This window comes from Diplotaxodon limnothrissa, linkage group LG9, assembly GCF_057381915.1.
Source record: "Diplotaxodon limnothrissa isolate DT_005_m linkage group LG9, D_limnothrissa_male_GT1.1, whole genome shotgun sequence".
Lineage (NCBI taxonomy): Eukaryota > Metazoa > Chordata > Actinopteri > Cichliformes > Cichlidae > Diplotaxodon > Diplotaxodon limnothrissa.
Window position 1 is genome coordinate 7,959,407 of NC_140604.1, and position 72,089 is coordinate 8,031,495.

General features: G+C 41.9%; 1 protein-coding gene and 2 non-coding genes across 3 annotated transcripts; 1 reads left to right on the forward strand and 2 right to left on the reverse strand.

Moving 5' to 3' along the window:
* Positions 1-8,453: 8,453 nt before the first annotated feature.
* Positions 8,454-32,633, forward strand: jcada (junctional cadherin 5 associated a). Its single transcript, XM_085362614.1, has 5 exons — positions 8,454-8,711; positions 20,928-21,455; positions 23,924-24,877; positions 25,687-29,258; positions 30,482-32,633. The coding sequence occupies exons 2-5, from the start codon at positions 21,082-21,084 to the stop codon at positions 30,514-30,516; spliced, it is 4,935 nt and encodes a 1,644-aa protein (XP_085218740.1). The 5' UTR covers positions 8,454-8,711; positions 20,928-21,081; the 3' UTR covers positions 30,517-32,633.
* Positions 32,634-34,939: 2,306 nt separating this feature from the next.
* Positions 34,940-35,011, reverse strand: trnag-ucc (transfer RNA glycine (anticodon UCC)). The gene has a single exon. It is a non-coding gene; the product is annotated as a tRNA-Gly (tRNA).
* A 1,111-nt stretch (positions 35,012-36,122) lies between these two features.
* On the reverse strand, positions 36,123-36,194 carry trnaa-ugc (transfer RNA alanine (anticodon UGC)). Its single transcript has one exon. It is a non-coding gene; the product is annotated as a tRNA-Ala (tRNA).
* Positions 36,195-72,089: the final 35,895 nt, after the last annotated feature.

Consider the following 72,089-nt stretch of genomic DNA (forward strand, 5'->3'; position numbering starts at 1 on the left):
TTCACATCTCAAACATTCAGAGAACTACTCGAAGACCAAAGAGGAGTAAGGGTGCCTCTATGCTCACCGCTTGGGAAACGAATTTGACGTCACATTCTCTGGTGGGCGCTACTATTTCGTACCGCTTCGACTGGTTGTGCACCTCTCAGTTGTTGTAACCTGGCAGGTTGTGCCGGCACCACCACAACTAGGTCGATCGTGTCAGTTATTGCCACTTAAACAAAACATCAGTAGGGAAGCTGAGATCAACATATACAGAGGAAGCAACAGTCTGAACACATCAGACTGTGTAGGAAAAGCACTCGGTGATATATTTGCTTCTGATTTTGGCTTCTTCTCTTCCTATATCAGTGCTGATGTAGCAGTATTGTCTGAGCAGTGACGCCTATTGTTCAGAAATATAGTGCCTGAATGGTGAGCATAAATAAAATTGACCATGTGATGAAACGACCAATGCAGAGGATATGCTGGCATCTTAAGTATTGCTGTCATGGACTTTGCCTGACCTCAGTCCCTCTCAGCATTTGCCAGGACATTTGATGATTAGAAGACTAAGAAGGTCATGCATCCATTCCTGGCATCGCACAAAGCTCTTTGGAGTATTGTGAGATGAGGTTGGGAATTCGGAGATTGTCTTTGAACCGTTTTGCATCTAAGATATGACCTTTTGTCGGTCTGGCTAAGAAGTGACACAAATATATAAAAATGTCAAAGGTATGCTTAAGGTTCTTCAGAAGTGTCATATTTATTTATTTTCAATATTGCGCCATATGCTAAAGATTAGCCCTACAACAATTTGTTCCAGTTGATTCTGCCATTATTTTTTTTTAGCAGCCTAGCTTCTTTGAAATAACTCTGATTAGTGCAAAATGCAGAAGTATACTTGGTAGTTAGAAGTAAACTGAATCATCCGTTACTGACTGTGAAATGGTAATTTCCTATATGTATAAAATGCGATGCTCTGCTTTTTTTCAGTGTTAGCAGGAAGCAGCTGTACAGGCCTCCTTTTTTGTTCAAATGCGTTAATATTGTCCATATATCACATTTAGCTTGTGCAAATTAAGCAGGGGCCCAGGGCTTATTTTTGAATCCATGGCATGTCTATGGGTTAATGTGGTCCTGGTGGGAGAATGCTCCATTTACACATGTAGATAAAACCTGGTAGCTGAACATCATGCACTTTCCAAAAGAAACTCTCCTATATGATATAAAAACGGCTGTTTGCGTGAATCCGGATCAAGGTGGATCAAAGGAAATCTCTACATCAACACATAGCAGCTGTTCACTCCACTGGTTCAGAGGTGAGGCAGCTTTACATGATCCTCATGTGTTGAGAGTGGCCCGCGTGCCCTCTTCCCCACAGATCTTTTACCTTACAACAATAATCAAAATCCACAGCCGGACCAAAAACACGCAAAAAAATGCCCAGCCGGTTCCTCAGATCTCCTGAGCAGAAGCCTCTGGGTGGTGTGATACCGCCGAAGGGGGTTCAGACCTCTTACAGTCAGGCCCTTTCCACATCTGTCTTTAGTTACAGAGGGCACTTTATTCTGTCAAATCCCAGCTGTTTTGGGATTTACTTTGTTGGTGGAGGGGCAGTTTGATCACGGCTGTATTACGCGGGTAAAAGCCTTGAGATCATATTTGAGAGGATTCTGTGCATGTTTTTGTTTTTGCTTGGATTATCGGTGCTTTTTCTCAAATTTCTCTGCCACTTCAGCTAGTCGCCGAGCGCCCACTTTGGGCTTGCGGCCTTGAAAAATAAAGCCTTCCGGAGGAACGAACTGAGTAGATTAGATAACCAGTGCTGGGATGTGATGTACCGAGCTCGCTCGTTGTCACTGTCTATTCAAATTGTAATCACATCTGATCATGTGATGGGTGACTAAGACGTTTTGTTTTTAAATGAGTTTCTGAGACATACTGCTGCAGACAAAAAGACAACAGTGTTAGTGAGAAGTAAACATGGAACACATGTTCATAATCACTGCACAACAATACTCCAAATGTTGAAAGTATTCCCCTGCTGTTGATTCACAGTTTCATTGGAAGCGATGATGATGGAGAGAGGAATGTAACACACACTCAGTTTTGTGTTTATGTTACACTGTGGTGCAATTGTTTGGGTTCAGGGCAGCTCCTGTGGTTCTGCCAGATAGATTCAGTCGATGCAATGACCACTGGATACTCTGGCGTTCTTAAAATAATCCTAATTACAGGTCTGCAGATGGATTCTGATGGGAAATGGACAATTTTGGTCCAGGAGGCCCACAAATGTGCAGTTATTATAGCCGAGCCAAGTTTAGCACATTCTTTGTGTATGAAAAAAAAATACATCAAGCTTTTTAAAAAAGAAAAAAGAAATCAGCTAGATGGACTCGAAGCAGCAGAAAATCATTCTTTGGCATTCTCTTTGAGAGCGAGCCATCAGGGCGATGTTAAATAAAACCTGTCTGGAAGAGGTTTCACATGCCCCACTTTTTTTTTTTGTTGTCAGGAGGAAAGCCTAAATCATCATCAGCTATTTGTCAGAACTCAGAACAAATGCTGAGACAAGAGACTAAGAGCCAGCTTCAGCATGACCAGTGGCCATAAATTAGACTGATCACAGAGAGCGGTGTTTGCCAGGTGGCACCACAGCCCCCTGATGGTAATCTGTCTGGCCCATGCCAAGCTTTAAAAGGTGGTTGCACTCGCTACATTGGGATTGCTGCAATTACAGCCTTCCAAAGCCTATTACCTGCTGATCTATTTAAAGCTACTGTAGCGAACCTCTTTCCCCAGGCACCTTTGATGTGAGCTTTACCTCGGGGGTAACCTATACAAAACCCTTTACCCACTGATTGGACATAATGACAATCAGTCAGAGGTGTATTTACAAGTCAAGACACAGACGTTTTTTAGATCCAGCTCATATTTTTCTTTCTCTTTTCCTGTAAGTTGACAAGTTTAGCAAATACAAGTTAGAGTTCACATAGTAGAATTTATTTATTCTTTATTAAAGCTGTCTCAAGCCTATTTCCAGGTTGTAAATTTTATTCCTCATTTCTGGGCCCAAAACCTGAAGTAGATTTTTCAACTTCCCATATTACTTTTACTGAATATTGAAATATTTGCATGAACTTTTAGAACCTTTTTAACAGAGACCAAATGATTCAGAACAAAAGGTAAGATTGGATGAAATGAAACCAAGTTCTAGGAGCCTCACGAGCTTTGTTACTATGGGAAGATGGGAGGAAGTTCACCAAGTTCAAGCCAGACCGGAAACTTGGATTTAGTTCAAAGAATCACAACAGGCGAAACAGCTAGCCTAGCTCTCAGTCTTATTTTGGGAAGGACGATACCTAGCTAGGCCAGAAGAAGGTTAGCTTAGCACAAACACTGGGGGCAGAGGGATACCGGTAACACAGATGTTTTTGGGATGCTCTTGTTATCTTGCCAAGAATAACAAGAGCATCTCAATTTTTCTTATCAACATGTTTGATTTATACAATAAAATGAATAAAAAGTTGTGGTTTAATGGAGAGTTGTGTGCTAAACTAGTTCCTGGCCAAGTGCAGTAATTGGCTTTGGATCTGTAGACTAAGCTAGGCTTGTTTTTTCCCCATTTTTCCAGTCTATATGCTTAACTACACTAACGGTCTATTAGATGTCGTCAATGAAGACATATGCAAGTGATAAATCTTGTCAGCAATGACATATATACCACTCTGGTTTGGATGACCATTTAATTATCAGTTATGTCTTGTTCTCTTCCACAGCATGTCTTTTGTCCTGTCTCCTCGCCTAACTGTTCACGGTTGATGGCTGTCCCTCCCTGAGCCTGGGTCTGCTGGAGTTTTCTTCCTGTTAAAAGGGAGTTTTTCTTTCCCACCATGACTAAGTGCTTGCTCATAGGGGGTCATTATAAAACGCCTTGAGGTGACTGTTGCTGTAAATAACTGAATCAGTTAATATACCAAAGTATATAAACAAAACTTTTCCTAAACTTGCATTATTTTGCTGTATGTCTTGACCCCAAGGTGTTGTATCTACAGTTTGTTCCGATTGAACCACTGTAGTTTGGTGCTTTTACCATTTTTTAATCATGTTATTATTTATCATTATCATTTATTTGTTTGGCTACAATAATCATGTAGTGAAAAATCTAGGGGCTCCATTTAAACATTTTTGTAATAACTAAAAGATCCATAGGTCATGTTGGGAAATGCATCCTGTGTAATGGTGTAAAAATCTGCCAAATCAAATGTATGGTGATCCCTTGTGAATAAGGATTTTTTTCAAGTAGTAAAATAATTAAAGGAGAGTTCCTCTGTTTCTACCATCTGAGAAGAAGAAAACTCTGGGTTTTCTGAATTCCAAGTTCTGCCCCATCTAAAGGAGATAACAGCAGCACGGGTTTTACACACTTATCATAAAACTTTCTAATTATAACTAGTGCTCATAATAAGAGTTTACACAAGAAACCTGCAGCAATTTCTCAGGAAGGACAATCTCAGAGGAGGAGATAGAGAAGGGTGTTCAAGACCTTTAAGTTTAACAAGTGGTCCATGATATTTGAGTTTAGTTTTCAGTCATACACAATGTTTCAGCCACAGATACAAGCAATCTAATCTGTAAGAGATGTGCTTATTGTCCTCTACACAGTATCAATCTTAAGATTCGTGAATTCATGTTAGCGTTTTCTCCCTGGTTGATGCTGCTGGATGATTAGAGGAACAGGGAGGTATTCATATAAAACCCCTCCCCACACCTAGAGAGTCAAGATGTTACACCCGAGTTCTGGGGAATCAGGGAGCGGCAAATGCAGCAGCCCACAGTGGGCAGTGCTGCTCACCGAGCTCAGAAACGCTCAACCTCAAAACCACAACTGGCAAACAGAGCAATGACATCAGTGTCTCTGCACCACATTTCAGTGCGCTGCATATGAGCTGCATATGCACAGCACAATGGAAAACAGACGCAGGCCAGTGTGTTGGGTGCAGTGCGGCTCACGTGTGGCGTGCACTCCCTGAACACATGGAAGAACCACTGGTGTTGACCTTCACTGAGCATGTGCAGATGCCAAAGCAACACAGGCCAAATGAAACATTGTATCTTATCCAAACTAGAACAGCAGCTAGAACGTCTCATACAAATTTAGTTCCTTTTGTTTTTTTCAGGTTTAACTCACTTTCTTAACATGTCAGGCAGGCCAGAGTCATCATGTCCGCTGTCTTAACTGCTTCATTCACTAGAACAAATGTGCAGAAGGGAACTTAAATATCTCGATCTTTTTGACTCTGTTAAAAAATTGGGCATGTTTTTTTTCTTCATACACTTATAGCCAGGGCGTGTAGAGTCAACAACTATGAACAATGGAGGGGAAGAGATAATCATCAAGGAGGTAATTCAACGTTAAGCTGACTTTATGTAAACATGACTGCTTTTGTTGGGAACATATTAACAGCTGTGATCAAGTAAATGGACAGTCGAGGCAATAATTAAAAATAAGTCAATGATAAGACACTGAGTCTACCAGCCTCCCTTACTTTCAGGGGAATTCAGTTATACGCAACATCTGTGTCAATATTATGGAGGCTTTAGGGTCCTCTGTTCTTTTTAAGGCCTGGAAAAGGAATTGCAGCTCTGAAGGCTTGGAGCCGGGTGGGTGTAAAGGAGGTGCTGGCAAACTTGATGGGGGAACAAAAAAGTTTGATTAACTGCTGTAAATAACTTTTTATACTAACTATGGTATATGTAAGCTACAGTAATTTGTTGAAAATGGGCCTGCTGAAGCAAATTATGTAGATATATGTTTACTTTGGCACAAGAACTAAGGGCTGCTGCTAATGATCATTTTTCAGTCATTGTTGAAACAGTTAAAAAAAATGGAAAAGAATGGCCACTTCTCAAAAACAGCAGCCTAGGACCAAAGAGCTGTTGGGCTTCTGGCTTGAAAATTACATAAACAATAATCAGTTATTATAATAGTTTACTGTTTTCACAGTAATTAATCAACTTATTACATTTCTGCATATGTTAATAGAAGCAAGGCAAGTTTGGGCATCTAGCCTGTGTATGCTAAATGTTACAGAACCTACAGCAGTGATTTGTTCAGTGGTGACCGTCCCCCACTGAAATCTGTTGCCTGCACAGTATATTTACTCAGTACTTGAAATGAAGTGTAATTTTACTGTATTTCAGTACTTCATGTTATGCTACTTTCTCCTTGTAGTCCAAAATATTTGGATGCAAACATCATACTACAATATTTATTTCTAAAGCTTCACTTTTGTTAGCATCACTATTTTGCAGAATTCAAAATAGAAATCTATTATACTGTCTTATTATAATTACAAATAATTAGAATAAATCTTTTGCTGCAACATTAAAGTAATACATCGGCCCACTCTTATGGCAAAACGTGAAATAAAAACAAAACTCAGTGGATTTGTTCCTGTCTATGGACATCCATGCTCTTGTTTCTTCATATCTGTCAGCGTGACTCTAAAGCTAAAGTCTGACAATGGTAAGCATATTTTGATTGAAGGAAAGCATCATCCAACCAACCAAGTAAACAGAGTAAATCGACCAGTAGTTATTATAGTATAAACCTGAGTAGTTTTAATGACAACGAATAACAGTAATAACAGTGTAAAAATCTGTCCCGTGATAGCACTTTGATTTTAATAAGCACGAGTGAGATGTTTGTGATGAAAAATCATGTTCTGGGCAAAGGGATGGAAATTTGTGTCTGAGAACGAGAAAAATGTAAATATTTGAGTCAAGTAACACAAATTGATAAATTAAATGCTGTGACTATTTCATGTATTAATGTTGGATTATATTAATTAATCATTTTTATGATCCAAATATTATTATATTGTATGTGATGCATTATGAACACATTTACCTTTGCTACTATAGGTATACTTTGATATTAAAACTTGCATATTATTAATTTGATTTCTTTCTTCACTGACCATTTTTCACTCTCTGTGTTTAACCATTAGTTATTAATAATCTCTGGCTCTCTCCCCTCGCCCCCAAATGATTGCTGCCCCTTCCTGAGCCTGGTTCTGCTGTAGGTTTCTTCCTGTTAAAAGGGAGTTTTTCCTTCCCACTGTCACCAAGTGCTCACTCACAAGGGGTCATCGTTGGAGTTTTCTCTTAAGTATTGTAGGGTCTTTAGTTTACAATATAAAGAGCCTTGATGTGAATGTTGTTGTCATTTGGTGCTATATAAAATTGAATTAAACTTAAAAAAAATCAAAAGTATTAGTAGTATGACTATATGGTATTAATTATTCAGTACTTAATTGCCAGGCTTTCATGCACAGCTGCTTTTTATGTAATACCATTTGTATGAGGGTAACAGAGAACCAAGTTTCTACACTATTTATTTCCGATCAAAAGCTATGGCGCTATCTTTGTGCCACTATTCTGAGAGCACGTTAAAAAAAATTGAGCGCACATAAAAAGAAATTGCAGGTGCAAGTGTTGCATTTTGAGGCGAAATTTATTTTGAGCGAAGAAAAGCTAAATTTGAGTGAACAAAATTCATTGCTGCCTGCAAAAAATGCATTTCAGTGTTTGCTATTATCCATACACACACACAATAGCAGCCCCTGTCGCTCAGTTTTTGTATTTGCGCTCGCTCGCAATGTGTTGCTTGCGCTCTCAACATTTCTGTCCGTGCGCGCTCCGAAAACGTTAGAGCACTTATGCAAATATGTGATGTATTTATAAATCGAGCAGATATTAGAAGTTTACACAGCACCATTCTCGCATGAAAATATCTTAAAAGTTTATTTTGTGACCCAGAAAGAGTAATATTTCAAACTCTGCCACTCTGTGTTCCTCCGCCACTGCCTCGTTTGAGTTTCGGACAAAATGGATTCTGGGATATTGCATTTCATCATTTCGAGCTGACTGGAGACCAAAACAGCCAATCCGATTTTTTTGCATCCAAGTCTGTGATTGGCTGATTTTGTGGCACAAATATAACGGTGTACAGAAAGAGTTGAGCGCATGGGCAGAAATGTTGAGAGCGTGAGCAACACATTGCGAGCAAGCGCAAATGCAAAAACTGAGTGAGAGGGGCTGCTATTGTGTGTGTGTATGGATAATAGCAAACACTGAAATACATTTTTTGCAGGCAGCAATGAATTTTGTTCACTCAAATTTAGCTTTTCTTCGCTCAAAATAAATTTCTCCTCAAAATGCAACACTTGCACCTGCAATTTTTTTTTACATGCGCTCATTTTATTTTTATTTTTACGTGCGCTCAGAATAGTGGCACAAAAATAATGCCATAAAAGCTGCTTCCTGTAACCTCCCCGCTTCTTCTTGGTTCCCCCTATGCCCCCCTCCCCCTCATCAAATAAGTCCTGGAAACGCCCCTGTAGTTTATGGAGTTGCTCGTCAACTCACATATATTTCTGTTTGCAAGTCGCCTTCAGAGGCTGACACAGTGACGTTTAATGTGCATGGATAGGTTTAGCTTTAAAAGAGAATTCACTTTTATTTTTCTCCTGAAACCCTAAGTGTGAAGTGACCTTACTGCTCAGCAGTCTCCAGCTGCCTCCCTGCTAGAGAAGAGGGATGTTTCCTCGGCGCTGGTGGAGAAGAGGGGCTGTTCCCTCAGCAGATCCCAGCTCAGTCCGTCCAGAGCAGCGGCACGGGTGAGCGCCGGGGACTAGGCGGCAACGCAACGACGCATTTCACAGGTAAAAGTGGAGCGACACAGGGCGCCTTTCATCCAGGCATTCTTTTGGACTCAGGGGTCGTTGTTGGTTGTGGCTTTTTCTTTATTTCTTTTTATTTTTTTGTGATTTCTATTTTTTTGACAACACATGCGGCAGCTGTGGAGGCGAGCTGCTGCTGCTGCTGCTGTGAGGCAGTAGACAGCGGCTGAGAGTCGCATCTGCTCTGCCCTCAACATTTCCAGCGCTCCCTCAACTTGATCCAGCTGCCTCGGCGCTCTGTCTGCTTCCTCTGGTGGAATAGGAGGTTCGGGACAAACGGCCGGGCCACCTCGAGGATATGGCATTAGAAGGTGAAGGAGTGGGAGGATGGAGCTCCTTATTTATTTATTTATTTATTTTTAACTTGGAGCGTCTGCCACAGTTTGCGGACGCGCTCCTATCAGCTGAAGGTTAAAGACTGCTCACGGAGCTAGTCCGGCTAGCGTTAGCCGCGCTATGTGCCGTTCTGCGCGCGTGCTGGGGGAACAGAGGCCAAACTCCGTCCAAATTACGCAGTTTTTAATGTCCTAGCACGCGCGCGGACATTTCCATTGCCCGGAGCACTAATTAAAGACTTGAGCGAAAACGCTGCAGGCCATGGCTGGTGCTCGGGAGGCATCCCGCGTTACTCCAAACAACTGTCACTTATATGCAATTGTAACTTGTAGAAATGCTTTTTCTCTAATTTCGCCCTGCTGGTATCCCCTTCCTAGTGATTAGCCCGACTTACAAAACGGAGCTACCATTAAAAGATGACAGCATAGTGGATCGCCGAAATCAGCCAAGGAGTTCCACTCATCCATGTAAGGTCTCAAGTCATGTTATAACGTCTACTCGTGTGTTGCTCACATGACTAAACCCCAAACAAGCTGAATTTTCTTCTCTGTAAAACTGCGCGTTTCTGGGCTAGGCTAGTAATGCTACGGCACACAGTAATCTGCACCAGAACCAGAGGGGCTAGCAGCATCCTGCCGAGCCCGTCAATCATTTTCTGAGAACAGCACGGTGACAGCACTCGGGTCCGGTAACGCGTGTAGCTCTCGGTGCCCGTCGTACGTACGATGAGCGCCAAATTGCGACGGAAGCCAGGCGCAATGAGCCTCTGACAAATGGTCTGTCAAGTTTAGGCGGCTTTGATGTTTGCTTGTTGTCACTTTGTCACACCTGCAGCGTGTTTGCATGATGGTGGCTGCCGCTGCTGCTTGACCTCTCTTCTCCTTCCCACCGTGCAGGCTTCCTGCACGCACTGCCTTATAACCTCCGCAGAAACGCGCTGTCAAAACAGCCACCCTGCTGTCACTTTGACTGGGAAATAACACGATTTGGGGTCCACTGTTTGATGTTGATCTTAAATGTTTTTCATTGAGTAAATCCATTAAATAGCCCACAAGGCTAGATAAGTATAAAACACTGGCCTGTGTTTTGCCTCTTAACCATACATCTTAAATTATGTCACAGTGTTTGCGATGGCTCTGCCGCTTTAATTTTAGAATGGCTTTCACATAAATTCCTCCTGTCACTTAGAGACCTCTAGGGGCCAGATTGCCAAGACTGTTTTACCTGACCAGTCCAAGTTCAGGATTTTGTTACAGTTTAGTTATTACGGTGCATTTATCGCACCGATCGCTCATATTTAAGCTGACCTGACTTCAGCTGTCAAACTGCTAATTAACATTATGCAGGGGTGATCTGTTCTTTTTTGCCAAGGTCTTTCTTAGGTCAGTGAGTTTCCATCGAAAGCTGTTAGTAAATGTCAGCAAAAGACATTTCCTGGACCTCAGAGTGTGTCAGGATTTGTAGATAAGAAGCCAAAACACTGCAAAAAAAAGAAAAGAAAAGGCTGCGTGCGTGGGTGCATGAGTGTTATGTGGTAGGTCTTTTGCACATCCTTGAGATTTGAGATGGTGTGGGAACGCGAGGCTTTTATAGATGCCCTGAGGAGGGTGTGTGTATGTGTGTGTGGAATGGAGGGGTGGGGGGGGGGGGGGGGGGGAGATAGGGAGTGCATTAAGAAGGGAAGCAGCTCATTAATTCCCTCCAGCAGTGAGAGGAAAGGTTTGGTCAGCAAAACTGGAAGGGGCCCTCCACAGCTATGAAGTGAGTCGTAGCAGTTCAACTCTCAGGACTGATCCAAACTTCTCTTTCAGTAATCTTGTCTGTATGTATGTGTGCGTCTGTAAGTGTGTGTGTGATTGTTTGTGGTGTCGTTAACAGTAGCAAGTTCTGCCCTCTCTCTCTCAGTCGGTCTCCAGTGTCTTTTATAGGCCAAGAAAATTATTGTTTCTTTTTTTTTTCTGCTATTGGGTGGCTGCAGCTGAAGCCTTTGAAAGCCATCTAATGTTTGCCCGGCTACAGGGATCCCCTCTGAGGTCTCGCCTGATGTCACATGTGATGTCAGAGCAGAGGTGACGCAGGCGGGAGGGGAAGGAGGCTGGTGGATGAAGCCTGCATGAAACATGTGAAAGCTATACTGACATCTGCCAGCACGCCTCTCAGAGCGAGAATCAGAGGCATGAAATGATCTGGAAAGCGCACTCTCTCTCTCTCTCTCTCTCTCTCTCTCTCTCTCTCTCTATATATATATATATATATATATATATATATATATATATATATATAGAGAGAGAGAGAGAGAGAGAAGTATTGCTAAGTTCTGGCTGCTAGCCGGTGAATGCCCATATGTTTGGCAGATGGCCTGAGATTGTGTCTGCTTTGTGATTTCTCTGTGTCAGTTTTATGCCAATGAAGCCCTTGAGATAACCCTGACTGTTCATTTTCATGTGTTTACATAGCAGTTTTCCACATTTACTAGTGACAGCACTCCTGTTTCCGTTTGTGTGGGAGAGCCTTTTTCATCCCACCTGTGATGTGCATCACAGTCACCTGTCAACACAATTCTATCAGCTGTCTTAAAATGTGACACGCACGCAATGTGCTTAAACTTTCCTGATGATTCTGTTTATGCAGGACTGCTCGCTACCTCTCCCTCTGTGATGCTGAGCAGGAGCCATGCACAGTCCACATCTGATTAGCAGAAAGCCAGAGCATGCTAACCCTTTGATCACTGTGTTGCTGGCTGATAAACCAAACCACTGTCATCTCTAGCAAGCTCCGGACATTGACAGACACTAATTACCATGAAGCCAGTTTGGCAAGGCTTAGAATGAGTATGAGTTGGGAATAGCTCAGTGCAGGTGAAGCCTGCTGTGTAGCCTTCTGGATTAACGTGCATAAAATCCTTATTTTTTCCTCTTCTTTCCTCACATATGAAATTATGAGCATTTCCTGACTCTGGCATGGATCTCCCTTTGCATACCACTGTTGGATGCGTTCAAACGAGGAGAATCTCGTGATGTCAAATCACTGCATTTGAGCTGAACTGCGCTAAGCCTCACTGCACAATGGAAAATGAGTCCGCTGACATAATAACCGTCACATCACCAGCGCCTTTCGACTTGCCTCGTACATTAATGAGCCATCAGCTGTGCTGTTCTTGTGCCTGAGCCAGTGTTGTTGAACGTTGTCTTTGGGTTGAACAAATGTTTGGCTGGACTACTTCTTGACCGTCTGAAATGAATCAGAACCATACCATGGTGGAGCAAAAACACCACCCTCCCCCTGGTCCTCCCTCCTTTCTCCCAACCTCCTACTCCCCTTCTCCATCCCATCCTGCCTTTGATTTTTCTGCCAGCGGAGTTTGACTGTAATAAGTTTTGGAGCGTGGCAATGCAGCAGGAATATCTTAGCGGTCCACATGCTATTGTCTGCGAGCTGCCATTCACAAAAGCAAAAACAACTGTTGCCATGGGATATGCTAAACAAAATAATGCTAGTGGTTGGGGTTTTTTTTTGTGCTTTTTTTGGCAAAACCTTTCCTTTGTGAGATAATTGACTTGGGGTAAACACACCCAGTAGTGCTGTGCGAGACTGCAATCCAATACCAACTAAATACAGGGCCGGTATTGCATGATGCCGATACTGATACTTTTAACTTCTAAAGGCATCTTAAGTAGGGGAGAACAGTGTGTCATGACCTATGACATGAATCATCATCAGTTTGGAAATTCTAAACACGTTTTAATGACCAATAAATGTATTTTCCGAAATAGTGTTCTTTTGGAGACCCGGAATGTAAATGTGCCTGTCTCTAAAGCACACTGGACCAACCTCTGTTCTTTAAATCTGCTATAAGCTATAAACAAAATAGACATGACAACACACTGGGATTCAGACATTTTTCATAGTTTGAGTTCTATTTTTGTTTTCCATAAAAATAATTAATTTAGAAGAATTTAAGTGGGCGAGTACTGAAGTTAGCGAATAGAAACAAAGTATCATGCTCGTGTTAATCCGATACCCATACCAGCGCTGATATTGATACTATCGATAATTGGATGGCTCCGCCCACCTCTAGCACCCAGCCTGTTGCTACCCTCTCTGTTAGGAGGGTGTACATTGTGGAAAGAGCACATGGGTTGCAATGTCGTGAAGAGCTCTTGTTTTGTAATAATCTTCTTGCTTTCAAGCATTTCTTTACTTGTTCATTTTTAGCTGTAATTTTTCTTTTTTTTTTGCAGAAGATAATAATTGCCCTAAACTCTAGTGGCTGCTGAGCCCAGTGGGATTTTCCCAAAGGATAGCAAGTGCCCAGAGGGCACGTAGCTCCCCGGATAATATGCCCACACTTCATGTTGCTGAGTTACACTCCTACCTGATGTGGGGAACATTGCGGGTCACTGTAGGTAAAATATGGCCTCAGGCTCGTTTGGGCTGTTTATTCCTCCGGCCTCAGCCCAAAAAATAAAACGCCTCCAAACTTCTTTCCCTGGGACAAACAGGAGCCTGCCGAGCGCCTGATTGGAAACACTTGCGACACTGCTGGCTCTGCTCCGTCCGTCCACCCCCCCTCACACACACACTCACACTCAACGCACTTCCTCAGGAAGAGAGACGGCCCCTCCGCTGGACATGGTGATGTCACATAGATAAACAATCTGCACGGCGTTGCTGTTTGCCGAATGTGTTCGGCCGTCATCTCTGAGAAGCCCCTGTGCATGCACACTCCTAACAGATGCAGCCCAAACACTTGCCAAAAACACACCCACACGGGTCAGTTGTTATAGTTCCAAGGAGACTGGGAACAATGTGCTGGAGAGGTGCGGCTCTTGTGGAATATTTTAGGAAGCGGGCTTATCGTCTTTTTTGGTTCCAGGCCCTGGTGTTTGAGATTTCTTTTGTTGTGGTGCCTTTATGCTGGAGCCTGTTAAATCCAGATTTGTTTTTGTCTGTAGTGCTTCATTTTAAACAGGAATGTGCTATTTTAACACATCTGTGTTAACTTTAATCACTGTTACTCAGTGGGTTTTGAGCACAATGTGAAAAGTCTTCTGTTTTTCTACTTCAGACTTCAACTGCAAACTGTCTGTAAAGTTTATTTTTTTTAGATTGAATTATTCTGCTAATTTTTACCGTGCTAGGTTTGTAATCCGTGCATCCCGGGGTGCTTAGTCACACCCTCTAACGCTGCAGTTCTGTGCACCTCAAGGCCTGATTTAGGTCTCCGTCCTGCATTGTGTGCCCTCTCTTCTTCCCTCCCCGCCCCATCTTAGCTAGGCCATGAATAAGGAGCTGACACCAAACTGTCAACCTGCAAGCCGTCATGCCCCTGCAGTCCGCCCCAATGTAGCCACCACACACTCAACTAAAAGAATAATGCTCCTACCTGTTTTCAATAACAGTGTACAGTTGTGGTCAGAAGTTTACACCCTCTCATCATAGAAATTCTTTACAGTGATGAGTATAATTTGGTCTTTTAATGATTTCTTTGAACTGGGTGGAATGATTGTTTATCGTGCATCTTTAATGACTTTAAAAATCAAGAAATAGATGAACAAGTTAGAATTTGCACCTTGACCAGGCACTTTTGGCGACCATCAGCATGCTTCTGGGATTATTTTGCCTGGATATTTGCCCCTTTTCTGGGCAGAATTGGTATAGTTCATTTAAATTACTTTGCTTTCTTGGCATGAACCTAAGTGAAGTCCACAAATTTTTAATAAGGTTGAAGTCGGACTTTGAGAAGGCTCTTCCAGAAGCTTAATGTTAGCTAGGGCTGAACGATTATGGAAAATAATCTAATTGCGATTTTTTGCCCCAATATTACGATTGCGATGCGATATGCGATTATTTTTTAAGGTCTTTGTCTTCTGTATTATTAAACAAAGACAAGCAATACATCATATAGTATGGCCAATACTATATTACATTAATTTTAAACTGTTCTTTCCTGGAAGACAGACCTCTGTTATGATGACATGAGGTGATGCATGAATTGATGACTGACATTTTTATTTAACTTCTTCAATCACAACAGTATATTTGAACATACACAATAGTTTATTTTTAGCTTACAAACATCTGAGCATAAAGTGCTGACAAGGAACCCTGGTGTAAACATTAAAATGAAAGTCAGTACAATGTGCAGATTGCAGAAATATACATAAACAAAATCAGTGGCTTTACCACACTCAGTTTTTCGACATCTGTGAACTACTAGACAGTCATTCAATTAAAAAATAATATTAAATAAATAAAACTAATAAATAAAAAATACACACATCTTACTGATCTCTGCAGTCAGTAACATTACACATAAAGTGCAAACATAATAGCAATTGTATAAACACACACACAAACACGCCTTTAAAATTTAAAGGCGTGAAATTGGACGGTCTAGTTCTGATTAGCGTCACCGCTGTCTCGGTGGAGTTTAATAAACTCGGCTGTCTGCTTCTTGCTATCTAAAATATAACCAGACACTGGCGTAAATTCTCGACTGTCTCATACTTCTGTTTAATAAGTTTTCTGTTTGACGTTTAGTCAGCTGTGTGAAAACCAAGGAGGAACCCACCCGGGGGATTAATAAAGTTTTATTTTATCTAATCTAATAACTTTAATCTCAGCCAAACCGATTTACTCACGAACAAACAAAACACTGAAAAAAGCCCAACAATAACATTTTTAGGTTGTCTAAGTGACTTATATATTACGTTTAACCCGAGCAGCGAAACTCCGCGGTGATCTGAAAATGATGTGCCGGGAGTTGTGCCGTTCTCGGCCGCATCAGTAACCCTCGAGCTCCCGGCTAGCTGTCGAGCTGGTGGGTAGCAGACGCCTCTGAAAACGTCGAAGCACTTTTGCAAATATGGGATATCTTGATAAACCGAGCAGATATTTGATGTTTACACAACTACTTTCTCGCCTGAAAATATGTTAAAAGTTTATTTTGTGACCCAGAAAGATTAGTATGAGTAATTTTAAAACTTAGTAGCGGCCGCCATTGCTGGAAACTGGAGTTTGGCTGGGCCGCGCTATGAATTCTGGGATATGGTAGTAATTTGGACAGCCTTCGGCGCGTCGCTGTGACGTAATCGGTCTACAAATGCGGCCTCAGGAGGATGCAGCCCATGAATTTGGACATGTCCAGAGTATAATCGCAGCCTTTGCGGTTAGAAAATTGCACTTGATCATGTCGCGATATTATCGCAAATGCGATATATCGTTCAGCCCTAATGTTAGCCTCCTTTATCCTTTCCAAAACCAGTTTTCGTGTGTTTTGGGGATCATTGTCTTATTGGAAGACTTAGTTGTGAATACGTTTCAATTGTCTAGTTGTTGATTTGAAGTGAAGTATTTGGAATTAGTCTTTCTTCATTATTCCATCCAATCTGTGCAATGTACCACTACAACTGGCAGCAAAACAGCCCCAGAGCATGATTCTTCCCCCACCAAGCTTGACAGTTGGTTCATTGATCTCACTTTTGAAAGCCTCATCGATATACTTCCAAACATACCTCTCGTCTTTGTGGCCAAATAGCTCAATCTTCATCTCGTTTGACCATAAAAGTTTTCTCTATAAGGCATTTGGCTTGACCATTTGTGGCAGCTGCAAAATTGAGTTGAGCATGAAAGGTTTGGTTTTCGAGCAGCGGTTTCTTTCTTAGTCAGCACGCTCTCATGTAAAACTTATTTTACTGTGGCTGCTGTTTTCTACTTAAAGGCAAGCTTGAGCTGTAGTGCTTTTCTGCATTGTTTCTGAACATCCCAACCATTCCTCTCATCTGATGTTGACAGTATAGCGCCTGGAAAAGTGGTGAGACATCCAAATAACTGGTACTTATGTACAATTGTTTGAACCGATGGTCTCTGAATCAGTAGTTGTTTAATAATGGCTCCAACAAACCTTCGATGGACTTTCCCATTGTTGACTGAGTCAATCCAATCCAGCCTCACTGGTCAATCCATTTAGTGCTGGCAAAAAGAGAAACTACCAGTTGTAGTTGATCATAATCACCAATGAGACGTGAACAAGCCTTGGACTTGACATTGTAGAACCTTCAGCACCACTGCTTTTTGTGTGAGTCAGCGTTTGTGTATGTTTGAGCCTGTATTTATAATTTTGACCCTGCGAATGAGAGATAATCAAAAATAAATTCAAATTTGTTCACACACACAATTCTTATTTATAAAAGTCATTAAAGATGTATACTACACAATAATTCCACCCTGGAAAAATAACGTTTCAAATAAATGTTCAGTGCATGTGAACTTCTGACACCAACTGTATGTTAATTGACCTCTTCTATCATTCACAAAAGATGCTACAGTAGTAGTTTATAGTATGAGGGGTGGTATGAGAATGCCAGTCCCTATATGTTTCCACTTGTTTTTAGCTTACTTTAGCAGCACATGTTATCCATAAACTATATCATTAATTTTCTCTCTGTGAGTGAGCCATGCCATTAAAAATACAGCCGATCAGCCCTTTTTTCTAGTTGCCAAATCCGAGAGGCTGCAACACCAATGTCTTTTTCACATAAGAAGGCATTGTGGTGAAACACAATGTTGTTGTGTTTTGGGGGGTTGAAAGCTGCCCATTGTTGCATACCAGTTCTCAAATCCAAGGTTTTATTTGACATAAAATCAGTAATTCCATTGCGTAACAGAATTAGTGGCATTTAAACAGAGCCCATCATGGGAGGGAAGGAAGGAGCAGGGCTGGTGACACGGTGGGGTGGGGTGGGACGGTTAGAGGGACTGAATGAATGCAGCTCACTTTACAGTAGGAAATCCTCACTTTTACTGAGGATGCAGATAATCTTCATTTAGCGCTGACACCGAGAGCCTCAGATTGAGGATTAAGATAGATTAGTGAGCATATGGATGTTGAGTTAAGCTTGGTTGATATGCAGATATCATAGCAAAAAATGAATGATCATATTAGCCCTTGGCCTAAGGCTTTAATTAATTAAGCCTTTGCCTGGTTGGAGGGATAGGCTTGAGCTGCAGGAAGGAAAGGGTACTGATACCAATCAGATTGCGGATTCTGATACGGGCCTTTGCAAGGCTGCGGGGAGGCATGGTGGTTATTCTTAATTTAAAGCACAGAAGAAAAGGCCCATCACATGAGTGACAAGCTGTCATAAATATTAACATCTTAGCGTGCATTTTACTGGCATTTATGCGATTTTTCTGCAACAGCTGTACCAAGCTTAAGTTGAATTAAAGTTCTAGGTCCACATTGCTCGCTTGAAAGCAAATGAAGCAAACTGCCAGCCCGTTTTCACTGACCTTGCTCACAAGTAGCTAAAACTCCAAACCCAGCTCCTTCTTGAGAAGATTACCCTAAAACACAAATGGAAAGAGTTAAAGTCAATAAAAGTAATAACTGGGTAAGAGCCAAGAGTCAATCCTCCAAAACTAACAGGTTTAAGGTTTTAAATGAAAAATATAATCGTATTAGGGGGCCAGACATACAAAGAAAGCAGCATTTCACGGTCTTGGATCCTGTTAATCACCTAGTAGGCTCTCCTACAGTTCAGGTACAAGAAGGAGGGAGAAGGGGTGGTGACGCTGTCCTCTGAGTCAGGACTCCTTTTATAGAAGGATTTTTTTTAATCTCTTTGTGACGATCATGGCTGAACAAATTCTATGGAGCAAAACAAATGCTAATGTGTTTGCAGCTGAATACATTTCGGCAAGGCTGCATTGCTGTCTATTTCAGAAGCGAAAACAAGCAATTTGGCTCTGCCGTTTAACAATCATAAAGTGATTGGCTCTTAAAACCATCTGAACGGCGTTTGATTCTGGCAACGAGTCACACGGCGCTGTTCCTGTATGCCATTTCTTATTAAGGACAGCCAGGTTGTTGGCAGTCTGTTCCAGCAGAAAGTATTGAATGAGTGGGCCGCAGCAGCATCTGTCCTGTTGACAAGGCAGCAAACATGACTTCATCAAGGGCATTACATCACGAGCAGATGCACACTGGGTATCATCATTTCAGTTCTTCATCAGCCCATCATACTGATACAGTGATTGCTGGGCAGAAAGCAATTCTTAAAACGTTAAATCCAACCTTCCCCTGGGGGTCCCCGCACTGCTGCCTGTTTAGAAGGTTGCAGAGAATGGTACTTCTATGGGGGAGCTCGTCTAGCTAGCCTAAAGTGGATGTAGCACTGCAGTTCCTTACTGGGTTGCTTCCTTACTGGTTTTTAGCAAAAATGTTGTGCATCATTAGCGTCTGCTTATTTGTTATACTTAGGAGGGATGCTTCTGTTGTGAAATTTTGGGCTGATGTTGATATTTAAAATAAAAATTTGGCCTACAGCTGATACCAGTATTTTTTCTGTTTGCGTATTACCTGGTTACCCGGTTACAAGTATATGGAGACTTTTTATTCAGGGTGTATCAGAAAGAATCACTCGCTCACTCGGCAGAGAAGCTGGCGGTAAATTTTAAAATACAAAGCTGAATATAAAGTTTTCCATGCAAACATGTCTGGAGTCATTGCAGGTTGGTATGCTACCTACCTGCAAACACGTGAAACTCACGAATCTGCTTTTTCTAATGGTACGTGTTTCAAAGCTCTTTGAAGATTGATTAGACTTTTTGATACACACTGTTTTGAGGCTGTCCCATTTGTAATTTACCCATACAGCCAGGGGTTTTTCAGTTTGGCCTTACAGTTGTGATGCTCATACCGAGTAAACGTGGGGTAATGTGGGCTATCGACATACTGCACCGTCTATAAGGCTTACTGCGTGGTGCGTAGCTCTGCACAGGGTAGGAGAGAGGACAGTAACAGAGAGATATACTGGAGTTTATTTAACATTTACAGCATGAAGACAGATTAATTTAAGTAATTTATATATACCAGCAACAGAGCACTGAATCCCAATGAACCTTGATGAACATGTAGCAGTGAGTAAGTCACATTAAGTAGTGCACATAAGTTGGTGTCATGTCATAACAATTCCCTGTGTTTTTTTAATTTCCCTGCTTAATTTTTTTCTATAACAATTGAACTAATAAGATAGATTAAGTTGTAGCTTTTCTCTAAAAACAGCACACTTTTGTGCTTGATGGATTTGAATTTCCTTTGCCAGGATAATCATAGACTGAAAATCTGACATCATATGAAATTCTAATGATTTTTGTACAGAGCTTAGGAGTACACAAACGACTACTCCCAACTAGGAAATTTATTTAGGGCACATGTCTAAAAGCATGTCCTCTTCTTCTAGAACCAGAAAATACTTTTGAGATGACAGGGGAGAGAAAAGATGCGGAGGCGGGCAGAGAGAGAGAGGAATACAATCCCCTAGTTGCTTCATTGATGCAAAACATGAAGCAGCGGAAGGGGCTGCTAACAGCTACCTTACAGTGACTGTATGGAAGTCTGCAGGGAGCCTACTGTAAACAGTGATATTTTGCATTTTCACTGCAGCGCCAGCAGCCCCCTGAAACTCCTCTTCCCGCTGAGGAACATGCGACTGCGGCTTGTTTTTAAGGGTGTTCGTGTAGCCCCGGTTCACCATCAGTTCTGGAGCATTGACGGTTCGGTGCTGATGATGTCTGAGTGAAATGAAAAGAGGGTTGTTGCTAGGAGGGACCGGAGAAGATAGGTGGGAGGGAATGGCTGTTGGGAAGGCGGCTGGGCTGGGTTTTGTCGTGGCGACTCAGAATTTGGGGTCATTTTCTTTTTCTTCATTTTGTGCCTTCAAATGTTCACAAAGCTCGGGAACCCTAACAAAAACTGGACACGGGTGGCGGGGATAATGGTTTTATCGTCACCTTCTTTTTTTCTGTCTTCCTTCTGGTGTCTTCATGCCGTCCCCCTCTCTCTCTCTTTTTTCCAAGTGATGGCCTCAGCTGCGCAGCTGTGACGGTGATCCCGCCGCTGCACGTAGGGAAGAAGCAGAAACGCCTTGACAACCGACCTACCTTCCTCTCTCTCAGAAAAAAAAGCAGAGAGAGGAAAAACGAAACCACACCAGCATTAACAAATGCGACCATGTACAGCGTGGAGGACCTCCTCATCTCTCATGGATATAAGCTGCCCAAGCATGCCACGTCCTCCACCCCTACCCCTACCCCAGCCCCTGCTCCCTCATCCCACCAACCCCGTTCAACCTCACCACCATCCTACAGCAAGCACCATGAAATACTAGAGAACAGGTCTGGCCCCAGGACAGTAAATGGCTATGAAAGAGGGCCCGTAGTGGCCTATGGGAATGGTGGCGGAACCAGGCAGCCCCAAGCATACGATGCTGTGGGCTGTCCCAACAACAACGAGTCCAGAGATAGGAGCCTGCCGAGACGGGATGGCGAGAACCGGTGCCAAACTGACACTCACTCCTTGGGAGAGTCGCTGACCTCAGACAGTGGGTAAGCTACAGACCCGTGATGTGCTGCTGTCTAGATGTCTTTCTGCATGCCCTGAACTGATTCTTTTTGTCCTGACTGTTTATCATTTGATGTTGTGGTTTCCTTGGATGAGATTTCTAAAATGACGTAAGTCATCAAAGAGTTTTGCACAGGGATTTTGCAGTACATATTCAATGGAACTAACACCGCTGCCGGTTTTTCCCCTGTGTGTAACTTCATCTCATTTCATCTCTATTTCCCTCTTGCCTCCTCTTTCCAATCAAGTCTTGGGTGAGGGGAGGAGGGATAATGTGTGCTGGAGTCTAATCTGCCACATGGGGCCTTGGAGTTGTAATCAAAACAGCTTTTGGCCAAACCTATGTGCCCCATTTGAGCATGCCCAGTCTTACGCACACACTTAGGTTGCCAGGCTTGTCAGAATACCCCCTTCTGTATGCCAGGTTGTACATATCAAGTATACTTTACTGGCTTCCTCTTGTTTTAAAGGCATTAAACCTGCTTACATAATGCATATCTCATCAATTATAAAGTATTCATATAGTTTTTTTTAATATGTATATGGATCATAGGCTATATTTAGCTTAGTCTGGAGTAGTTATGCAAGTGAAACCCTCTCGGGTAAGGTCTGTTAAACCTATGATATTTCCGGAGATATCGCCAGGCTGCAGCCAGCCCGTTTTTTCCCCTGAAAACAGGATTGTTTAGTTTGCCTATTTACACCAGTTCTGGGGGTTAGTGTGCTGTAACTGAGACAAAGTCAATACAGCTGTTCCCTTGTCCACACAATTAGACAGGCTTGTCAGATCTCTTCCCCAACCCCCTTTTTCCTTACATTTTGCTTGGATGATTCCCCATAATCCTTTTTAGCCAGCAGTCAGTGACGGAGCATCTCGAAATAGTCAAATGACCTTGAATAATGTCAGCAGTTGTGTTTGTGGCATTTTTCTTTGTTTTTCATTTTTGGTGTTATTCTTTGAGATGAGTAATCCGCATTTTCATGTCGCTGCTCTGCCAGTGCTATCAGAGCATTCTGCTGGGAATGAGGGAATCGCAAAGACATATGTTCTGCGATTTCAGTCCGTTGTTTGCTCATCCCTCTTTTCTTCCTCCTCATGCAAATCTGTTTTGCCTGGCAGCTTTGGTTTAGATAAGGAACGGGCCTTTATTGGCACTTCCACTCAGCAGTGCTACTTAGACCAAATTAGCCTAATGATGTTAACTCATCTTACACAAGATGCCCTCAAATTTAGCAGACTGCCACGGCTAGTCTCCCCTCCCCTCCTTCTCTTTCAAGCCAACGTCTGTGACCAGTGATGATCACGGATGGAAATGTCAAGGACGCTCGGCGGCCTCGGCCTCGAGGGGGACTACACATGCGCTTGCGTCTTGTTTACATTGTCAGTCAGTCTGTCACTCCACAAATAGGCTGAAACAATCCCGCTGCATGTAGGGACCAAATGCGGCTTGTTGTCTGTTGGGTCTGTCATCAAACATCTTCACAGAGATACAGCAGAAGCCGTCGTTGCATTTAGACCGTGCCCATTGTCTTAGATTAAGGACTAATGAGCAGTGCTGTAGAAAGACTGTCAGTGAAACATCCTCGACATTTTGATCTGCTTCGGAGGACGTCCGGGACTAACAGCCACAGCTTGTCATTGTGTAACATCTTCATTATGCCCCATAGAAAATCACAATTACCAAACACTCCATTATTACTCATAGTCATTTGTCTCCATCTAGTGGGAAATGTGCTCCTTTTTTTTAAATTGAATCTCTTCAAATTGTGAATAAAAATTTGCTACTTATATCACTTATATTTTACTTTTTAGTGCCCAGCTTTACTGAGATTTATTCAGTGCGTATGTCATGCAGTATTGCATTGGCCTACCTCTAAATCAACTATAACGATAAGGATCATGAAGAGAGCCTTACCCTATAACTAAACTACTTCATCTACAGCCAGATATTGGGGAGACACTTTCTTTAAAGGAGGGAAGAAAAAGAGTTAAAATCTTGGTTACCTAGTACCTAAATATTGGACTAGTTTTTCTATAAATAATATATATGATCTTAGCTAAAGCCAGTGTGAGGTTTTTCCCTACATAACACCCTCTACCTTTAAAACACCTCTTATTAAGACTACTAACTATAGCATTTTAAATATTTTTAATGAATAAAAAAGTTTTAACATCATTAGCTTTGGCTTCACTGCAGGTTCTCCAGCGTTGGCAGTTTAAACAGGAAGTAGTCTCTGGTGTTCAGAAGTATCTCCTGTTTTCTTATCTAAACAATTTCACTGACAGATAAGGGAATTTTATGAATTTCATAGAACTTCTATTTCTATTCTTCATCTGTTATTTCTGTCCCAGTTCTTCATCCAGTTTCATCTTTATTGTGCTATGGGTTGTTTCTTCTTCGACAAGCATTTCACTTGAAGCATATGGATGCCTTTGTGTGTTTCGTCACAGGTTTTGTGATAGCACCAGAGGTCCTCAGTCTCAGTCCAAAGATGTGTCCTACTGGCGGAGGAGAGGCCAGGACTTCACTGTGCTGCTGGATTATGCTGACTTCCGAGATCCCCATGGAGGGGGACCAGGGAGCTACAGCAGACCAGACAGGCCTCAACAAGCAAGAGGCCAAGAGCTCTCTGCCGAGGAGCGTCAGAGGGCAGCTCAGGAGAGGCAGCGATGGGCGGCCCAAGCCCAAGCTCAGGCCCACGCTCAGGCCCAAGTCCAGGCCCAAGCCCAGGCTCAGGCCCGATCCAGAGACAGGGAGGCTGCTCTCCATCAGTGGAGGATGGCGACTGAGAGGAAATGCCAGAGCCTGGGGACAGATGAGTGGCGTCCAGCTGTGAACTTTGGCAGCCAGCTGTCACAAAGTGAGGGCGAGCACTGGACACAGGAGCAACAACGGCTCCATGCCAGGACACCAGAGGGGATGGTAGTCCACCCGAGGACCAAAGCCAAATCCCAGTCCCTGCCCAGGATGCTACAGCCTGAAAGTCTGCAGTTTGTGGAAATACCTTCATCTGGTCAGGACCTGTACAGACGGGTCAATGGCCACCCATTCTTACACCATGATCTTTACAGAGCACCGCGCTGGCCAGAGAATGGCAGGCCAGCTAGCGCTAACCAGCTCTCAATGACACCAAAGCCCCGCTTCACCCGACCCCCCAGACCGCCCTCTTATGAGATGCACCAGCAGATCAGGGGAAGCTGTGAGGTGTTGTCTGGCAGAGACTCAACCATTCCCCAGTCCAGGGACAGAATGCCAATTCCCATATCAAGACCAGGTGACCTCCAACTGGACTATTTTGCACAGGACTCTGGACCTCCAGGATACATCCCTCCCCCATCATATAAAAGAGCTCCTATAATGGGAGGAGGGCGGCGGGGATATGGTGAAATTGCTGTTGACTACAGGTATGGACATGATAAGAAGCTTTAATGTTCCCTACTGTAATGTTCCCCGCTGTAAAGTACCCTACAGCAGAAGACAAGCATGACGAAATGTGTCGATAATTTTTGTAAGAAAAAAAATGTCAGAAGGAAATATCTGATACCACTTCCTATACATATTTTTCTTAAGTAGGACATGCATTTTATGCATAGACTAAAAGCAGGTAGCCACTCTAACGTCATTTGTTGGTTAGGGAAGCCCAAATATGAAGCCTTCAACTGATAATTTTTACTGTCACAAACTTGGGGTCATAAAATTAGACTTGTCACATGAGAGTTGTATCTTACTGAGAAACTGAGCAATCATTAGCTAACAACTTGTCAATTACAAGTCGTTAGCCAATGAGCATATTCCAATTTAAACTTGTCTGTGACTCCAATGGGGACCATAATTTACAAAATGAGTGTTATAATATGTTTAATAAGACTTGAAACAAGCAACCAAAAACTCATTAAGTCTTTACTGAGGTCATAAATCAAGGGCGCTAAGGGTTGTTTCTGTTTCATACACTTGTATCACTTTTCACACCCAGAAGATAATTCCATCTTTTTTATTTCTGTCAAAAGGCTCAATTTCTGTCCTTTTGGTGGTACTTGGTAAATATTAAATAAATTTACCTTGTGATGCATAATTCTGACCTGCTATACAAAAGCTGGAGCAAAGCTATGTAGTAATAGTTTAGTAATTATTCACAAATTAATATTGAAGCCAGTAGGTTGTTTTTTTTTATGTTCATCTCCGTATTGGTTAACTTTGTTGTTTTAACTCGTAGGTACAGAGGAGAGATGTACCAGCACATTCAAGTTGCTCCAGATGGGTCTCACTGGTTCACCAGACATCCAGTAGGTCCGTGGGCTGATCCCCAGAGAGAGAGGAGCCAGAAGCAACTTTACCCTGTGTATACTACCCAAGAGCACCCTGGTGGAGGGGTCCAGTATATCCCCTTTGATGATCCCCGTATCCGCCATATTTCCTCAGCCCTGGGTGGCAACTCCTTGACGGATGCTGATAAGATTCGCCACATTCGTAACGAGCTTCCCAGCGTCACCGTGTCGGAACCTGCACCCGACGACAGTGCCTTTTTGCCCCCGCCATTGGGGCCTTTCATCGCTGCCAAATTGGCCGATGACGGTAACCAGACATCTTCTAGCGACTTTGACAATGACAATAAGAGGTGGCACAGCAATTTGCACAAACAGACCGTCGATAACTTCCCAGCACCTGACCAAAACTGCAACAACAGATATCCTAAAAACCATCGCCCTCCTCCTTCGCCCTCTTCAGCCTTCCAAACCCCGTTAACAAGATCTTCTTCTCGTCAGGGCTCCAGCTCAGACCAGGTCTTTGCTGAAACCATCACCCAAGTGAAGAAAATTGCCCCAGATTCAGGGCCAGAAAACAATAGGAATACCAAGAGAAGAGTGAGTGAGACCATCTTCTGCCTTGTGTCTGTCCCTGTTCATACACCGACTAACATTAACAAAGACTTTGGAGCTGATCAGAACAACAATGAGACAATACCGAGCTTGACCGTCACCAACACTGAGACATTCGCTGTAGGCCTCAAAGAGAGCCCCAATATTAGGAGCAAGTCTGTGAACGAGATGCCTATTAAATCCCATTATTCTCGCTTTCACACCAGCAGCACATCCTCAATGAGGAATTACAAGAGAGCTCCTTTAAGGAAGGAGATAATAGATGCCTGGACACTTCAAGCCAATGAAGATAAAGAGTTGTGCTATGCTGGGTCTTGGCCTGGAAACCAGTACCGTAATCAGGAAACTCAGACCGGCTCACCTTTGACAGTGGTAAAAAGTCCAGAACCCCAGAGCCCTCCGGGTGGGCAGGGACCTGTTCAGTCTGCCTCAAATACAACCACGGATATTGGCGTGGTGACAGACAACAGCTCCTCTTATGGCTATCCGATGGCAGGCCAGAAGAACCTTCATCTCTCCAGCAACAGCGCTTTTTCCCGCCTCAGCCTGAGCCCAACAGAACCGCTATCCCTTCAGCCCGCGCAGCAAGACCTGTCCTCTCCACCCAAGGTTCAAAATCAGGGAGACGAGCAGCCATCATCTCCGAGAAAAAACAGCACCCCAGAGACTGCAGAGCAAGTCGTCTTTGGTCAGTTTCTCCTAAAGCCAGTGAACCGACGACCCTGTGATGTTATTGGTGAACTGGAGAGCATCAATAAGGAAATGGAAGACACAATCAGCAAGAGGCCCATTGTGGCTCAGTGCATTGATGATCTTGATGGGATGAATAAGAGTTTAGCTCGGTTTAATGCAGGAGCACACTTTATTGCTGGTCCAGAACCAGGCAGGGAAGCAATCAGTCTTCCACCATTGCACAATATAAAGCCCAACAGTACAAAAGTCAGATCAAAGTCATTGGCATCTACTGCTGACCTAGAGTCCATGAGTATGAGGAGGTTTTTTTCCAGATCACAGGCCAACAACATACCAGCTACTAATGATCATTCAGTTCACACAAACTCAAACTGCAGAGACAACTTGTCCTCGCTACCCCCTCACAATGAGTCTAACCGCCACTATAGACAGGATATCCCAGTCCCTCAAGAGTCTTTATTGAAAGATGTGGGGTTAACTGTGTACACTGAAACTCCCGGTGGTCCCGGGGAGCCAGTGCAGCGCTCACTCTCAGTCCCCTCACCGCTGGATCAGAAAGATTTTACTCAGTCGATGGAGCCCTCCTGGGACACGAGGACAGCAATTCTTAAATATAGGTGTAGCCCTGAGCACAACTCAAATAATGAACTTGAAACCGAGGGGAATGCAAAAAGAAAGGCTGAATCAAACAATGTTCCACCATTAAGGGGAGACGTGAATTTAACCATCTGCAGGACCAGGAGTGAAAGCAGCAAATCACCCCAGAAAGACAGTTCACCACATATCACAAGGTTGACCAGGGAGGTTTCTTTTGTGTTTGAGGATGATGATGGCGATGTGAGATATGCCATGTCGAAGCCACTGACCTACAAGAATGAGTCAACAATAGCAGATAAGCACCTAGAGAACTTATTGATTCAAGAGAAAGCCAATGCTTTACGTGCAGAGGATCTCAGCAACCTGTACGAGGTCAAATGCGCAAAAGGAATCCCGGAAAATGAGTCCATCGAACAGAGGGCGGCGCGGATCCTGGGTATAGCCGTTCCAGTGGAAGCTTTAGGCGTGGCTGACAGGCAGTCTGATGACAGCCAGGATGATGCAGAAGCTACTGCAGCTGAGGAACGACAAAGCCCAACTGATGACACACAGCAAGTGAAACGAGAGTGTGAGCAAGTGAAAGAGGAGTCCTTGGTTGTCCGAGGTACAGATCAAGAAGAGTTCAAAGAGACACCATCAGGTATGGATAAACAAGTACAAGAAGAAGATAACAGGCAACAGCACAGCAATGATCACAGTGATGGCAGAGACAATGACGATACAGAGACTCAGTTAGTATTAGACCTGCCCGAATTCCCACCAAGTAAGCTTCCCCTGTCTCTGCCCATCAGCCCCGATGAGAAGCTGTCCTTGAGCATTTGCAGTTGGGAGAAAAAGGGGCGAGGTGGAGCATGCAAACTAATCGAATCCCTGCAAGATAAGCTGAACTCTACCGCGGTTTCATCTGCTACTTGTATGGACAGGTCAACAGCAGACAGAATGGCCCGTCTGAAAGAACTGGACTCTGTGTCTCGAATAAGACGCCTTAGTCTCAAAGACATCAGGTCTGGTGAAGAAGAGTACTCGCAAGAGATAAATGAAGACAGAGAGGAATGTGAAGTTCAGGAGAAGACAAAAGAAGACGTAGTCGAGCAACAATTAGAAAAGGAGGAGAACGAAATGGCAAGAGAAGGAAAAGAGGAGAAAAACCCAAGTGAGCATGATAAGTTGGAAGTTTCTGAAGAAGACTGCAGATCAAATGAAGTGAATGAAGGGGTGTGTAAGGAAGAGCCGAGACAGGAAGACGAGGTTGAAGGGATTAATGTTGAGACTGTGGTAACAGCAGACCATGAAGGAAGTAAAGAAGTAGAAACTGATGTTAAAAAGGAAGAGCCAGAAGAAGAAGTGGTTTTGAAAATTGTGGAGGAAGACAATGAAAACTCTAAAGATAAGGTGGAAGACGAACTGAATGCAGCAGGGGTCAGCAGAGCGGAGACAACTCAAGATACCGGCGGGCGAAAGTTACCCAAACCAAAGCAGCGCACTAGGCTCCAGAAGCCTCCTCTGCTTCCTAAACCTCGCAGTGTTCCCAAGAGAGAAATAACGCTGCCACTTAACTACAGCGTTGGGACCTGTGGCCCCTCAGATATGGAGGATGAGGAAATGCTCTCCATTTCAGGTGGGTTCAAGTCAGTGGCTAGATTCAACCTTTTCCTATGCCTATTTTCCCTCCTGAATAAAGCACCCTCAGTGTACTATACACATGTGATTATTAACCATTTACAAGTACATACACTGCTGATTATGTTACTGTTAATGGCTGGGGGAAAGATTTAGAAGAGAAGCTTTATAACCATTAAATATCTGTTAAGATGCAGTTAAGCACATCGAGAGTGTAGCCAGGAGTGCATGTGAGTTCACAGAAAGACATAAGTTTGCACCGTTATGTTAAGACTGTTTTTTATATTTGAACAAAGCCAGGCTAGTTGTTTCCTGTAAGATGTTTTATAGCTATAGCTTTATACTTTGTGTATCTCATATCTCACTATAACGCTTACAGCATGTTTTACATACATAGAAACATCGAGCTTTGCTATAGCTAACCTGCCTTGGAAAGAACTAGCCTACTAACATAAGTCATTAGGGGAGGCTTTGTAGACCCTGCGATGTAGCCTGACATAGCCATAAATGACATTGTTGCTGTCATCTATGCTTGTTTGGGTTTAATATGTGTTAATTGTCATGTGTTCGTGTCCCAGTGTTTTATATGCAGTGCCAGCCTGTAGAAACAAATAAAATGCTAGGTCATTTTCCTCCCGTGGGTCCCGCTCTTTGTTGTGGTCAGTGTTTTGTTTTTTCATTGCAAACAAATCTCCCCTCAAGAATTTCCTAACATTACAAGTTCTTATATTGATGCTATGATTATTCTTCCTCATATTGAGACGATGTAATTGTTGTTGGTCTCTGGCCGATACATTTAAAAAGTAGACAGAAATAAACAGGAGGAATCAATGAACAGGCCAATTACAGTAGTTGCAGGATGCACCGACCCAACACGCAGTTACGTTTCTACAGAGATCGGTTACGCCGTAAGTCACGGCGTAGATTTCCTCCTGAAGCATAAATCTGCAGCAAGTTCTTGGCCCACAACAATCATCAAGCATGGCTGTTATTATTTTGTCAGTGACACCTACAAAATTTCACAAGTGTCTTGCGTAGTTCCAATTACCGTACTCCTCTTTAGGAAATCGTGAATAAATGTGTTTGTTACAGTCGCACTATAACAGTCCCAAAATGTCAAACTATTCCTTTAAGGTCCACTGAGGTGAGAGCAAATAATACCGATATGTCTTGTTTTCGGTGGCGTTGTCTCATCTTTTCTTCCTTCTCTTTTCTCATCAGACTCTTACGACCCCAGTCAAGTGGAGAGGGTGTAACCTCTGACCACTGCCTTCACCACTGTGGAAATCAGTCTTTGTCAAGTTAACAGCTTTTTCCAGCAACAAAGGCTTTCATCTCACCTCTTGGCTCAGTCAGCTGTGACCCCTCCAGTAATGTCACACATGACTTCTCACAGAACTGACTGTCCCGGTGCTGCAAGAGTTTCTTTCTTTCTTTCTTTTTTTTTTACAGCCAAATAAAGGCACTGCTGGGTGCCAACTCTCCAGGCCTTTTTCAGTCTCGTCATTGTCATCCTTCCACTCTCTCCACCTCTCAGCTAGTTTATTTGCTCGAGCAAGAGGACTTCCTCCTTTTGAAGTTGTCTTATTTTGCTTTTGGAGGAATGCATGTCATTATTCCCGTCTGCACTCGGGGCTTTCTCAGCAAGCTCTGGTGTTGAAATATGAATGTAAAAGTGCTTCTGCTCAACAAACAAACAAAAGAAATGTAACAGAAAAAAACATACAGACACACGTGAAGGCGACAGTATTGCATTACAATCAGTATTAACCTAACCAAATGTAAATAAGAAAGAGTTATAAGATTTTATTAAGAATATTAAAAAAAATAACAACAATTTAAGACATTTAATTGCTGAAGAAATGTATATTTTCTTATGTATGTTATGAAAGAGTAGATTTTTGGGGGGATTGTAGTGTTTGGGTGTATTACCAGTAAGGAAAGCCCTTGCTCTTTATTCTTATATTTGTGTGATAGAGAATGTACCGAGAGAGGATTGCATAGAGAAACACTGTGGTCCTTGAATAGCTTCACTCAGAGCAATACAGTTGTCACACGCTGGGGTGTTTGTGAAATGATTTCAGAAGCAAGTCTCTATTTCAAGGCACTGATCTCATTTGCTTTAAAGGCTCTACCTTTTGGTACAAGCGTTAGATTTGCACAGCTGAGATTATTGGCTTTATGTTACCTATGAGCACCTGATAATCTCTGCAAATGCTCAGAGATTATACTGGGAGGGATTCGCTTTTCACACCCTCCCCGCTCGAGTCTCAGCATCAGCAGTCGAGACATGTACCGGGACTGTCTTTCGTTAATCCTCATGTTGTTCCTAAAGAAATCTCAACACATATATTTTTTCCTGGAATTTGTGGAGTCTTTGCTGTTTTTGCTCACACCCTACCTTATGTGTGACTTCAGAAGTGCTTTTTTTTGCAGGAAATGATAGATGTAGCTATGTAGCAGTGTGCCTGGTACACGCTGTCTTTGTGGAGAACTTTTTCTGTGTGCTTATTTAAACTGGACATGAGCAAATCCATTTTATTTTAAATGAGATTGGAGACGTATGAAGGTGTTTTGGCAATAATAATGATTTTAAGCCAGAAACGCTTAATATCGATGCTGTACAGAACATTGATGTTGGAATACTAATCACAGTATCTGTACATGTTCAATAATTTAACACTGACATATCAATGCTTTGTAAGTTGTGGGCATAACTGGCAATTTGGTTCAGACTCACGTCACTTATGGGGTAGCAATACAAGAAATTTAAACACAAACCAAACCAAACTTTGTGCTATGCATTGGACATCAACACTCACTGGGTTTAATGGCAAAATTCCAAGCTAAAACTGTAACTCCTGGTTTGCTTGTATGACCCTGTCACTCTTTGATCCAGTTGTATTTGGGATCTGGTTTTAGACTTTCTCGGATGTGGCTCTGACCCTGAATTCATCGGCAGGGCATTAAAAACAAGGTTTTGTCTTTGTTCTGTTAAAACAACCCAGTACCCGTACCTCTGTGTTCCAGGTAATGTGTTATCTGGTCATTCCTGTAGGTCTTTTTGTACGGCGAGTTCTTTGTAACATAATCTAGACTATTGGTGCACATCTTGCTTTGATATTTTCTATTTTCATACAGAGGTATGTACAGCTTCTTTTGTATGCGCTGCATCTTTTTTTCCCCTCCTCTTTTTTTGTGCATGTAATGCGTAAGAAGTCACAGAGAGAAAGTGTATTTGCATATAATTGCATTTGGTACAATATAGTCTATCCAATAAACAACTGTTATATTTCATATAATGTATATTTTATTTTCAAAAGTTAAGCTACATATTTAAAAAGAACAAGGTATTTTTAGATTATTGTGAAAAGGGAACTGTTTTTGAAGGCACAGTATTTGTCTATATTTGCTATGATCATTAAGAATGATCAGAAATACAGACAAGTTTGTGCTGTTGTACAGTACTGCAGACTGTTCATAAATAAAAGTCTTTGCATGAAACATTTTGCTTCTGGTTGTTTGCATTGTGTTAATGTAATGAAATATCCGTCAAGAAGCAAGCCAGTGGTGCTGTGCCATACTGCTAATTTCAATGTGATACCAAGTAAATACGGGGCTAGTGATACCAACACCTTTAACCTATAAAAGGCAGCTTATGTAAGGGAGAGCAGTGTGTCAGGACTTATGAGATGAATCATCATCAATTTGCTAATTCTGAACATGTTTTAAATCACTGTGACTTTTACTTTCCATAATTATTAGTTCAACACAAAACACAGCTTTCAGCTTTTTATGGATTTAAAAATGAAATCTTTGGAGACCTGGTATGTAAATGTGCCTGTCTCTAAAGCACTCTAAAGCGCTCAAATTCTGCTGTTTAAATGTGCTTTAGGCTTTTATAACTAAAATATATACGGTTAAAATAAATACGGTGGCACGGTGGTTAGCACTGTTGCCGCACCGCAAGAAGGTCCTGAATTCTATTCCACCATCAGGCCGGGGTCTTTCTGTGTGGAGTTTGCATGTTCTCCCCGGGTACTCTGGCTTCCTCCCACAGTCCAAAGACATGCAGTTAGTGGGGATGGGTTAATTGATTAATCTAAATTGCCCATAGGTGTGAATCTGTGAGTGAATGTGAGTACGAATGGTTGTCTGTGTCTTTGTGTGTGACTGGCGACCTATCCAGAGTGTACCCCGCCTCTCGCCCTATGACAGCTGGGATAGGCTCCAGCGACCCTGGAAAGGATAAGCGGAAGCGAATGGATGGATAGATACATGTGACAGTCAACACAAAAAGCTTTTAGTGGATGATTATATTTTTTTATTTAAAGAAAAACCTCAAATATATATTAACCTGTTCAGCTGCTTAAATGCAAATATCTAGTCAGCTAATCAGATGGCAGCAGTAAAGGCGATTTAAGTGGCTTTGAATGTAGCATTGCCTTGTTAATGACAGAGGTCACAGGCAAACAGCCAGACTGCTTTGAGTGAAAGGCAACAGAAATGCAAATGATCTGCCCGTACAGTTAGCGTAGAAGAGCATCTCTGAGAACCTCAAACAATGTCGACAGAAGAAGACCCCACTGGATGTCACGCCTGTTACCTAAGAACGGGAAACTGTAGCTACATTTCACACGGGCTTCACCAAATTTGCACAACACACGATTGGAGAATTGCAGAATTTGGTATAAACAATATGAAAGCATGGCTACATTAAAAGAAAAATAGATGGTACTTGTGTGTTATTTACTGCAATACGGTTTGTTTTTTAACTGCATGCAGGGTTAGCAGGGTTTTATGTTCAGCATCCTCTTTGATTTTGTCAAACTGATGTTCTTACTAAATATTAGGCAATCTGAAACCAAAGTGATTGATATGTACAAAATTTCCTATGCAACCCGAGACAGTCAGACAGAGACAGAACAGAGTAAGAGGACCATCTGCTGGACACATGGTTTTATGACTGCACTATGCTGTCAGGAATACGAGGTTAAGTGTGCTCAGGATGTCCTCACCTTGATGCTCATCATATCATGCATACTTTTTGGCATTAAAATTTTTGCTCCTACTTTCACTCTATTTGGAAGTCAGGACATTTATCAATAAATACATTTTCATACTGAAGGTTAACCACACATTTTCCAACAGATTAACACAGACAGCAGCTAAATTGTTTCAAAACAATTCAGAGGGTGTTTTGTATTTTCTTCTTAGCTTTTATATTTATTTCCTTTTAACTTTTTGATTTGAATTCAGTTTAGTTTTTAGTCTGTTTTCTATTTTCTAAAATTTCTATTTTTTGTAGATGTTTAGTTTTAGTTTAGTTTCAATTTTTGTCTTTATTAATTATTCTTGAATGGAGGGCATAATGTCAGAGGCAAGACACAGACTCACAGGCTTGTAGACGTTCAAAGTCTGCATAAAAACATTCAAAAACGGTAACGGTTTTTCACATTTACTTTTAGTTATCACTTTGGTTTTAGTTAACTGCAGTAACACTGATTCAGTGATGAGATTAGAGTAAGGCACCCCAACAAAACAAAACAAAACAAAACAAAACAAAACAAAACAAAACAAAACAAAACAAAACAAAACAAAACAAAACAAAACAAAACAAAACAAAACAAAACAAAACAAAACACATTGCGCCAAAGATAGACACAAAAGATCCAGCGCTGCGATGGCCGGGAATCGAACCCGGGTCAACTGCTTGGAAGGCAGCTATGCTAACCACTATACCACCATCGCACAGAATGTCCTGAAAATCAAACACTAACTGACCGAAACACCTCTGAGCTCCGAAGTGAATCGCTGTTGTATAAAGAACATAGATTTAAAGTTGATGATCTATATTAACTGATCAAAGTGTGTTTACCGTTCTCTATAGTTCAGTTGATTTAGGGAGGTAATATGCTGGAACAAGTAATGAATTTATTTATTGCAATTACAACAATCCTAAACACCCCACGCCTTTCAGACACAGAACTTACTCTGAGTCTTTTCAGGAAGTCTAGCAGCTTTTTAACGTCAAAAGAAGTCTTTGCGATGCTGCAGAAATGAATCTGATCATAAATGTGGCGCTAAATGTTCCTTTTGCTTAAGAATTCAAACCTTTGTAATGAAATGGTATTTTTCACATGCTGTTCTCGTTTAAATTGCCTTCATAAAACAGGGTTTCAACAGGGTTAGAACACATAGTGGTGAGTTTAAGATGCGCATTTTGTAGTCCGACTTAAGCACATTGTTTAATGAGCCTGGAAACAAAAGCGTCGGGACATCTTTAAGTTTCTTGAAGACGTTTCAACACTCATCCGAGAAACCGTGGACGGGTGTGGGTCATTATCAACAGTGGTTTCGGGTGAAGACCTTGCCTAGCTCTGTCATATGACTGAGGTCAAATGACCAAAGATTTGAATGGGCGTTCAGGCGCCTGGGAAGGGATCTCAAAACTGGATTATTGGTGGCAGACACTTGGTGTGGAAAGCCACCGCCTCTGTTCAAAGATGGTCGTTCACAGTGGACATAGGTGGCTTCTTTCCCTCCTTTTTCAAACCATCTGTCTTCTCTGTCCAAATCGTAGACACTGGCATTTACAAAAGAGCGACCTTTGGTCTTCAGATACAGATGTACAGCTGAGTCTTGTCCTGTTGAGGTGGCTCTTCTATGTCGTGCCTTGCGTTTATGAAGTGGCTGTTTGGTTTCTCCAATGAGACATTGCTCTTTCAACACGGAGGACAACCAGCGTCACGCTGTTAAGGGGATTAGTGTCATGACGTATATTCTCCCCTACCCATCTTTTGTGTCATTTAGGAAAGCTCGGAGTTCGAGCAGCAGTGCGCTGGACTGCAGGCAAAGAAAATGGAGATGCCGGGGATTGAACCCGGGGCCTCATACATGCAAAGCATGCGCTCTACCACTGAGCTACATCCCCTCGACCTGCCGCTTTCGGCAACTCGGCTCAGACGGTGTAATTTGAGAAGATTGCGCGACAATTGAAAATTGATTTCCTGTAATTTCCTTACTAATGGTTGTAAGTTTGGTAGACAGGTAGAGCTGGGTATCATCATCATAACAATCTGAACTTACTGTACAGAAGATGATGTTGCTATAATTCACAATATTGTGAAAGTGAATTTATAATTTATCAAGAAACAATTTCCCCAAGCCAAAGCACAAATGAAAGGAGAAGTAAAACAGGTTGGTCTAAAGTATGATTAAAGACAATTACTAATATATTGGAAAACCAGTAGATGTTTTTCTGTCTAACAGCTCCATTTCTAAACATGCAACTGTTTGATATAATGTGGAGAGTGTTGGTACAGATTTGATACTTAACGGCTGCGCAACCAATATAACTTACAACATAGAAAGTTGTAATACAACCAAATTAGACATAGAGTACTTATCAATAAAATAATAATTTCAATAATTCCATCTACTACTACGTCTGAATGTGTCGGATTGTCGCCTTCAGTTTGGGACTAAAGAGATGTTTTTTTTTAATGTAATCATTTCATGCTTGTTTAAAAGCCAGCTTTCAATATATACAGTTTCTAATAAGCACAATGACCAGATAAAACATGTGGCAGTGTTTTTATTTAACACAGGCTACCGCGAAATGTTTTGATGAACCAACTGTGGGTATGAAATTAAACTCTTTTTTTAGAAGAACAATCTAAATTACTTTATTTTCAACTGTAAAGCCAAACTAGATTTTAAACATTTATTGTTTAAAAATGACAGCATATGTACTTGGTATCTCTAAACTATTTTAATGTGTTGTATGGGGCTTTCTCCACAAGATGGCAATATTGGCTTTGATTCTTGCAGAGGCAATGTGAATCCAACCTGCAGTATTTCTAATGAACAGCATGCACCCTCTTTGTGTGGCTCTGTGCATTTAGACATTACAAAAATCTATAATGCAAGTATTTATATGTTGGTGTAAGATCGTTTTAGAGCTGATGTAGAGCACACATATAAGTGTGTTTGTATAATCTCACCTAGGACTATAGCAGTGGAATCCCGCTGGTCACAATGAGGTCTTTGTGTCGAGTGCAGAAGCAGCAAGTGAAAACTCATGTGATGGAAAGGCAGTACAGTGTGCAAACCCAGTCTTAACTGTACACATTTATGTCTCTGCACAGTGTGGATAACCTGCAGCACACATATTTGAGTGACTGTGTTAGGGTCAACTAAGCTTGTCAGCACTGGTGCGTGCAGCCAACCGAACTTTGGGTGCAAACAAAGCATCGATCTTTAGAGTCTAGAGCTGCTGTGTGTGGATGTGCCACCAACCTGAACTTGCACAAGTTATTTAGGACAATAATTCAGAAATGATATTTTCTTCTTCTTTCATGCGAACAGTCACAGCAAACAAATCCTTCCAAAACTGAATTATCCAAGCATCTGATGGAAATCAAATAACAAAAGAAGCAGTTTTTATTCTTTCAAGTCTGTGTTGCTCCATCATCACATACAAATATGGACTCTTAGCAGAGCCAGGGCTCCTCTGTCAAGCCGACAAAGCTCTGTCTGTGCTACCACGAACAAGCCAGCGGGCACATTTACTGCATGGCCCTGATGGAACGGCATCATTTAGAGCAACTGAAATTTCCGCAGCTGCTTATGTGATGTTTTTCCACAAAGAGACTTTTACTTCACTGAAATGATCACTTGAACTTACACTGGCAACAAATTTTGCATGTTGTTGTGTCCTTCAGAGGACAGCAAACCTCTCTGACTTTATTTGCTTTCGCATCAATTGGTTTGCTCTTTTGACTCTGACTATAATAACTCTGATTGATAATTGCCTACCTGCAGAGAGTGTTTGTTGCCAGATGGGGGTAGTATCAAAAACATGTGCTACAACCGGTCTGTGGACTACTCTTGTTGATGCTGTTGTTGGTCCGTCAGAAGTGTGAAGTCATAACATAGAATGAGCTGAAGTGAAACTGAGTGTTAAAAACAATGGAAAAGGTCCACTGTCTGTACTTTTCATGCTGTATTTTTTATCTTTGATTGTTTTCACACTTATCCCATTCCTCGTGAACTCTACTGTCACTCCAATCCTTATTCCAGTAGACTTATCAACCAACTAGTATTCCACGATTGCATTTGTCATCCATGTTCAGTGATGCACATGGGACCATGTTTGCAGTGGGTGAAAACCTCTCCGCACACTGTCCTAACAGAAACCCAAACACAGGCTGTATGATTCATGAGGCTGTAGGCAGGTATCAACGCCTGTGCCATTTCTTGAAGACTGTTTGATTAACTTGTAAATATCACTTGAACATGCTAAAAATGTGCACACGTACCTGCTTTCATCGCACACTCAGAAAGATTTACAAAGTGAGTTATACATCTGCATTTCATGAAAATGAAATCAAATTCCAGAATAGTCTTATAGCCCAAGAGAATACACATGCCAGGTTCCCTCTCTGTGTGATGAGTTGGAATATTAGGACTAAGAGAAGGCAAACAGACACAGTGAACCAAAACAACCTAGATTTCATGGGCTTACCAAAGAACGGCTGCTTGTTTTCAGATGAAGCAATCCTGGTATGGCCTCTACGGCTTTACACCCGGGGGAACAGCAACCCTACAAACAGAACTCCAATGCCCTTTCACTTTGAGAAATGCAGGAAAAAACAGCCAAAACATTCAGATACAGGAAAACAAACTCTGTTTCCAGAGTATTTCTCTGGGTGAGATTCACAGACACAAATAAAGCAAAAACACAAAAGCTCTTTAAAGCCTTCTTTTGTGATTTTAGGTGACTTTCCACTCTGCATGCCACCATGTGGAAAATTGTACTGGTACTATCTCAAGTACAGTATTTTCTCACAGAGCCCATCTGGTGACACCGGTGTGATTGTCACATTGGCAAGCCAGTAGTTTACATTAGTTTAATGTCAGCACTCATTAGAAAAATGAATCCTTTGTGCATCTCAGACCTCACACATGTTAGTTGGCCCGATTACACAGAAACTAGCACAGAATGCGTCGCAGTTATGCCAGGTGGTCCTCAATACATGTTCTTTCTCAATTTTGATTTTGTACCAAAGACTCTTCAAAGAAATCACTCCCAGTTGTTCATGATATTTTATCAAGCCTTACCTAGACACCTTTTCAGAAAGTCCATGTTGGGTACATTTAGCCTAGAGTTCAATTGTCAGATATATTTTCCTCCATTCACTATAAAGAACCAATCTGCTGAAGTGTGAGAGTGACATTTTCAGCTAGACTACAGTAGAGAAATCACAGATGTCTCTCATTAGGTCACTAGTTTGGATCCCTCTGTATCACATTACTGGCCCTAGCTGCTCTGTGATTAAGGTGTTCCTGTTCTGTGTTTGTGTTGTTTAATACTGCACAAGCCAGTAAGCTACCCGTGACTAACAATGGACACTCTAACATAATGCTACTGTAGAAGCCCAGAGACTTAAAGGCTGACATTAGTGCTTATCGCAGGTGTTTAGAGGATCATTTAATGTCTTGGCCCCTTAAAAAAGTTTAACACTAGTGACTTGGAGGGTGGGAAAAAAAGGACGTTTTATTGACGGAGCTTACATGGCTAATATCAGTTTGGTCCATAGAGTATAGATCTGAATTTAAACAAATCTGTACCCATTTTAAAGAGTCATAACCTACTACAGGCAGATGAGAAGAGGCTTGGATGAGCTGTATAAAATAGATAGACGAATAACTAAAAGTAATCTAAAATTATGCATTGTTCTATTTATATATAAATAAAGAGGTAAGTCATGTAAGTCATTTATCTTATGTAAGTCATAAGATAAATGACTTACATCGGCTCCTAGGCTCCAAGTGAATGCCAGTGATAGTAATGCACGTCTAAACAAGCTTCTGTTTGCTAAGTTTTCCATAATGACTTTGAAAACCATTAATTCCTGAATGCAACCTCATGGCAGTAATGCGAGCAGAAACTTCACCATGCCTTCCAGCGGACGTGATTCTGTGCTGTTACTTGGCCAAACATCCTGTCAAACTTCCCTGCACTGAACAATATTGTTTGTTTAGCTTTAATCATCCACTGTCTTGTCTTAGAGAATTAACTTTATGACTTCCTTTGGGTCCCTCTCTGAAATTCAAACCTCACAATTCTCTGACTCCCTCGTAGTTTTCTGTCGTTACAGAGCAAACAAGCCAACTCATTATCTGTTCCTCACTATATAAACTGGAGTGCAATTCATGTCTGTGTAAATACAAGTGAAAAGAAGGATCTGCTTGAAGGAATGGGGAATATAGGTTGGATTTAACAGGTCGTGCAGTAGTTATTTTAGTATCAATTTAACGTTAATCTTTATTGCATAAGACTTTCCACACATCTGCTTTCAAACACCATCCAACAAATGTAAATATAAGCACTAAATCTGAATTAACAATAAGAATGTTTATTCTGTTCCTTGTGGAGAGATTTATCATCTGTAAAACGCAGGCTGGGGATCAGAGAAACATGAAGATGGAGTCTAAACACACAGTATACATTACAGATCATTACACATAGCGCCTGGGGCATTTTTAAAACATGTAATATCAGTGCTCACTGCGGCCCCTAATGCTAAGAAAAGAAGGGAAAAAATCCCAGTTTAAGTTTGCAGTACATATATGTTGCCTCTGAGTAATCTCTGATTGTGCCTTCAAAACTTACACAAAATCCCCTTAGTTCTTCCCAACAGGACTGGAAATGGATGCCCCAGAAATATGGCAGGAACACACGTTGACACTGCAACTGGATTAAGTGATGTGTTTATATTTGGGAAACAAATATCCACATTTTGAATCAGTATATTTCAGTGAAAATGAAACAGCAAACATTTAATCCTTCTTGAAACCGTACCTAAAAGCAAGCAATAGAGTCTAATAAAGTGCATGAAATTTACATGTTGTAGTTTGAATTTTCATGTAATTAACATTTTTTTTTATTATTATTTCTATAAAATAGGTAAGAAAAAATGTACAAAACAGAGTTGGATTGTTAAAGGTACTTTTTATATTTATTCTCTGTAGAAATTGACTAAAAATGTCACCACGGGTGCAGTGCTTTGCAACTAAGTGCGTTAAGATGGCTAATGAGCATTGCTCTTTAACCTTTGATTTCTTTTTAGCTCTACACACATTTAACCATTAGACCTATCCTTTTGTCAGGCCACTATTCTAATCAAATATAGGTTCTGCTCACTAACTGCGCCATCTTGTGGTATAAATTTGTATTACATAAAAGTAAAGCGCAGCACTTGTTTAAAATCAGTTAATATCGCTTCAACGGCATAGATATTTTGGACGTAGCAGTTATTTCTACTCATTCAGTTGACAGCATTAGTTAATTCTGGAGTCTTTAAACAGTCTTTAAACACAACAATGACATTTACATTAAAGCCAAATGAGAGAGTCCAATTCACTTTCCACCGTCCTCAGAACTGTAAACAATAAATCAATTCAATTCACTTTTATTTATACAGCGTCAAATCACAATAACAGTCGCCTCAAGGTGCTTTATATTGTAAGGTACACCCTACAATAATACATACAGAGAAATACCCAACAATCATATGACCCCCTATGAGGAAGCACTTTGGCGACAGTGGGAAGGAAAAACTCCCTTTTAACAGGATGAAACCCCAGCAGAACCAGGCTCAGGGAGGGGCGGGGCCATCTGCCGAAAATCAAGAGAGTGAAACAGAAAGAATGAGAGAGATATTCTTCAGCATCGTCACACTACCATTGTACATATTTTCACTGTTTAATAATGTTTTTAAAAAAACAGATTGGTCTTGTGAAAAAACGCGAGTGCAGTTCTACTTTTATCACACCGTCATAGCCATAAAAGTAGACTCGTATGTTACTGGAAAATTCAATGCCAAGAGTTTGAACGTCCCTACGGAGCGACAGTATCTGGTGTTTTTGCTATTGAAGTGTATGTCATCAGGCTAATATCTAACGAGCCCCTCAAAAAGTATCTGTGGATGTGCAAGAGTGTGGAAGCAGATTCAAAAAGCTCTCTTAAAAATCATTAATAATAGATATAGATATGTCTAGGATTAGCTGGCCAGCAGAAGAGCAGTATGTTTTATTGGATAAAAAAACTCAAACATGTAACCGTAACAGATAGGTAACTCCTGTATTTTTAGCATGTTATAAATTTTAATTGGCTATAAAATAATTGGTTTTCTTAGTTTTTAGTAAGTTTTATTTAAAAGCATGTTTCAATGTAAATAAAGCATATATTAGGCTTTTAAAATTGTATTTGTTGTACGTTGTGCTATTTTTGTATAAGGTACATCTCTGATAAAGTGAATATGGCCAAATGATGTATCTTTTTTTTTTTTTTTTTTTTGCCTGTCCCGTTTGGCTCTTTTGCCATCAGAATTATTGTCTAAAGGCAAAGAAAGATGCCCAACGGATTTACTTTACCAAATTGACCATCCCAGCCTTGCCATAATGGTCCATTTGATTCACCTTTTATTGTTTATTTTATTTTCACTTACTGAATATGGGACAGACTTGACTGGGGGAAAGAAGGGGAGAAAGAAAGAGGGAAAGAGAAACAGCTGAGAAGAGGGACGGGGGAGAAGGGCAAAAACCAAAAACCAACAGAATGAGCAGAAAAAGAAAAAAAGAAGAAAAAAAGAAAAAAAAAGCATATATCAATCACCTGGGTCACCTGCTGAGAAAGAAAAAAGAAAACAAGCAAAAGAGAACAAGAGTAATAGAATAAACAGCATCACAATGATATATGGGAATATGACAGTAAATACTAAATATTAAACATTATTGTGCAGCACATAAGATCAACAGAACACAGTGTGCTTTGAGCCAAAAAGGGTGTAGTTTGTGGGTGTGATCACCCGTGTGTACACCTGTGAGCATGGACGCGCTTGTTTTTTTTTTTTAAAAGGTTCCTTCATGTAATGATCTGCTAGAGGGTGTGGGGGGGCCACAGCCCCGTCCTCCAGGGCATGAAGCAGGTATGGAGGAGATCAAAACTCCAGACATCCAGAGGCCCCCAGAACACAAGAGACCAAGGAAGACCAACAGAGGGGCAGCCGCGCCACTGTCCCAGAAAGAGCTGAGGAGAGTCCCAGATGAGGGCTCACTCAGCAGCCGTGGAGCAGAAACCAGGGGGAGTTGCAGTGACGCGCCCGTGAGCCAAATGATGTATCACTGACATGTATCAGTACTTCACCACAAGCAGTTGCCTCTACGATGTCCCCGTCTGAGATAAACGTGCACTCAGACCCACAACAACCCTTAACCTCACAGCAAGATGGGGCCTTTTCATTCGATCAGACACCAAGTGTTTCTTTTTTCTTTCTTTCTTTTTTCGTCTTTAAAGTGAAACAGTGAACCAAACACTTATGCGGTCCAAATTGTTCCCTAGGCAAACTGCTGCTGCTGCCAGTCCAGTCCAGCTTGGTCCTCCTCCTCTTCCCGCTCCTCAATCCACATGTCTCTGTCCACACTGTTGCCATTCTGTCTTCCCACTGTGAAGGCAGGACAAGGAGCTGATCCTCCACTCCAGAGACCACCAGCCTGACAGCACATACAGGCAAAGCATGACTTCAAGGCTCACTGCTTGTGGGTCATTCTTTTTGGTGTGTTTTGGGACAACTAAAGTCTGTTCTTTCTGGAAATAAAAATCTTAAAATATTTAATTCTAAGTTAAGAGGTTTTGCAATGTGATGGAATGTAGACCTCATTTCTTCTGCTGCATAATAAAAGCTTGTTGATGACTTAAATATGTGAAGCTGCAAAATTAGAAACTCACATCAAAGCAATTTAGCAGCAGTGACGCTCTGTTAGCTGAGCTCAAAGGAGTGAACGGTGCAACAGTATTTATTTAGGTCAGGGGTGTCAAACAGAAGGCCCATGGACCAGAATCGGCCAGACAAAGACTCCAATCTGGCCCACTGGACAGCTCTAGAAAATGTGCAGGAGTGTACGGATTAGGTTAGGATAGGTTTTACAGCTGTATTGATAATTTGCCATTGATACTGCACCAATGCAATCAAGTAATAGATGAACAATTAAATGACAGAAAGTTCCTGTTTATTCAAAATCTGCTTTATAAATTTACACTTGATACACAAACATTTTCTTTGAATTAATGAAAACATATTTTATCATTCCGACAATGAACCAACAGAAACATTTTCTGTAATTTTACACATTTATTATGTACTTTCACTGGACTGGCCAACGTAAGATCAAAGCAGTCTGTTTGTGGCACCGCATGTCAAATGAGTTCGACAGCCCTGATTTAAGTTGTCACCTATGACATAATGCAGTCTGCACAGTGTCGTTTACCAAAATCGCTGAAGTGAACTCATTTGTGTGCAAACATGGTTGAATGAACATTTCATTAAAATCTCCACAACCCAGCAGTGAGTCAGCTACAGCGGCTTGCAAAAGTATTCGGGCCCCTTGAACTTTTCCACATTTTGTCACGTTACAGCCACAAACATGAATCAATTTTATTGGAATTCTGCGTGAAAGACCAAAACAAAGTGGTGTACACGTGAGAAGTGGAACAAAAATCATACATGATTCCAAACATTTTTTACAAATAAATAACTGCAAAGTGGGGTGTGCATAATTATTCAGCCCCCTGAGTCAATACTTTGTAGAACCACCTTTTGCTGCAATTACAGCTGCCAGTCTTTTAGGGTCTGTCTCTACCAGCTTTGCACATCTAGAGACTAAAATCTTTGCCCATTCTTCTTTGCAAAACAGCTCCAGCTCAGTCAGATTAGATGGACAGCATTTGTGAACAGCAGTTTATGTTTGGACTCATGTATGATTTTCGTTCCACTTCTCACATGTGCACCACTTTGTTTTGGTCTTTCACGTGAAATTCCAATAAAATTGATTCATGTTTGTGGCTGTAATGTGACACAATGTGGGAAAGTTCAAGGGGGCCGAATACTTTTGCAAGCCACTGTATATGACATTCATGGGTCTTTTCTTGCTTTGGGCTTTCTGCTTGCTCTCTGACACACAAGTGTAGCAGTTTCTTTCATTTGCATGTGTGTGTGTGTGTGTGTGTGTGTGTGTGTGTGTGATCCTAATTGTCTCCCCTGTTCTGCCTGGCATGTTTGCTTTGCTGACATAGGGCACCGTGGCTGTTAATCTGCACCTTTACTCCACACACAGGCTGTTAGGAATGTGTGTGGGAGAGGACAGCACTGAGCTAACAGGCTCTTCTTCCAACGTCATCTCTGTTTACCTGCTATTGTTCACAGCTCCTGTGAAGCGATGAAGAGAAAGAAGTGATTTATGTGTGTAGTGACAACAACAAGTGTTTGGACTGCTGTGGCGCCAGTGCATTTCTTTATCCTGTGGAACTGGCTGAAGCCCGGAGCCATTAACGCCACAGCAACTTTAATTTGTGGAGACATATTGTGTGATTATTCGCTGACTTGGAAAAAAAAATGGTGATTTTTAAATTATTTGTTAATAACGATTTCTAGCAAGCCAACACAAACAGAGACATGTTTTTTTTTTCCTAAGTTGCCCATTAGATGCCTGCTTCTCCTCGTTTTATCCCCCTTCTCCTCTTCTATGCTGCATCTGATATTGTTGATGTTGTTTTTCTTTCTTTCTTCCTGAAAAATGAATAGTGGCTCTGTCACGTCAGGGAGCACGGGGTTCTGGGTTGTCTCCTTCCTGTTGCCTGTCTTATCTCGTGCACAGATCCTGGCTTGGCCTGCTTTGGTGTCAGAGGAGGCCCCCCCCCCCCCCCCCCCCCCCAGCCTCCCATGGAGATAGACAGAGTAGGGGTTGGCCCTGCATTGCCCTGCCATTTTCATAATCAGTGCCCCAAGAGTTTAAAGCAGCGGCAGGAAGTTTCTAACATCTCCTCCCTCTTAAAATAGACATATATGCTGAGTATGATGCACGTTTTAAATGGAAAGTGGTAAAATGCAAGACAGGGAGGGAGGGATGGATAACGGGTTTGGTATGTGGAGGGCTTTTACTTGAGGCCCCGCCATGAGGTCCTCATTTGTTCCTGGGGCCATTACTGCGACAGACTGTTTACAATCACAGACAGATTAGGTTTACTTAAGGATTTATGTTATTCCTTTAGCTGAAATGTATAAACACGGCTAACGCTTTTCCACCACCCTGCTGTTATAAATTAATACTGCTTGCTGGGGCCGGGGGGCTTACTTTAAGTACACCAAAAATGTGTGATTTACTGAACAACGTGCGGAAAAAAAATGTCCTAATTCTTTCCCAAAGAGGTGGAATGAACGGCACGGTGAGCTCTGAACCATGGTGCTAACCGAGCTGGCTTTGGCTTCATCCACTTTCTTTGCACTTAACAGAACTCAACACCCTATTAACAAGTGTACCTGAGTCAAGAGAGCCCTGCTGCCACTGGGTGGTGCAATATGAAAGACAAGTTGCTCAAAGAATTCAATAACAGGAAAACTTTGCATTATACCTGATCAGCTACAATAGAAATATACAAGTTCACACAAAACTCTATGTATAGCTAACATGATATAAAGAAGATTATATAGCTATAAAACATTTGCATATTTCATTTTTTTTAACTCAGCAGATGGTATTTGATAGAAAACCTTAAATATAATAACAGCATACAGGTCTCTAGCATATTCTAATTAAACATAATTAGTCTGTGGGAATATGGCTTTCTCTCTTGAACTCTGTACACATGATGAGTTTCTGGGCTTACTCATTTTCTGTCATCCATCCATTTTCTTCCACTTATCCAGTTCAGGGTCTCGGGGGCTGGAGCGTATCCCTATTTTTCATCACACTGAAGAAAAATGCCAGTCTTCTGTGCAAATCTTGGTCATATTGTGTTTCAAAAAAGACGATTATCTATGTCATTCTCATTGGATGATGACTTGTTCTGACAGTCAGACCCACTTCTCCTCATCATGTTTAGTTTTTTGAAACCAAGCAACAGTGAAGACGCTGATCTCAAGGCTTCAAGACAGGCCCTGAGAAATCAATGGATGACATCATGGTAGCTATCTCAGTTTTTTACACTGTCTATGGTTACAGCATGCAAAGAGCTGAAGTGAAACAGAGAAGTGATAAAACTATAAAAAATGTGCACCTCAGCCACTGTCTGTGCTTTTCATGTGGTTTTATTGATCTAAAATATTTCTTTAGGCATCTACCAATTCTTTGTGAACTTTGCTGTTCAGGCCCACTTTTCAACCAGTCAGCATTTAACGTACACACAGCATCGTCCCCATCTGGCTACGTAGTGTCGGCTCTTTAAAAAACTGCACACAAGTATGTCTGCATAGGTTGCATGTGGATAATCCTTCTCTCTGCCATCCATTGCTCCCAGGGAATGCAGATAACTGTTTGACTGGCCTCTGGCTCTCTACCAAGTTCTGGTGGGATCTTTCTCCTCATGCTAGAAGTTGGAGATAAACACCCTGCGGTCACTTTCACTTTCTGTGTTCACACAGATACAAAGAGCAAGCTAGCCACACCTGTGCACTTGTCTTGTTTGTGCCAAGTGTCACTGTAATCTTTACTCATTCTCCAATTCACAAGAATGAAGCAGTGCTTTCCACCACCCTCTCTCCATCTTCATTTCTTCTTCCCAACCTGTTGGACGAGGGCATACTTACTCCTGTACTGACTTACTAAACATTCTTGCAGTATAAATAGGATCATATGTGCTCACTCACATAATGTTGATAACGTCGGGTAATTCTGGGAAAACTATTATCATTGAATGGAGCTATTTTTATTGACACTCCTTTAAGGGCTGGTTAAAAGCTAGGGAAAGCAGAGACAGCCTTAGAGTGGCCGTTCCCATGCACTGCAACCTCGTGTTAGGAAATGAGTTTGGTGGTGTTGAAGACAGTGAGAAAATGTTTCAGTCTATCGTCAAAAAATATTCTAAATATACCAATATCTTAAACTTAGACCAGCTGAACCAGTTCAATTCAATTCAATTTTATTTATATAGCGCCAAGTCACAACAGCAGTCACCTCAAGGCGCTTTATATTGTACAGTAGATCGTACAATAATAGATACAGAGAAAAACCCAACAATCATATGACCCCCTATGAGGAAGCACTTTGGCGACAGTGGGAAGGAAAAACTCCCTTTTAACAGGAAGAAACCTCCTGCAGAAGCAGGTTCAGGGAGGGGCGGGGCCATCTGCTGCGACCGGTTGGGGTGATGCTCATGGTATTATATCATCTGTATATTATACAGAGACTATGAGTGACTCCCCTTCGAAACTAAACTAATATTTAAATGCTCCGTGCCGGATGGAGGCATATTGGTTATAAAGATTTTTCTAGCTTGTGAAGATATGCTAGAAAAAGCTGGCAACTCAGCAGGATACAATCAAAACCTCCTAACTAAAATTTGCTAGTTTTCCATTTGTCTCTGTCTACACACCCTCTCATCTCTTTCAGTGCCATCCCTGTCCTGTGGCTAAAGCCAGGCCAAACCACAACTCCTCAGATCTTTCCTAATTACATGTCTGAGCCTCAGTCACAGAAGAGCTGCGCAGCGCTGAGGCTGCTGAAGCTTTTCGACAATCATAACAGAAAATGGCTTCATGCACTTCCTACTCTGCTTCAACAGCAATGACAATAACTATGGGGGGCGGGGGGCTATTTTCCCAGGCTCTTTTAGTCCCGCTGAATAATAATTTTCCAAGAGGAAATGATAAACACATGAAGCAATTACACTATATAAGAAATTCAACTCAAATCTGAATCCTTGCTTTCAAGTTTATGACTGCGGATCAATGCTGTCATTTTCAATTTGGGGCCAGGCAAGTATCAGAAATAAAACGCTCTAAGCTTGGCTCAGTGAGAGTTATGGGAGATATCATTATTGTTCTAAATTTTCTCTCGGCTTCTTCCCCATGTTTTTAACATGGGGTATTTCCATCCTGTGTTTTTTCTCAGTGAGTGTAGCCCTAACCACACAACATGAAGGCCCAAGTTCATTAGCATGCTGGCCTCAAATCCAAAGTGGAGGTATCCTGGCTGACCTCTCACACACCTGCATCTGGACACTTTTAATTAACACATTCCTTTTTTCCATAGGTCTGTTTGTCCTTTAAAAAAACGGGGGAAAAGGGTAAGAGTGAGTGAAGGAACATGGCATCCTGGGCTGGTTGGTATCCGGAGTAAGGTTTGGCATGTAGCTCAGTGAGACCACAGATATTCCTTGGTCTTCAATCCCTTCTTTTTTTCTTCCTCTGACTAGCCTATCCCTCCTCCTTTGCTCACTCTTAGCTGGGCTTTAGCTAACAGTGTGGCACATTCACCACTGTGTCTTTTCTATGCTGGGGTCATAACCTCTCTTAAGAATGCTCTGCCTTTTCTTAAGGCGTGAGGAGGGTCACGCCACGCTAACAGAGGAGGCTGTCTTCCATTCATGCTCTTTGGAGATGTACAATAAAAAAAAACACAGGCCTGTTTGTCTCGTTTATACACGCAAACAACTGGAGTCTGTGCGAGGCTGTTCGTCCCCCTCGTGTCTCAGTGAGATGGATTTATACTGTCTTCTTTCCCAAGAAAAACCAGAAACGTCATTCACTCTGTCCACCAGATCCAAAAATATTTCAGCATAATTAATTTAGTGTACTTCTCAGCTCTTTATTTTTGTTTTTTGAGGACTTCACAAATTAAATTTGAATACTTGCAGATGCAGTCTTTAGCGTGGTTAATTTGTACTGTTTGGCCTGTGATGAACTGGGAATCTATCCAGGGTGAACGGATGGATGGATTTGTAATTTCAGATGCTAGCACATCAATGCTAATTAGCAAAAAAGAAAAAGTAAGCTGGGGCTCATTAGCTTAGCAAATATTTTGTCATAACCCAAAGTATTAAAAACTGGTGCTGAAACTTAAAAGTTATCACAAAGCCCAAGTCATATTGAGGAGAACATGAATGTGTTTGGCGAATTACGTCAGCTGTGCTCACCATCAGTGGTGGTGATTTGTTTTAAAACCTACCAGGCTTGTTTAAAGCAAAATTATATTTTGAAAGAAGAAGAATTTGTGCAAATATGAAGCTACATTCATCCAAAAGCAGGGTGAGCACTGGATGGGGTGGTTGGGCTTTCAGTTTTGACGGGAGCAGTGATCCAAATGATGTTCATTATACAAGAGCTGGTGTTACACGATATTTTAGCCTGTGTTATGTTTTATTTTGATATCACTGATTGTAGATAAACTTGCTGCTTGTTGTGCAAGTTCTCAAATCAGGCTGTCTTTTAGTTAGTGGTTATCAAACATTATCTGGAAAATGCAGCTAAAAAAAAGCTACAGACGGCAATTTATGTTTTTAATTTTATCATTAACATGAAAAAATAGACTGAATTTTAGTAAAAAAAACCAAAAACAAAACATTTTCACAATAACGTTAGAAGACTCATATTTATTTTCACTAAAATAAAAAATCATATTCATTCATCTGAGCTGAATTCTATTTTCCCTTAGTTATCCTTGCCCCATGTCAGGGTCCTGGGTCTGAGCGACCCAGGATCCCTGAGCAGTTATGAATTATATTGTTATTATTATTATTTGTATTTTGGTGTTGCTTCCCTTCTCTGTGCTTGTGTATATGTGTGTGTGTGTGTGTGTGTGGCTGAGCACCTGTTTATAGGCGGCGTCAGGCCTGGAGGGTGTGGTCCTGCAAGGGGACTGGCCACACCCGAAGCCACACACCTGCTGCTGATCAGGCCTCGTCGGGGGAGCTACTTAAGAGAGTCTTGGAGCTCCCACTGACGCGGGATCATTGCATGAGACCCCACGTTAGTCGTCCTGTTACCGAGTTAGTGTGTGTATGCCCGCAAGTTGTATGTGTCCTGACGGCTGCGTCTTTTGTTTCCCGCAGGAGGAGCGTGGAAGACACGGGAGCAGCGAGCACCGGGGGGTGCTGACACGGGAGCGGAGAGCACAGAAACACGGACTATTCACGGGGAGACACGACACGGGAGTCTGGGAGAACACGGGGATTTATTGCTACGTTGTTTTTCACTTTGTAAATAAACACTGCCTATACATAGAGCACCGCGCCTGGGTCCTCCTTCCCCACTCCTTCCACGGTGTGCCATGCCATACCGTGACACCCCATCTGATTTTTACTTTTCAGATTTTGATGTAAATCCCACTTGTCAGTACATGCTTAAAGCCTAAGTGAGAAAAAATGCCAAAGGGCCAGTGGTTTCACATTAAAAACATATTTCTGACTGAATGTATTAAATGTTGCCAATACATTTTTTACATTCTGTTGTACTTTCCGTGATCTGAACGTAGCTGGCACGTGCAACTCTGTCCAATTCAAACTCTCTCAGGGGGTTTGTTTTTGTCATTGGTGTGCCTGTTAAACACATCCTGGGCAATAGAGTCAACACAGTATTCACTACACTTTACATATACAATGTTGACAGCTGGCCTAGGAGTGGAGTTCCGATCAGAGACAGACACAGTGGTCCTCATTGTGATGATAAAAATCAGCTGGGAACGAGAGGAAAACATGGCTACAGGTGGAAACCGTAGCATAATTCAACTGCTGTGAATTAAAAAAGCACAGCGGAGGTTTTGTTCATAGAGGCCAGCTTATACAACTCACAGAGGAAGTAGCAAGAATGGCAGGGGACAAAAAAAAAGCCATGAGGATTCATGAGGCAGATTCTTGGGAATACACAGCAACAAGTCAAGGTACCCCCTGAGGGGGAGGAAGGAGGGGATGGAGGGATACTAAAAACATGGCAGGAACGAACTCAACTGCCTCTCTCATATCCCAAAGCCTGAACCATTGTGTTGTATTTTTGGATTTCTAAAATCTGATGAAAATATGAAATCAGGTCTTGAGAAAAGTGAGTGAAGCTTATTTTAGGGCCAAACAGGAATCCAACTAAAACATCCAGAGACAGGGGAGCCATCCCTTCCCATCCCAGAGTCTCCATGCTTCCTGTTTTCTTTCAACCAAAGGGGCACTAAAAGCTCAAGACTGTGTGCGATTTGGGCGTGTGTCTGCGATTTGAGGAGGACGTTTGGCCCGGTAATGGACTTTATTAACACGGAGGAGGAAACGAGTCAGGACTTTTGGGAAACATGTCTAAAACCCAAAGAGTGGGTTGCTATTTGGAGATAAAGCCTCTTTGTTTGTGAGACATCACAGATGCTGCTGATTCAGCAAGGTGAAGGCAAGGTTATTTAAAGCTTTGAGGTTAGGCTGTTGCACAAGAACTGACCCCACAACGGTTTGGATAAGTATAGTGTGGAACTACAGGTCAAGTCAGTTAGCATGGTGGTGGGCTTGTTACTGTAAAACACACACGCATGCACCCACGTAAGCATTTTATAACGTCAAGAGACATAGAAGGTCTACTGCTATTACAGTAAAAGCCATGGGAGGTGTGTCTATATGCACATACATGACTATTCAGACCCTTCACTCAATACCTTCTGGAAACACCTTTGGCAGAAATTACAGCCTCAAGTCTTTTTGAGTATGATGCTACGAGGTTGGCACAACTATTTTAGGGCAGATTCTCCCACTTTTCTTAGAACCCTTCAAGCTCCATTAAATTGGGTGGAGAGTGTTGGTGCAGAGCCATTTACAGATCTCTCTAGAGTTGTTCAATCAGGTTCAAGTCCAAGCCACTCCTGTGTTATCTTGGCTTTGAGCGCTCTGGAACTGTTTATCATCAAAGATGTCTCTGTGCATTGCTGCATTCATCTTTTCTTCAGCTTGGACTAGTCTCACAGTTCCTGCTGCTAAAAACATCCCTACTGTTTGTTTCACTGTTAGGATGATTTTGGCTACTTTAGTTTCCTCCATGAACGATGCTCGGCCTTCAGGCCAAAGCCTTCTATCTTTGTTTCAACAGACCAGAGCATTTTTTCATGGTCACAGAGCCTCTCTGGTCTGACAGCTATAGAAAGTGTCCTGGTGGTTCTTCCATTTACAGGTGATAGAGGCCACTGTGTTCACAGGGACTTTCAATGTTGTAGAAATGTTTCTGTACCCTTCCACAGATCAATCAATCTTGCCTCAGAAGTTTACAGACAATTCCTTGGACTTCTTGGTCTGTGCTCTGTCATGCACTGACAACTGCGGGATCTTATATAGACAGGTGTGTGCCTTTCCAAATTATGTCCAAATCAGCTGACTTCCCCACAGGTGGACTCATCTGACAGATGATCAGTAGAAACAGGATCCACCTGAGCCCATTTTTGAGTGTCATGCAAAGATTGTGAATACTTGAGTACTTGTTATATTTTTTGTTTTTTATTTTTAGTTCATTTGCATGGATTTCAAGCAAACCTTTTTTCACTTTGTCATTTTATTTTGTTAAACTTTTCTGCTTTGCTGTATGCGTGCAACAGGGCTCACACTGTGGACCTAAAATCTCACCGATTTTCCTTCCACGCCTTAGCAGATCAGCTGATCTCAATGCCAGCCGACGTTGCCCGATGGCTCAACTGATACACTACTACTACTATTATTAGCTATCTAATACAGGGCACACTATTCAAACTGCTTTAGTCTGCCAGTTATTGCAAGCTGTTTTGAAAACCCTCCACCTCCATACCAGCTCCTCCTCTCATGTTGCATCCATCCACAGAAGTGAATCCTATGCACACCATTAAACACCAAGTTGCTTTTTGCACAATGCAGAATCTTTTGCACATTTCTATTGCACTGTTGTGTCTGCACTGTCTCGTGTCTCTTTGTTTTGTTTTTGTTGCAATGTTTGCACATTGCACTTCATGTAGTCCTGTGCTGATTGTCTGTTATATGTAGCACCATGATCTTGGAGGAACGTTGTCTCTTTCACTGTGACAAACTGACAAACTAACATGGGTATGAAATTGAATTAAAAATACAGGAAAATCTATTTCTTAAATTAAAAAAGTAAACCAAAGCACAAAAGTAGAGGGCTGTAATGCATCAATTATTAATGCATTTGTTAATATGCACGAAAGCAAATTGAGGAACTGTTGTTGTGATTTGGTACTATATAAATAAAACTGAATAAAAAATAATGGGCATCCAGATTTCGTGGCGCACCACCGTCCACAGGTCAATAAAGAGTATTACTGGTGATTTAAGATAAGATAAGATAAGATAAGATAAGATAAGATAAGATAGGATAAGATAAAACTTTATTAATCCCTCGGGTGGGTTCCTCTGGGAAATTCGGTTTCCAAAAGCACAGCACCGACAGAAGTTACAGAGTTATTTTTTCCAGCCATAGTTCAATATTTGAGGCCATAACTGGAGTCAGCAGCTAATGTGATGTTTAAGAAGGTTTTAAAAACAATAAAGGGCTAGTTTGTGAGAACATTGGATCCCCAGCTCCTCGACTCTTGGGCCTGTTTGTCTCTTGACGACAGATAAAGCATAGCGATAATTCCCTTCAGTTGCTGTGCACTGACAGCTGATAGATTCATGCTTTCATAATTGGTCGACCTGTTTGCACATAAAACAGTTGAAACGATTTACACGGGATGAAACACCAAGAGTGCCGTTTGGTTTTGGGTGAGAAGTGCAGCATATGTGTCTGTGTCTGACAGTGTTTAAAACTGGTAACACATGCGTGACTGCGTGCTGATCCACCCTCGGCTCTCAGCCGCTCCACACTGTGCAGATAATGTCGAGCTCATCTGACAATGTCAACTGAAAAGAGTGGAGTTGTATTACACAGCACTGTAAGTTTAGAGTTAGACATTCAGTAAGGAACCAAAGGGGATGCTATATTTAGAAGGTCCAGAGAGCGTGTTTGGCTCAACATTACAAATGAGTCTTTAGAGAAGATTTTTCTCGAGTGCCAGAGGAGGGGGAAATTGAGCTCTTTTAAGTCAGCATACAGAGAGTTTTTTTTGCCAATTTATCAGCAAAAAACAGGAACTGAGGCATTAATCACAAAACAATGACTTCCTTTTTGGCTTATATGGGGAAAAATGGTGGCTGTTGTGTTCAGATATGTGAGAGAACAAAAATTTAGCAGTTTCTTATGACTCATGATATGTTTTGTGAATATTTAGTAAGTTGATGTGACAAAACTATTGGCCACTGACCACCTTCTGTTTTTGTGATTTATCAGTTAACAGTGATGTGATCTGTCCATCCCTACTGAAAAGATGTGATTTTAATGAATCAGCATAAATTTGTTGAAATTCATTGTAAAACATTACATTATATAGAGACAAAATAAAGCATTAATCAAATTGTCTGGAAAGTAGTTCAACAGTCTTATGAATATATATGTGCTAAACATTTAAACATTTTTAATTAGTTACGTTATTTTCAAGATCCTTGGATACGTTGAGAAAAGGGTTCTTATTTTTGTTCTGTACTGAAGATTTCTGCTGATAACTGCCACTGTGAAAAAACAAAACAAGAGAAAGTGAGCAAATAGGTTGTTTTGGTCATTTTTAATTAATGTTTTATTTTTCTTTGTTTCGATTTTTGCTCTTGTTGCAGATGTAATTACATTTTGTATTTCTTTCTAAGAAACATTTAGTAGGACAATGTAACAGAAAAAACAGGCTCATTAAAATGTAATTAATCTATTAAAACATGTAAATGTTTTTATTAGCATAAATATTATTATATTGTTTAAAGACTTCTTTAAAAGTCTGTCGACCCCCAGTGTGCAGAGATATTTTACAGGGCCCCTCTGTTCCCCTTAAACTCAGAGGTCCTGATGACCTTTGACCCACGTACTTGTCCCTCCACTGCCTCCCCAGCTCCACCACCTTCAGTCTGCTTTGAGACTTTGGGCGTCAGTGATCATCCTGCTGAGCGTGTCTGTGCAGTCCCTCCATAGGGAGTTCCCACTTTCAATATGGGCTCGTACAGCTGACACTCTATCTCCCTCTTTATCCACTTATCGCACACATACACCTCCCTGTGAAACGCTTGCTCCTGAGTGACAGAGTCAGCTGGGGTTGTTTCATAGGGGAAAAAGTACCTTCCCAGGCTAACAAGCAGGGGGTCTCCCCCCAGCTCTCTCCCTGCCCTTCCCAGTCTTTTAATAAGACTTTTCTCGAGCTGTCAAAGGTGTCAAAATGAAATGGGAGAGGGCCCCCTAACGTGAGGTCAGGGTGACAAACAAAAGAAAATGCCTGAACATTTGGATGTGAAATCTTCCTACAATTTTTAATGTTTAATAGAAGCAGACTAAAAGTATTTTATATTAAAGCTTTGCTGTCCATCTTTACACACACGCACACCATTCCCTCAGGCCTAAACCCACCAGGGGTTGTTGAATGGGCACTGTGTTATTAGTAGCAAGAGATCCATCATATATGGCGAGCAGTGACCCTTGCAAATACCTGCCTGTGATTAAATAGCAAAAAGAGTCTTCCAGGTCCGAGAAGCTGGAAAAAGAATAGGAGAACCACTGAGTGTACATTTGAAGCATGATGGGACTTGCTGAGATGGTGCTGTGATGTCGTTAATGGCAGTCATTTCTTTTGCTGGCATTAAAAGTGATATGTGCTAATCCCCCCCCCCCCCCCCCCCCCGACTCAGAGCCAGTTTAATTAAGAATACTGTTGCGGGAGGAAATCACACTGAGGTGGAAAATAGGATTATAATACTAAAGAGGGCAAAAAATCTTCGCAGTGTAGGAAAAGTTAAGGATTAGAGCAAAAAAACAAAAGCAAAAACAAAACAGAGTGAGCGTTTTGGGGACATAACTTTCCCACACAAGTATGCACACACACCCAAAATGCTCTCACACATTTCTGTGCTCAGCCTGTCGCAGGAGTTATTATTAAACATTTTTCACAACCGCGCCGTTTCCACACAAAGGCCGGTTTGTCCAACTCCTGTTTGCTCAGTTTATTAAAATAGCCACTCCACTAAAAGTGATCAAACCCCTTCGTTCGACCTCTAAATCTAAGTAGTCGCTCTGAAAATATTTAATATGCACCATCGATGCAAAACCAACAAGCAGTCTCTCTCGGTCTCCTCCACTGCCTGCGCGTTAAAACAACACACACAGACGTCGTGGAATGTGACCGTATCTCCCCCGATAAATCCAAGCTTTTGATTTTCTTTCGGCGATGCTTCTAGTGGAAAAATGCCGTCTCTGCTTGGAATGTGTCTCAGCGCTCGATCATATCGTTATTGCTTAAAAAGAAAAGAAGGAAAAATGAATGCAGACATTGTTTAGCCAAAGGAAAGGGAGAGAGGAAGAAAAGGGCCAATAATGTTAGTGTTGTGTTGGCCCAGGCCTTACTTTTGCCATGTGAGGCTTTATCTTCCTCCCTCATCAAGCAAAGTCTGCCTTGGGTTATTATTGCTGACCTGTGATCAACAGGTCAGCTGAGAAAAAGCTTTTAACCCCTCTGTAATTCCCAGATTGTGTACATTGCACTGTAACTGTGCACATGTAGCACTTTATCCTGCTTTTAAGTTCCTATCATTAGTGTTTTTCACACCGAAACTTTGCTTTAAACGCTCTCTGCTAGTGTAAACACTTCTACTGCAGGAGGCTTTACATTACAGAGTGATTAATCCTATGGTTTCCATATGAGAAAAATAAAAGCCCACCCCTCAGCCCCTGTGTGGAGAAACAAGCGAAAACTTCCTCGTTCGGTTTGACTCAAACACAAACCCGACATTCATAATATCCACAAAATAAATGACCCGCTCCCTCTGAACTCAGGGGGAGCCGTGTACAGTGTAACATAATCTGCATTCAAAGTGTCGGACGCACAGGCCTCTGCTCTGTCTCCCAGCGGTACCTCCCCGTCAACCCCTCCCATCACTCCAACTTGCCTCCGAATTCTGCTTAACTCCCAAAACTGACACACACTCGGTGCAGCACTGTCATCCCCTTGTCCTGCCTTCACCCCCAATCCTTAAACACACCCTTCCCCTCCCAACCCCGCCTGTCCTTTCATCCAAAGAAGGTTCCCATTGTGTAGGTAGTTTGTTCTAAAAAACAGGGGTGTAGCTGTGCCCGGTTGGCGGGTGCTGAGTTTCCGTCTCGGAAGAGAAGACATCGCTATCTTGTTGTGATTTCAGACGCTTTGGTTCAGTGCTCAAAGGATGCCCTGTTGGTTATCTCTGAAAAAATTAGAGTGAAGCAGAGAGATTGTTGGTGTTTTGTTTTTTTTAATAAGCAAAAAGATTGTTTCCATACTTTAATTCCAGGTACATACCTGTTCCTGTACAGCCTGTGTGTTCTTTCTCCTGAGGCGTCAACATCGTCTTGTGAGAGCTGCTGGAAGGGCTTACTGACGCACAAATTGTCCTTCGGCAACAGAGTGTGATGCGCCAGGTTGTGACATTTGTGAGACGAGTCTGTCACTCCCAACTCCTCATTTGTCGACATGCACCGCGACAGTTAAAAACGTCTGTATTTGAACACAAACCATCATATTTTCCTGAACCTAGCAAAATAGCTTTTGATGTCTAAACCAGGAAGTAAAAATAGGAACAAATAAGAAAAAAAAGAAAAGCAAACTAAAATGTTGTAAACCACATTCTCTTTGCTGTCATCTTCACCCACTCCAGCCTCCTGATGCAGGCTCTGAAGCTCTCTGAAACAGGTTCGTTGGCTTTAGGCAGCCAATAATGCTGCAGCTGGTGTGTCAGGGCACAGACACCAAGGCAAACCATTTGTGTAACAGAGAGATGGCAACAGCATTATATTACACTATGACATGATAACACAGTTTTAGCCTCCTTTCCTTTCTCTTGGTTCATGGCCCCAGTCTGTCAGGATCGGCAACAGGACTTCAGCCAGCATTATTACAAACACTGGCGTCCCACAAGGTTGCGTCCTCAGCCCCATCCTCTACACCTTGTACACCCACCACTGTGTTGCCTCCAACAAAGACAACATCATTTTGAAGTTCGCGGACGACACTGCAGCAATCAGTCGCATCACTGGAGCAGCTTATAGGAGAGAGGTGACCGGTCTGGTGTCATGGAGTGAGCACAACAACCTCACCCTCAACACTGAGAAGACAAAGGAGATGATAGTGGACACAAGAAAGAAGAGGAGGCCTCACCCACCGCTGTCTATCCGGGACCTTGAAGTGGAGAGGGTGAGCAGCTTTAGGTACCTGGGCGTCTACATCTCTGAGGACCTCACCTGGACACTGAACACCACACAGCTGGTCAAGAAGGCTCAGCAGCTGCTGTATTTCCTGAGGAGGCTGAGGAAATTTGGTATGTCGGCCAAGATCCTCAGCAGGTTCTGCAGCTGCATTGTGGAGAGCACCCTGACCAGCTGCATCACTGCATGGTACAGCAGCACTACTTGTATGGACCGCAAACGCCTGCAGAAAGTGATAACAACCGCGGAGAAGATCATCAGAACTCCGCTGCCCTCTCTGCAGAGCATCTACCATCGCAGAGTCCAGAGGAGAGCTGCCTCCATCCTCAAAGACCCCACACACCCCCAACACGGACTGTTCACACGTCTGCCCTCGAGACGAAGGTTTAGAAGTGTGAAATCCAGAACATCCAGACTCACTAACTCCTTCTTCCCCACTGCCATCAGACTCTTCAACAGCTGACCCATTTTGAACAGTAATAATAATTTTTTTTGCATGTCTGATCATCTTACATATTAAGCCAGCATATTAAACTATAGCTCTTTTGCAAACATCTGTTTGAAATCTCCATATTTTGTCTCCTTTTCTGTCTTCAGCTATTTATTTTGTACTATTTGTATTTATATGTTCTATTTCTATTGTATATAATAATCGGCATCTGTGGGTGGAGAGCAAAGAAAGAATTTCATTGCACAAAGAAATGCCTTTTCTCTTGTGATACATGACAATAAACACTTTGAATCTTTGAATCTTGAAGTGATGGATTTTAGGAGCATGAATTTGAGATTCTGCTCCGTTTTGACAGGATTCCGCTCATCATGTCGTCAGTTTGAAATCATGTTGCTGATCTCTCATGTACAACAGCTCAGAGGAGTTCTGGATTTGGACCTCGTGTTTGGGGAGGGAATAAAATCTGCCGAACAAATTGCATTGGGACATGACACATTATTATACTAGAAAGCCACTGGAAGACGTTAAGTGGATGCACATTAACAAATAAGCAAGGTGGCAACTGCTTTTTCAAACCACTGTAAATCCTTTCCTTTCACCTCAGTGTAGACACCCATCTCAGAGCTCAGAAGGCTTGAATGGAATGTAGTGACCACTATTTAAAATAATGCAAACTCAAAAGTTGGACATCTGACCAATTATTTACCAAGTCAATGCAACACTTTAACTTTCTTGAAACAATTCTAAGATAAAAAAAAAAACTAAATTAGAACAGTTTTACACACTGGGGTGAACTCTTACAGGATGTACTTTTATTTTTCCCTCTTTCTGTTTGCCTCTGAAAAAGCCTCTTCAGCAGGACACACAAAGTCTGTCTTCAGTGTAAAAGGGAAGGAAGCGCAGGAGACTGGAATACTGAGAGCGTCCATGTCAGCGTACGTCAGAGATTCAAAATGGAAAGTCAATTTTATATAGCCACTAAGGTTCTGGTATAATATTTACAGTGTGTGAACACACTGATGCTTAATATAGGAAACACTGCATGTAGTATTATGGTCCACAAGAGGATGGATCAGGTCCCGTCAGGGTCTAACTTTGCTACATGCTGTCATGTGATCTTATTAAGGTTTTGACTTGCAAGGTTTCACGATCCCAACACCATCCCTGCTTCAAGTGGTCCTCTGAGTTATAGTTTCTATTCATGGCATGGTAAGTATAGTGCTATCCTTGTTTCATGCCATCCAATCTGGGACCCCATCTTTTCTTCTTTCCTCACTCTGCATTTTCTACCTGGTGGTCTGAGCTTGGACAAGACCACTGCAAGAGACAGACTGGTTCCCCTCTTTGAAGTTGACTGCCTCTGAAAGGAGCCTGAATTGGCCTGAGTGACAGAGCCTGAATGTCTGGTAGACATCAAATAGACTGGTCACCCAGTTCCGACAGCAAGCCCTTCCTTCCCCTGCCTCCTTCTCTTCTTCTGTACTTCTTAACCACCCATCCACATCAAACATGAACTTTTCTCAGCCTGTAATTAAAACCAGAAAAGGTGCAACAGAGGCGAGTTGTTTGGGCTACAGACGTGCTGCTGGGGTCAAAGGTGATATAGGTTTGAACCTCCTTTTGGGGAAGACATTTGCCCCAGATCAACATGGCACAAGCTCTGTTCAGGATGAAGAAAATATTATGGAGGACATGTGAAGTCCCTCTACATGGACTTCATCTTTCTGCACTCCTACTTGGCTAAAGAATTGTAAATTTTTTTTACTTGTACAGTTAAATAAATATCTACTGTATCACCAAAAAATATTTACTATAAGCTGACGATGCAGGTAGTGGAGGAATGTTTCAAACCAATCCTTTCAGAAAAGAAGCAATAAAAGACAATGAAAATGCCTCAGTACACACAAAACTGTTTTATTAGAAAATTATACTTGAAGTATCAAAGACAAAAATAATTTTTCTCCAGAAAAATGTTCCCTATCAACATTAAATTGATTAATATTATTGCAACAGCTTTATAAGGTTGAGCTCATGTTAAATTCTTTATATTTTGTTTAATGTTCAGTATCATATTTTATGAATTTGTTATGTTTATTATGTTTGTAGTGGCTGTCCTAAGAGGACCACATCTCTGAATCAAATAAGTTGTTCTTGAGTTCAAAAACACATGTCTACATCTTGAAAAGAAAACAGATATTAAAATATAGCGATAACAAAAAAGTCATCTGAATTAAAAGCCTTGAGCAGTATGTGACATGGTTAGCTGTCAATATCTATGATATTTATAGTTAATACTAAAAAATAAAATTAAAAATGAATGTGGGGTGTTGGCAAAACAGTTGGTTAATGCCTTACAACCAAATGATTTCTCAGAGATGCTAATCTGCTTCTGAGCCCACACCTGGTCAATTGACATGATTTCTTAGACCGGACATGGTCAGAGCTTCCATCTTCTCTCCATCATAGTCAGTTATTTCCTTACTAACGTACCAAAGGAGTGATTAAGAACTTTTTCACACCCCATCTTCCCCACATCTCACATGTTGGACAAAGTGGTTTAGAACCCAACTCAAGTCATTGTTAATGGGAAATGGACAGACCTTTAAAATGGGAACAGCTACAGTTTCCTGTGAATGTGTAACAAGTGGAGTTTTCAGCAACAATAGCTGAATATGGCCACAAGATGGGAGTAATGTAATAGATTGATGCAAACAGAGGAGGAGCTTTATGAGAACGCTTCCTAATAAGAATGGCGACAGATCGCTTTACTTTGATATGTTTTTATTTATTTCTGTTTTTAAATTAGACCAGGCAAGCACTGCTTGCCTTGCTTATCCCGATGGAACACCGCTGGGTTTTATTTGACCTTTGTAGCCAACAGTATAACACTAAAAATCTGAAATGATGAGTCATGCAAAAGTCTCAAGAAAACAGTGATGTATGTATGGGAAGTTGTAGGGTTCAATCAGGTAAACAACACTCATGTTAATGACTTGGGAAAACTAACACTGGAGAAAAAACACACACTTATCCTCAGACTGAACCTTTGATGAAATTTTATGAGGAGTTTCTTAAGGGACTTCATGTTGCGCCATGGATCCTCATGTCCTTTAAGTACTAGTGAGTAAACACAACCAAACTGCCCTTGGGTCTTTGTTTGTTCAACTTGTTAAAACATGACATTTATTAGCTCGGTGTTCCTTTTCACTGGGGCTTTTAGCGCCATTAGTCTCTTAAGTTGCCCCTTTATATGTCTGTGAATGTTTATCTAACTATGTAGAAGAGGATGGTGGGAAGGGAAGATAGAGGGGGCGTATGAAACATCACATGCCAAAACTAGTCACTCAGCACTCTCATCAGTGACAGGCCATCCAGCCTTAAAATGTCAAAGTATGCCTTCTGGCTGTGACACATACCCCTCCATACCACTCATCAGCTCCAATCTCTACAAACATTGACTGGTTACATTCAGTACTCTTCTAATTACTAATTTGCCTAATGTATGTGAACTCAAGTGTTTGTAGCTATCTGGGTTGGGAGGGACAAAGAGGGTAGAGGGGTTTAGGTCAGACGGGAAACCGGCCTCGGGGGAATTTCTGCCTCGTCTGAACACTTTACAGGATTATTTGAGCTAACTTTCATCTTCATTGCCGGGTCTATAGCAGCTTGCCGAATGCTCTGACCTGCTGACCTCCACCTCTGCTCCACTCTCTCTTTGGAATGAAATTCCATCGTGAAAAGTGTCTCTCCTAACTGCAGTCTCATAAGTATTATTTTGGCTAAGCTCACCTTTAGGCTGCCCCACAGCCAAATGATGGGGTGTCATTACCAAAGTAAAAAGCTGCAAGGTCAAGTTAGCACAATGGTCTAATTCAGTGAGGTTAAGAGGAGCCTCTGCTGAGCTAAAGCGGTGGGTGTCTCTCAGTGGGCTATTATGATTGATGTTTGCAGGCTACCTGATCCAGTCATTTTAAGTTCATTCTTCTGACCTCCTTCAGTTTTTGTTAAATTGGTGCAAAGCTTCTAACTAATGTAGGCAAGAGGCTAAGACACTGACGGTATAAAAAGAATGATGTCTGATATCAGTTAGAATGCAGTCTGAAAACACCAAAAAAAGAAAAAAAAAGAAAAGAAAAAACGCCCAAGAAACAGAATCCAGGAAGAGCAGTCTGAGAAAGAGATTAATGCATCATCAGCACAATAGTTCCGGCCCCTCGCAAAGATAAAGGAGTTATCACAATAACAAGTATTTACCAGCACCTCTGCATGTACAGTAATGCTGATAGTGCTGCAAAAGTAGGGCCAGGTTCAATTAAAAAACCAAAGATTATAGCCTTACCTGACAGCCATCACTGCATCACCGGCTCTACTCAAATCTAAGATAGCTGCAAGATTTTGCAGAAATTTTGAAGGCTGTCTTTCTATAAACTGATCACCCAGAGATGTCAGTCTCTATAAGAACATTGGTTGTGATGACTGTCAGTATGATGGGGGTCCTACAATTCCCAAAGATACACAACCAGACAGAACTGAGCGACGAAGCAGTTAATTTCTTCTGCTAGAATGTGGAAATGTTGTTTTCCTGGCTTTCAAGGGATTTTAATGGAATTAGGCAGTATGTTCGATAGTTAAAGAAATAATCTTAAGCTGGTAGGCTAAACCAAACACCCTGTCAAATGCAACACTCTCTATTACTGTTTTTTTCCTCCTTTTTTAATATTAAGTGAAATAGCATAAAGAGAGTAAGAGCCTCTCTCGCCAGCACGCAATGGGAGCTGGAGTCAGGCTTGGCCCTGTTGCTGGGATACCAGGGTCACCCCCTGTGGGTGACAGTGTTCATTGGTTGCTCTGTGGTTTGGAGAGAAAAAAAATGGGGGAGGCAGAGCATGAGTACTGATCAAAGTTTAGCCAGGGCCCTGCTGTTCTCCAAATAAATCCCCCCCACTGCTGGGCTCTCAGTGCCAGCCTTGTTTCAATAAGTCTCCCTTATTGTACACGTAGCCAGGGGTCTTTGAGCCGAGCCACTCACTGTGAGCTTCCCACAGGATTACATATCTAAATATATGGTGTGAGAAGAGGCGCTGCTGCAGAAGTGTGTGTGTGTGTTTGAACGTGTGTGAGAAGCATTTAGTGATTCAGTTAAATTAACCAGAGCTAAAGAGGATCAGAGCATTGAAGGGCCCACCTCGCACTAGCTACTCCTGCTTTACTGGGACTTTACCAGTGATCCTATTACCTACTGAGGCTATCTTCAGCTGTAGTATTTAAAAAAACACTGAATTTATATTTTAAGATACCCCCACACCCACAAAAAAGAGAATATTCCCAGGGTTGTGCTTTCATTTGCTATCTCACCAAGAGGGAGATGAGATGAGGCTGATAACAGTTTCATCGGTGCATTCTGCAGACAGACGGGTGCAGGAAGTATTTATCAAAAAACACACCTCCAGCAGCTCTGAAACGGTCTTGTTTGCATTTTACCTCGTGCTTTATCGTGAGAGGCCATCTTCCTATTTATGAAAAAGCTGTGGGAATTTCATAGTTTTCACCAAACTGAAATTCATGATGCAATTGCAGTTATACTAGTCCACTAAATGTCAAGCTGCTCAGGTGCTGTTACATGGTCAGACGTTGATTTTTCCTCATGCTTATCACTTAAGCTAGCAGAATGAAAAATTAAGAAGTGTGACAGTTTAGATTTTTTAAATGATTTTATTATTGTTGTTATATCTTTAGTTTTCCAAAAAATTATGACAGCTATTTTAGGGATGAGCGAGTATTCCACAGAATGACCTTTGTGATTTTTTGTCTGTTCTTTTGTTGTGCCGTCAGTCTCCCATATCTTTGTTTTTTTCATATCTTGATGTCGTTGGCTCATGTCTGAGTCACATCAGCATCATTATCACCATCCAGAAGTAGTTTTATTTAGTGCACTAAAAATCTGCTCTGCTCAATCCGCCTGCTCAGAAAATTAATTACCATACAACGCCTTGTCAGTGGCGCCATGCCCTCTAAGGTGTGTACTTGTACATGCCCTTGTGGATTGTACCCTCTGGAGATCATTACACATTAATGACATGTGCAAAAATTCAACTTTTTAAAATTTCTATTTTAAAAGTTGGCATTGATGCGACCCATTAATTTATTACTGTTTCATGCATTTGTAAGCAGACTGGCATTTGATAGTGTTTTTCAGATCTTACTCACCACTTTATCCATCTCATGTCAGCATCTCCAGCTATCAAGGAATCCCCTGTTAACATAATATGTGTGTCTTTGGACTGTGGGAGAAAACCAGAGAATGTGCTGCAGGGAGAGCAAGTGAGAACCTTTCTTCTTTAAGTCATCAGTGCAAACCTCTGTGCCCATGTGCCACAGACACACAAGACTGATAACAAATTAAACTTGTCATTTTAACTTTGAAATCTAATACCTTTAATTTAACTACTCTTAGTCTAGTTTACAATTTCCTGTATAATACACCCATCAGCCACTTTTTTGTACCATCTTTTTAACTGCCATGTGATGGCTGCCAATCACATGGCAGAGATTCAGTGCATTAATGCATGAAGAGCATTAATGCTCTGATATGTTTTACTAGTTTTAATCTTTTAACTCACTTTTTCAAAGAGATGCAAATAAAACACAGCAGAAGATTAATAAGATTAAAGATTCAGCAGCACTAAGTCCTGTCGCTCTTACATCTATTTTCACCTGTTTATGAGGAGTGGTGGAGGTTTGCCCGGGGCTGCAGCCGTCATGTCAGTGGGGGGATCCTGGGGTTTCTCTGTGAATTTCACATTCCCGTGGCAGCGTGCTAGGTGTTTGCTGAGATTTGAAGTTTAATTTGTACCTGTAGAAAGAAGTTGTACCCTCTCCCACACTCCATATTATCCATTGTTGATCTGCACACATCTGTTGCTGCCACGGTCGTCGCACGCTTGTATGTCATTGTCATGAGACACTCTCCCAAACAAAATCACAGTTTAGTTATGCAGCATGCTTACAGGAAAGTAACAGTAATCTAATTACTTTTTTGCAATAGTAATCCCTTACTTTAAAAAGTAATCAGATTACTTCATTACTGCCCATCTCAGGCAGTAGACTACATGGGGTGCCATTGTTGTCAGCTAAGAACAGTAAACTAAGGTTAAAATTGACATATTGTGCACGCTTTTCAGGGTTTTTCACTATTTCTGATATTGTTACATCAAAGAGCAAAAGCAGCTCATGATCATATGCTATTCAGAGTTGTTACTTATGTTTTCCCTCAAATGGATTCAAAAAATATTGCTAGCTTAAATGCACAGATACAGCTTTGCTAAAACAAGCAAACCTTAAACACAGAGCAGTGCATTTCTTTCAGCATTCTCACGTGTCTTGGAAATCCTGCAGATCAACACTGAAAAGTCAGTCACCCCTGTTAGTGAGTGAGGCATTCTGTTGATACTACAGTGTGCTTGGATGGGTGCAAAGTCGACTGGGGGAAGGGTTGGACTTCTTGGATTTCTAAACGGCCGGCAACGCTGTAGATATGGGTCCAAGTTAATAGGCGGCTGTGGTTCCCACTGTCAAGCCTGATGGAAGCCAAACCCTGCAATGAGTAATTTCACAAATATAGCGGCAGGTGGGACTTGTTGGACATGCCTACTCTCTGCTTTACAAATGGTGGGTAATGTTCCTGACCTCCTCACCCCATCGGGGGGCCTCGGCAGCTGGGGCACCTCAACCAGAGCAACCCACACTGACTCCCTTGCGTGTGTAAACGCATGTATGTGCATGAATGTGCGTTTGTGGCTGTCTTTGTATATAAATTGCCACACGGCCACCTGAGTTTTCCTTTATCCTGTTACATTTTTCATCTGCACCACACACGGTTTCCACAAAGTCTCCAGTGAGGCTCTGTCCAACTCACAAGAAACTTCCAGCTTAAATCCCCTGTGTGAACTCCATTCCCTATCCACTTCTATACACAAACCCACCTTATCCAGACTGTGCAGCTCCCGTTTCTGCAAAGTCTTCACAGTGACCTCTGTCACTCTTGTGGCTCTGCAGTAGAGGAGATAAATCATACTACCACTTGATATAAACATGTCAGCATACAGGCTTGGGGTGGGGTGATGAGATCCAGGGCTACTACAGAGATTTGTCAGGATAATGGACTGTGTAAGACAGACAGACACAAATTTAACCATAAGCCCTTTTTCATGCATGAACCGTGGTTCATCTCCTCAGTTGCCAATTTTTAAGCTCCTGTCCATGTGTTTGAAGGATTTGTGTTGTCTAAATGTACCAACTGAGCTAATATTCCAGTACATACAGTAATTTTCAGATAACCCTAACCCATGCTGAGTTATTCCAGCAGCGTGAATACTTCTGAAGTCGGCTATTTCCTGCCGTGTGCACCATGTGGTAAAGGACAACTGAAGGAAATAATACTGACATGATTTTCCCCGCCAGGAAGACAACATAGTTCTCCAAGCTAGTGGTCTAATGTTCCCATAATGGTCCCATAAAGGTGATGTAGGCCGGGACACTCTGGATGGCGTTGTCCTTGACAATCAGGAAGCAAGATATGAGTCTAAGTGCTTCTGCTGCAATAGTAACGCCTCTTAGAGGCCGAGAGGCAGGAGGTCAGGCGTCATGGTGATACGGCGGGGTATACCGTCATGTCTGCAGCTGCTGTATGGTAAGAAGGATGAAGAAAGATGAAAAGAAAGAGTGGTACTGGAACAAAAGAGCCACACATAAAAAAAAAAACAGAGCAAACCGAACGAGACAGCGAGCTGCGAGAAGTGCTGAGTGGTTGAGTGCTGTGTCTTCTCAACACTCTATGAACCAAGCTAGATGTGTTTAATAAAATGGTACAGTAAATGGCTAATGCATGCCTCGTGTGGAAAGGGGCAGAAGGACAGAGAGTCTCCATATCCTGGGGCCACAAGGGTCAGCTCATTAAAGCAACTGTCCACCGCTGAAGACAACATGGGAACTCTTTGATGAAGCCGTGGCTCCGCGTCAGACATGGAGATGCATCTATAAACGCTCAGTCTGCCTGCTAAAAGCCTCTCTTGTCTGGGACAGGGGGCAAAGCTGCAGTGGAGGACTGCAGGGGTCCCCTGTGAGAGGAGAAAAAGCTTCAGAGTTAAACTAAGCTGATAGGAGACCCTGTTCATCTTGCCACCCCTCAAGGATGATCCAATGCTGAACGCACAGCATGGTGCCCCATTCAAGATGTTCATACTGGTGCTAGAAAAGAGAAAAAAAACTAATAGGAAACTCAAAAAATGCCAGTATTTACTTTTCTGGCTGACAGATGTGACAGCTGTGGTGGTAAAGATGTGAGAAGCTCAGAAAAAAAGTGATGTGTGTACGTATGTTTGGGCTTCCTGCTTTTCTTCCCAACCAAAATGTGGACAGACGGGGGCTTTTCCTCTTCTCACAGAGCAGTTAGGGGTCTAGAGGGACTTCTCTGAAAGAAAAGTATGTAAAGCCAACTTTTTGGTTTGGCTGAGTAAGCCTGGCTGCCCTTTCTTTCTTTCTTTTTCTTTCTTTTTTTTTGTTTTCCACTGGGGATAGTTTTAATGACTTTGCAAAATACAACAGACATCCTGAAATTAAATTAAACACTAGAAATGGAGGCAAACCTCACTCTGCCATGGAGTGAGATGATAATGGTTATTTTAAGTTATCGAACGTATGAACGATTTCTGCATCTCCTCACCGACCACTCAAGCTCACATGCTGACATTTTTATACAAAGCAGCAATGTTTCTTAGTCTGTTTTCAGCCACTCACAACCAAACAGTAGAAAAATGTAATGGGGCAACAGTGGATGGCTTCTTTGTTCAACTACCCTTTTAAATACCTTTTGGTTAAATCTGATCAAACCATACTGAAACCAGCCCGATGAGTCAGCTCAGCCCCGGCTGAAAGTTAATAATAGGACTTCTTTTGTTTTTTAGCTGTAAAGCTTCAGCTATTGTTGAGTGGCTGTTGTTTTGTCTAGGTGACTTGTCAACTGACATTACTGCTATTATATTCTTTGAAGATGACACTCCCCTTATCCAAAAGACACAAGAGAAGATTACCTTTCATTTGGAGTTGTGTTTCTGACAAGTGTCACTCTAGTGTTTCCTTTTTTTGTAGCTCTGATTTAGACTCCACCAACAGAGAACTGCATCCACTGGTCTGCACTGCAGTCTATTTTTAGTCTAAACATATCAGTTAGTGCGCAAACAGTCATCTCATCTAGTTTAAAATTTCTATTCTTAATGATTATTACACTTAAATAAAATAAGTGGACTATTTTGCATAGAATCTACCCTACGTGCACAGTATATTATATATTTCTTGTGATCTTCTTTCCTGTATTTAATGACTTTGTGTTCTCAGGTTACTGACTTTGCAGAGTCAAATGCTCCTCAATTCAATTCAATTCAATTCAATTTTATTTATATAGCGCCAAATCACAACATAAGTCGCCTCAAGGCGCTTCATAGATACAGAGAAAAAAACCCAACAATCATATGACCCCCTATGAGCAAGCACTTTGGCAACAAACTCGGCTCTCGCACTGTTTGTTTGCTCAGAAACAGAAACACATAAACAGGCCCCTGCAGTCAGCATCACTGATGTCACTGTCATCACGCTCTAGCTTTGTTTCTTCCAGCTCGGGAAGTGGACACAGGTCAAGGGAGGCTGGTTCACTCTGGTGATTCTGGACATGAAAGACTCAGCCGTCCTTGACCTTAGAAAGGTGAGGCAGCCAAATGCTGAAGTCATGGTTTGGGGAAGAACATTTTCACATGCATATGGAGTTTAGTTTTGATTTCTAATGAAATAACAAAAGAATGTGATGACAAAACTCAGCCAGTTCTGATAGAAATCTGTTCAGCAAAACATGTTTAATTCATGCTCTGCTGCCTTCAACTAAAAGCACTTGCAACATGTCTGTCATCATTCGAGTGCATAGGCTGGCCAAATAAACCTGCTCACCCTAAAATCATAAAGATGCAAACTTTTCTTACTGGTGAAAAGATAATTACAACCAGACTGAAGGTTTCCTACAGGCGCACGGAAGATCTGTCTCAGTCAAACCTGTGGTTCACCTCATTATCCTGATGGTGGCAGTCACGAGTGTATCACTTTTTCCTGGTAGAAAGGAATGCCTTTTCTTCAGTCTCTGTATCAGTTCTGAAATAAAGTGCCAGGAGCTTTAAGGTTTGATTTGACAGGCCAGACATCGCTCCGGCAAACTGCTGCAGTTCATATCACATCTTTTCTGGACAGCCTCACAGCTTCCATCAAAATCCCTTCTTGCTCTGTGCTCATGTATCCACCTTGTAATTACTTCATTTTTACACATTCCTGTCCTAACCATCAGTCACACGCGCACCAAGACTTATAAATGCTCCTTTATCTTTGGAGATTCTGGGAATGTAAACACAAAATGAAAAACAAGTTGCGGCATATTTCACCCAATCAGCATCAGGTCTGCAAAAAAACGCTTCCTGCCTTGACGGGAGGAGGGGGTGCGGGGTCTAATCGATCAAAGGCAGGCTAATCTTCTGTGTCCAGTCTCTGGCAGTGTGAAACACCGAGCACTCAGGGGCTTTATCAGGGAAGAGATGCCCTCTGACCCCATGCTGACTGCAGGTCCTGAGACAGGAAAAGGTCACTGGGGTCACAACAGAGACTCATTCACACCTCACAGAACTGCACCACAGGAGGGGGAGGTGGGTTCCTGCTGGGGTCGGTGAGTGGCTAAACAGCCACTGTATGAAAAGCCAGAGTCCAGGCAACGATATCATAGCTGATATCACGTGTGCCAGGAGTCTAGACACTCAAGTATGTGGCTTGGAGAACTTGGAGCGCCTAGTTCTCTCCCATCTCAAGACCCTCACGGCCCCCCTCCTGGACCCCCTGCAGTTTGCATATAGAGCCAACAGGTCTGTAGACGACGCCATCAACATGGCCCTACACTTCATCCTGCAGCATCTGGACTCCCCAGGAACCTACGCCAGGATCCTGTTTGTGGACTTCAGCTCTGCCTTCAACACCATCCTTCCAGACCATCTCCGAGGCAAGCTTTCCCAGATGAATGTGCCTGATCCCATCTGCCGGTGGATCACTGACTTCCTGACGGACAGGAAGCAGCACGTGAGGCTGGGAAAGAATGTCTCGGACTCCCGGACCATCAGCACCGGCTCCCCTCAGGGCTGTGTTCTTTCTCCTCTGCTCTTCTCCCTGTACACCAACTGCTGCACCTCCACCCACCAGTCTGTCAAGC

Excerpts from the sequence above, each read along its gene's own strand:
- jcada (XM_085362614.1), top strand. The coding sequence starts at position 21,082 with ATGTACAGCGTGGAGGACCTCCTCATCTCTCATGGATATAAGCTGCCC. Across the intron at positions 24,878-25,686 it reads GAAATTGCTGTTGACTACAG|GTACAGAGGAGAGATGTACC; the intron begins GTATGGACATGA and ends TTTAACTCGTAG. Across the intron at positions 29,259-30,481 it reads GGAAATGCTCTCCATTTCAG|ACTCTTACGACCCCAGTCAA; the intron begins GTGGGTTCAAGT and ends TTTTCTCATCAG.